General features: G+C 32.6%; 1 protein-coding gene across 1 annotated transcript; it reads left to right on the top strand.

Moving 5' to 3' along the window:
• Nucleotides 1–23,392: 23,392 nt before the first annotated feature.
• On the top strand, nt 23,393–54,150 carry Zwilch (zwilch kinetochore protein). Its single transcript, XM_085945648.1, has 14 exons — nt 23,393–23,615; nt 24,970–25,027; nt 28,171–28,306; nt 29,143–29,302; nt 30,533–30,613; nt 35,848–36,024; nt 36,273–36,415; nt 37,125–37,348; nt 38,737–38,816; nt 41,759–41,985; nt 45,471–45,847; nt 47,162–47,309; nt 50,523–50,674; nt 54,054–54,150. Exons 1-14 carry the CDS (start codon nt 23,487–23,489, stop codon nt 54,122–54,124), a joined length of 2,163 nt encoding a protein of 720 aa, XP_085801774.1. The 5' UTR covers nt 23,393–23,486; the 3' UTR covers nt 54,125–54,150.
• Nucleotides 54,151–55,492: the final 1,342 nt, after the last annotated feature.

Genomic DNA, 55,492 nt, shown 5'->3' with positions numbered 1-55,492 from the left:
AATTTTAACTGTTTTGGATTATGTCGGGTTCCTCAAATTCCTCATATATTTATGCGTTACACTCCACTTTACAACGTTTTTATTAGCTCGTATTCTTGTTTGTCCGGTGGTTGTTTGTCCCGTACAAATCTTGCAATCGATTTTAACTAACTTCCCGACTAGCTAGACATTTGAAACTTTTAGAATATATCAGAACACGATGCCAATGCATTCTTTTAATACTTTTAGCCATCTTTAAGCAGTTCAGTTAATTCTGTTTTGTATGGAAAGTTATTTCAGAAAAATCCGTAAAAAGTAAAATACTATTATTGGTTGCTAAGAGGGTGGTCCTAGCAACTAAATTATTAATATATACGTGCGTTACTATGGAAATCAAAATGAAATGTCAAAATGACATTTCAGTATTCTATATTTTGTTTGTTTGTTTTTTATTTACTTTATAATATTAAGTACAAGTTTGAGCATATTGAGCATAATAATTCAACAGAAAATTTAAAAACCTTGTATATAAAAAGTTATTTTTATCTTATTTTTATCTATCAGTTTTGGTTCAAAAATTCACCTCAATATATTTTGAATACCACAATATTTTCAGACATGTTACTTTTCACCCAATATGTTGATATATATATGAGGACTAGCCACAGCAGTATATATCTGTACCTCAGAGGCAGACGGATGCAAATCCAAATACCCAATTGTTCAGGAGAGGCAAAAAACAATTTTTATTTTAAACGAATACTCATAACTTCTAAGAAAATATACATAGAATGATCATTATTTTTGTTATTCTAATTCAATTAAAGTACTTCTAGAATATGTAAGAAAGGCATAAATATAATACAATTTTATATCTAAAAAAAATTAAATAAAAAACGTAGTGTAGATTTGCATCCTTCTGCCTCTAAAGATATTTTGTTAATGTGGATTTGTATCTTATTTACCTAGCCAAAATAAAACAATTTATAAGTTAAAAAAAAATATAGGTATAAATATAACAAAGCAAAACACATTTTTAAAAAAAAAAAATATTATGTCATCATCGTCATCACCAGCCTGAATCTATTCACTGCTGGATGAAGGCCTCGCTAATCTCCAAGCTGATTCCACTTCTCTCGTTCCTGTGCATTGCGTTGCCAAGTTTTTCCGCAGAACTTTATCATTTCATCAATCCAGCGGCCTCTAGGTCTACCTTGCGGATGTTTTTTTATCTCTTGGATACCACTGGATGACTAAATTTGACCAACGATTGTCTTTTCTTCGAGCCATGTTCCAGCCCATTTCCATTTTAGGTTTTTAGCAAACTCTATCACATCATTAATCCTTGTCTATTCCCTTATCCACTCATTCCTTTTTTTGTCCTTTTGCATTATGCCCAACATGCACCTTTCCATACCACGTTGTACTATTCTAAGTTTCTGGATCTCTCTTTTACTTAGGCTCAATGTTTCACTCGCATGTGGTTACAGGAAGTACACACTGGTTGAATACTTTGCACTTTAGGCATTTTCGAAGAAATTATTCAGGCGGCCAAAAGCACTTCAGCCTAGTTTTACTCTGCGAACAATTTTATCAAATATACATCTATCTATAGACACTTCTTGTGCCAGATAGATGTAGTTTTTCACCTGTTCGAGCTGAATGCCATTGATGAGGATCTGTTTTTGGCCCGCAAAGCAGTTGAACATGACTTTATTCTTTGATACATTTATTTTCAAGCCTACTTTGTTGCTTACTCCAGCGAGTTACTGCATTCTGCTTTGGAGTCCTTCTGAGTCTTGCAAACTACTATTTATTGTTATCGGCAAAGCGTAGATGACTCACGTATTCTTCATTTATTATTATAGGACCTGTTTCATTCCAGTCAAGTTGTCTAAATAAGTCTTTAAATGTAGCTGTAAATAATTTAGGTGAGATTGTATCACCTTGTCGGACTCCTTTGCTGATAGGAAATGCGCGATGGTTTATAGAGATGTTGTTGCGCTACTGTATATATTATTGAAAATATTTATATAGCGCCCGAGGATTCCTTGATTTCTGAGTGCATCGAGTATTGAAAATTTCTTTATGGAATCGAACGCTTTCTCATAGTCTATAAAACCCATGGATAGCGGCAGCTTGTATTTCTGTTACCGCTCTGATTTCTCTGATGACTTGGATAATATGGTCCATAGTGCTGTATCCTCTTCTAAAGCTCGTTCTCCTGGCTGGTTCTCGTCTAGTACATATTGCAGACGGTTTGAGAGAATTTTATCTTAGTGGATTATTGGATTTGCATCCTTCTGCTTCTAAGGTAGGTATGGCATTTGCATCTTTATGCTACGCATATCTTGGACTAGGACTTTCATCTCTCTGCCACTAATAGATAAAGCTTTTAGCATGACGATTCTTAAAAAAACTCATTTTCCCCAAAAACGGAGTTGCATCCGTCTGCCTCTGAGGTACCTAGAGATATTATGATGTGTTTTTCGAGTCGCTTGGTTTTTGAGTTCCATGATGATATTTTGGAATTCATTCCAACATATAATACCTGCCGGCTATATGAATCTATTTGTCTTCTTTTTTAAATTTTTATATACTTGCTATATATTTGAACCTTTAAACTATAAATAATTGAAAATTTAGCAAATGTTTTTTCATCAGTGGTCAATCGGCTATATCTGAGATATTTTCAGACATCATGTAAAATCACATTCCATTTTCAAATCATATGTTATAATAGAAACACAAAGCTTAGTATTAATATTTTTATTTTTATTCGAGAAAAGAATGGACCTTCAGATATTAATTTATATAAAACTGTTATAAATATCAAGGAAAATATGGAATATATCATTTTTTTCAAAATAACAAGTTGATTACAAACTCCATTGAGTAATTTATTGAATATATTTGACTATAATCAGTTAAATTTGATAAAAATTAAAGATATAATGCGTGTTTTGACATAATAAGAATTTGAAAATGTGCTTTAACCATGGATATCCGATGTACCAAATATGACTTTATTCTCAATTTTAACACGACGACGTTTAAAATAGTACCATATTATGGTATTATTATATTGTATATGCTCATTAAATGTTAATCTCTAAGATGAAAGACGTCCAGGTATCATAGTGACATTTACGTTTTTATACAAAGTCTATAGATAATCTAGATTAAGCTTGAGAAGATACACCAAATTCTTTATTAGGTACCTTCACACAGCACTCAATTACAAAAATTAATGTATGAATTAGTTTTACGTCTTAAAAAGTACGTTTCTAAGATTACGTATGCAGCTTGCAGTTTTCTGGTTATTTCCATTAACAACTTAATAATTACTTTTTGTAATTTCATTTTACCAATTACGAGGATGGATAAAAATAAACTTTTGTTTTGTATAAGTTTACATGCGTACAAGCAGGTGCTTCATCAATTTTACAGTAAACAATGATATCACCATGTACGAATTCAATTCAATTAAAGTATGAACTCAGAGAAATAATACTAAAGAAATAGTATATTATCTAAGTATATGAAGCCATTTTCTTTGCGTATGACGCACAGTAGAACCTCGATTTTATTATTATTAATTTTTTTTTGTGCGTTTTTACCGAGGCGTTGTCTGCGACTTGCTGAAGTCCTCTTCTAGAAGGGGATCCTCCAATCAGATCCTCACTCCTATTATGTTAAAGAACTTTCTAATTTCATTCATTTTTTTTGCTTAATACTTCTGGCATTCCATTGTACAATCCTAATTTGATTTTTGCAGAACCTCCCTCAGATTATTGTTAACTTATTTATCAATAAAACGTTATACCATCATGTTGCTTTTCAGTACGACTACTACATTATTTAAGCACTGCACTAATTTAACTAAACATATTATCCACCACGTACTCACATTATTTGCCTCATGCGCATCCGTCAAACTATTTACCGGTTCTACGTCCAAAAAATTAGCTCTCACAATCATATACCTTATATCTTTCTCTCGTGCATATTACGGAGACTATACGCGTATCGAATGATTTCTCACTCGCACTAAAGGTAAGTTTTTGTTCAGGCCTTGAGCATTACCCTTTGTAAAGAGAGAACAGAAGAAAAATTTAGGACTTCTTTACTTCATACGATCAGTGGCTTTATTCGACTGACTTCTCTTAGGTATTCTAGCATAATAACTACAAAAAATCGATTAGAAAATAAATTTAAATACCTACCATCAAATATAACAGTGAATAGTATTAATTATCAATACATTTTTCCACAATGTTTTATATTTATATGATGACGTTAAACATTATTTTTACCACGTTTTTCTTAACTCGTATTCTTGTTTGTCCGGTGGTTGTTTATCCAGTAGAAATCTTGCAATCGATTTTTAACTAACTTCCCGATTAGCTAGACACTTTAAAATTTTTGAATATATCAGAACACGATATCCAATGCATTCTTTTAATACTTTTAGCCATCTTTAAGTAGAATTGAATTCATTTTCAGTTAATTCTGTTTTATTTGAAAAGTTATTTCGGAAGAAATCCGTAATCCAATCCACTATTATTGGTTGCTAAGTAGGTAGTCCTAGCAACTAAATTATTAATATATACGTTCGTTACTATGGAATTCAAAATAACATTTCAGTATTCTATATTTGTTTGTCTGTTGCAAAATAGCAAAAAAATGATTTGTTGACAATTGCCTTATTTGTCCTAAATTATTAATACATAGAATTGTCAAGTTTATATTTTGATTCAACAGAATTTAAAAGCTTGGTATATAACAAGTTCTTTTTATCTTGTCATTATTCTATTCTTCATTTCTCTCTTATATCTATTATTCTTCTTTTGTCTTTTATATAATGTTTAAAACATTGATTTTTTCATATTGCCAAAATAAATAAATAATAACGTCACTATTTTCTTCAGTTTATTTCGTACAATTATATCATTACTGTTCGGTTTATTATCCTATAAATTTAGAAGATAAATCACCAGAAAAAAATTCAACATAAACGGACATTCAGCCTTTCAAACTTTATCGGTTAGCGAAATCTACACGCCTAGTTTTCCCGCATTTTTTAAACTCTGTCATTAATCGTCTTGGGAAAATGTTCATCCGCGGAGCTCGCTTGCCATCTTACAAGAGTTATATTTTTGATATAATATTACAAAGGTCATAACATATCTATGACCATTAAACATACAAAGTGTGTAAATCTCTCGAAAAAAAATTCTATGATAATACTAGACTACTTGGTAGATGTAACAGAATAGAACATAATTATTATGTACATATTTAACACTAGCTAATAAAGGATTAAAATAATTTAAGAATAATTACAAGTTAAAAAGAACTTTTTATATACAACGTTTTTAAATTTTCTGTTATAAATCATATAAACTTGACTTGACTAGCTTAAACGATCAAAAAAATTTGTGCTTGATAGAAATAATACTGAAATGTCATTTTGACATTCATATTGATTTTCATAGTAACGCACGTATATATTAATAATTTAGTTGCTAGGACCATCCGCTTAGCAACCAATAATGGTGTCGAAATATCTTTTTATATAAAACAGAATTAACTGAAAATGAATTAAATTCTACTTAAAGATGGCTAAAAGTATTTAAAAAATGCATTGGCATCGTGTTCTGATATATTATAAAAGTTTCAAATGTCTAGCTAGTCGGGAAGTAAGTTAAAAATCGATTGCAAAATTTGTACCGGATAAACAACCACTGGACAAATAAGAATACGACCTAATAGAAACGTTGTAAAAATAAGTCAATTTTGATTATGCCATAAAATAGAACACAATCACTGCTAACCTTTTAATTACCACATTTAAATAATACGTTAATTATATCTAATGGCCAACGACTCCAAACGCGCCAGTCGCGGTGTTAGCACTAAATGAGTTATTAAGGGCCATGAATGTTATGAAATATCAAATCCGTTTTGCAATTTCATAGCATGATGACCGAAAAGTTACGAATGGCATTGGTGAAAACATGAAAATTATGTATGGAAGGATTGTAAATGAGCTCACAAAGAAGTCGGTCTTCAGATGGATAAGATTTGAATTGACAACCAACGCGTTTGTTAACTTTTTGATTTTTATTATTCTTTAATGCAAAAACCGGCGAAATGTATTATGAATTCGAACTACCTTTATTGTGTGATAGAGCATTAAGCAATCCAAATAATACGGGCATATTTGAGAATACCTAACACAAATATAATTACAATAATTATATAATATATTTGTCTTGTAGTGATTGAGGATCATACAATATTGAATATACCTACCCAATACTGCTACCTCAGAACTATTCAATATAAACGATATGTATATAGAAACAAGAAGGGGTTCCTTGAACAAATGAATAAACTGACAGTACATTTTGAAGAATGCAACATTAGTTAATTCATGATGACCATTACTAAACTTAATCAAAATCAGATTACACAACGGTACAGCATGAGAGGATTTCAATAGTTTGAAAAAGATTAGGATCATCTGTAAATAATAGCAAACATGAAGAATGAGTTAAGTATGACTTTGATCATGTCATCAAAAAAAATGGGTCAAGATTTGTACCTTGAGTATTCCTACTACAGTTTATTGGAAAACTTTGCGACGTATTGATTATAAATAATAAGTGAAAAACATATGATACTATAGTTATGATAAGACAAATGAACATAGGCTTTGGTTATAATAATTAGTATCCTGATCACCACAATCAAATGCTTTGGAAATATTCGTATACATAGAAGGACTTGAATTGTATTTATTATCCATATATTTTAAAATGTAAGTTCTTACACTCTTTATGATATGGGCGGTAGAGTCTGTGAAGCCATTGGGTTCGATCTCGTAGCTCCACATACAACGCATATATTTTTGAAGTTATACATCTTTTGGCGCGTTCGGGAAATCAGATCTGAGTGTATATTTGGCGTTTGACATGTAACACATAATTTATTTTTTCACACGAAAAAAAAACGCACTCGATTGGATTCGAACCACCGATTGTTCGGTTATCAGCTGAACGCACTACCTCTACGCCACAGTATGATACTGCAATCGTGACGATTATACAGTATAATATTATAGTTTAGAATTGTTCCGTTGCATAGGCAGCGAATTTATTATTATCAGCCATTTGCAATTAAATACGTAAACAAACTATTAAACGTCAGAGTGACATAATGGTACTTTAAAAATAAAAACAACGAGAAACCATTATATAATTTAGTAATATAAGTCAAAGTGTATAGGAATAAGCCAACGGCGTTCCAATACGCGGTTTTTTTTCTTGAGTCCGTAAATAAACAAGATAATTAAGAGTTAGTCAAATAATCTAATTTATCACAAGTTTTGTTTTTGTTTTGAAGTCTAACGCGCGTACATATTAATTAAGTACATACACTTATATATTTTTTCAGTTTGTATTTGATCGAGAGCAAGGATATAATGGGTTAGGGTGAATAGTTAACAAATCTTTAAAGAAGTCTGTTAATATAACTTTTTAAACGTACTGTTGATCGTCTAGGTCAAAATCTGTGAAGTTTGTGAATCGCAAAAACATAAGTTTATTTAATATTGGAGCTGTTATTATAATGTATTGAAATAATTTACATGGAGCTCAAATAACGACTATTGATGTATCATTCATTATAAATCTGTTTTATATGCCTTTTCTATGAAATAGCTTCAACCGTGGTATTTTCCATATAGATACTAGAAAAAAACCGGATAATATGCTCAAATTAAAATATATACCTATATTTAAGCGAGAGGAATATAATGTTTAGAACAACCCTTAACAACATAAGGTAGCAATTCAACTTTTTCGTAATGTTAAAACTTTGTATCAACTGAATCATCAATCAAAGGAGTGTTACTAATTATGATAGGTAGGTATTTATAGTGTGTTTTCTGTTGAAAATATATATTCATATTATCTATGTCTTAGACACTGAAAGTGACACTAAAATTCTAAATAACATACTTACACCAAAATCTAGAAACAGTGGACGAGTTTATGTATCTAAATTCGACCATTAGTGGAAAATGCGGATGTGAAGCATAGATAAGTAGACGAGCACAGATTGTGAAAAATTCAATGACACGTCTCATCACTATAATAATTATATCACCATATTATGGTGATGATTGTGCAAACATTAGTGTTCTTTAAAGTTTTCTATTACGGCAATCGATGCCTTCAAAATGTAATGTTGGTGCCGAATGCTTCGTGTTTCTTAGACCGATCACAAGACAAACCTGTCAATCGTCCAGATACTACAGATAAAGTATTGTTCGGCGTGGACCGGTAGTTTTGAGCAGAGGAAGTAAGCAGATGAAGAGCGTCGGTGCGCTTAAACAACCAAGTGAAGGAGCTGACTGGGGGCAGTCTTCACCATGCCCTGATAAAAGCAGAGAGAGAAGAATAGTAGTGGGGAGTCTTAATCATTCAAATGATTACAGAATTTCAAGGTGATTACAATCATCAGCATTGAGTGAACGAGTAAGAAGAAGATACTACAAAATTCGTCATTATTTTATTTTATTGTATTTGTCAAATAAACAATTACGTCCGGGATTTCAATTCGTAAAAATAAATAATTTACAAGCATGAAAAAGTAATTCCAGATTTTGCACAAGGCCTAATATTTGATATAAATTATATGAACATATTTTACTTCAAAATGAAGCGAGAAAGAAGTGAGAGGCTGGGTGAAGGACTGAAGAAAATGACACATATACATATTTATCGTACAGTAGAGCTTTATTGAAATTATAAGTATATTATATAATATAAAATATAATAATATCTTGAACAGCGTAGAACTTCTGTAGAGTCGTGTTGTCTGTCGTAGATGTTAACCGTAGCAGATTCGTAGACGCCTCTACGGTGATATTGTTGAAAGGCGTGGTGAACGAATTCATGAACATATGCGAATGCTATTTTGAGATGATAAAGTAAATTTAGTAGATAGTTGCTTCTGCGACGTAAGACCAGAAAAAAATAGTAGTAATATATAATAGTGAATTGATATATAATAGATAGCAGATAGCTTCACCAATAAGACCAGTAACCATCATAAATGTTATCCATCTTGCATATTCCTACGTGAATTTTATATTATTTGGACGTGCATGAGACTGAGATTTATTGATCGTCTATCGTCAAGGAATGTTTTAACTTAGGGACGATGACAACAGTGACCATTTCATTACACCGGCCATAGCTTAAGTCTCTCAGCGCTAAAGACGCGCTAGGCGCGTGTCCATTCGATACTATTAGCATGATAATTAAATGTGGTAATTAATTATTAATCAACTGGTCAACGGGCTTAGTACTCAGCATTAGTAATCCGTGTTAATAGGCCAAACCACGAGTAATAATCATTAGTATTCGGTCTGTTACCACGTGTCATTATTAATACGAGTAGCGAGCACAAATCATTAGTACTAAGCCCGTGTAAACAAGCCCTTATTGTTAGTACGGATTACATAATATGAGTTTTAAGTTTGCTGATTTCATCAAACTATATTGTGTGATGTTGTAAGTAAGTCCGATACAATACTGTCTACTGAATAGAGACCAAAACAACCCCTAGTATTTTCCTATTATATTGAATGGGAGGAAGTGACAATTTGTCAATAAGCGTTGTTTTTAATTTCATTAAAATAAAACACAATATAAAACTTAACCTACACAAATTAATAACGATCGGGACCAGTTTGTCCGCTTCAATATAACGAATTAATCATAAAATAATTGAATTAATATTTTTTAACAAAGAATTATATTATTAATTTATTAAATGTCAAAAATTACCGGTTAACATAATTAAATTGTTATGTTTAACAGACCACCCTTATATATATATTTAAGTGAATACATTGTCACTAGGGATTGCAATACCGAATGAAAATAACAATACTGGTTTTTAGGTATTTCTTATCGAATACCGGTATTTATTAAACATTTAAAAAAAACCAGAAGTAGCTGCTTATCAATAAATATAGCTACTAAAATCTTTTTAAAATATTATTTTATAGCAAAAACCTACATACCTACATTTTATTATGTTGACATTTAAAAATATGTATTGATCATAATTGTAGAACTAGTGATTTTTTACAAATAATTTGAATATATTGATAATTTTAACTAAAGCCCTCAAAAGTTCATCAAGTACAAATTAAGAAGTCCGGCTACAGGAAAAACTTCTTAAATTCAATGCTTTTAGATTAATTGAACATTTTTGTGACGGATGTTTTCTATTTCGAAATAATATTATGATAATTCATCCCGACAATTACTTATATAAATATATTTGATAAACTTTGTTTTATTATTTTTTCACCTCTGTTGGATTTACTCAATATGATTGCATTTTAGCAGCACAAAGCTTATAATTCATCTTCAAAAACGTAAACGAGTGTGCTTTCTTAGTACCGAAAATTCCGGTATTTTGAAACTATAAAACCGGGATTTCGGTATTTATAAATACTGGAATACCGGTTTTGGAATACGGGTATTGAAATCATTAATTGCCACGTACGATTCCACTAAAAATTCCGAGAGAGTGACGAAAAACGTCATGATTTATAAATTATTTTCGACCAATTTTACCAGCAAATATCAAATAACATCAAATAGAATATTTTATATAAATATTCTAGACGCAAACAAATTTTTAGAATTATTATTTTGTATAATGTATTTACAATAAATTTGTTATTATCTTTGTTGGTAGTATACATTTTTAAGATGCCCTCGAAAACCGAATGTATCAACTTATAAAGTCGTGGGGCTCTGGTTCGGATTCCGGATATGGAAAATCCACATATTATTGATTTTTCAAAACATGTTCAAACGGCGTGAGTTTATTTAGAGCTGTTCTATGAAAATTACAACATACCTACATACGTAATCGATAAAATCAGCTACGCAGATATTAATTGTTTTCAGGCGTGGTATTGCTATCATATCCGATATACAAATGTGATAAGCTTTTATCTAGCCAAAACTACTTCAATATCAAATCGAAAAACAATTGCACCCTTTCAATAAGTCACACTGATATGCTAGTAATTGGTTATTAATTCTGTTTTGTTTGTATGTAACGCCTGAAATGATTCATGAATATATTTTGGTTTATTATTGATTAAAACGTTTTGCTTCGATTGACAGCGATAAGATACAACTACGTGGTATGAATATATTATGTTTCCCAGTAAAAAGTTATTTATTTTCAATATTTTTCGGCTCAAACAAAAAAAAACTGTTAGTAGGTTTATGTCGCCAACACGTACGATAGAAAAGTGGCACTGTTACTTGGTATTTTGCATATTACTGCAATTGGTATTTTTATTCGAAATAAAATACTTATTAATTAAAATAATAATAGGTATATTAGAAAGAAAATTACCTCCATATTCGTTTCTAGCAGGCTAGACGCTCATGCTTTACCACAAGCTTACCTGCGCAAACCGGTTTGTATCGGGAATCCCGTGTCTATAGACGGGAAAACTGAAGCTCGCGCAAACCGAAAAGCGCTGTAAAAGAACTATACCGCGCAGGCAAGTCACTGACGTCTAGCGCGACGCATTAGAATGACAAGAATAACAATTCAAAATAGTATTGTTTTTCAATTAAACGTGCCCCACCCCATCTGCTTATCATTAACCCAAATAATCGAAAGTTTACTATATTTAGTACATGATATAATGTTTGAGACATTTTCGAAATAATGGATATTTTTCACGATTGATAAAGGAGGCCATCCAAATCCATAGAAACCCTGAAAATATTAATAGGGATGATGGGTTATGGCTAAAAATGTCATGACTTCCGATACTGACAGCAAAATCTAATATTCGATCCGGTATCTGTGGTCGTTACGATTGACACATTACTCTGAGCAACGTTTGCTTTTAGCTAATCAGATTTCTTTTGGCATTCTTAGAGCGACGTTTGCATTCATACACTTACACTACACTTCATCGTAACATGAGCCCGAAACGTCGAGGAAAGAAGGAAGAGCAACACGCTGTAGAAACCCAATACTATATTACGTTTGTACATAAGTTAAAAATAACTTATTTTATGAATTTATAAAATAACATCAAAATTCGCATAGCCTGTTAATCTGAAATATGTTGACAGTCGAAAAAAAGATGTAGAATTTAACTCTCGGTCATAATTGAAATCGCCAATATCAGGTTAGTTACATCGGTAGACGAAAAACTTACTGGTGATTTTAACGGGATATTTTCTTTATATAGTTATCAGGGCCAGATAATATAAATACTAGTAGATAATATATTAGAGCTATGATTTATACTAAAATTCGTAGCTAAATAAACATCCCTTATTATCTTAAAAACACATTAAGCATCCATGCACAATATTATAAAGACAGTTGTTGCATAAAGCGACGAATAGTATCCCCAAGTAAAGATGTGTCATAAATGTATTTTAAAACCTCTTCTCAATAAGGCTGTAAAGGTCAAGTGTAAACATAAACCAACCTAGAGTGTTTGTGCAAATGCCACATCATACAATGAGCTTGGTGGTATGTACTCTATTTTATATCTCTATAGATGTAACACGTATCATAAACAATAATTATTCTTCATGGATTTTAGTTTTCCAATATCACCCGATTTTCTTATTACAATACTGTTTTTAAATAAACATTATGACAATTTCTACACGTTTTGGTTATATGAACGTCGTGGCCGCCACATCCTGAGCAGGCCCGTCTACCTAGCAGTGTGATACCTACTCTACAGCAGCGTTTCCCATAATGATATTCTGCAGAACCCAATAGTTTGGTGAGGTAAAATATGGAATATTCCATGTATTTTTAGTGATATTTTGTATTTTTTTAATAAATCTACCTAAATTAGTGAATAGGTGGCACTCAAAATCATATAAATCGCTAATTGCGACCCTATTTTGTGGTTGCCAAGTAACATGCGACCCCTAGCAAAACTGGATAAATAGGCATTTTTATTATAATCAAGAAACACAATGAAAATACTTATGAAATACAATTATACATGTGAATTATCATTTAAGTCACATTAAATCACAATATCAAATTGCATCGCACAGCCACATAATTATGTTAACATTCATTAAGTTAAATAGTGCCGCTGGAGACTTTTTTATCACTCTTAAAGAGCCTATCCACATGGCGCGTTTTTACGGTTTCTCCAGGTACATGTGACCCAATGCAGCTGTTCATAAGCGCTCGCGCGTGGCGACTCTCGCGCGGAGTGCGCTGGGCATACGCCAGACTCTCGACCTCGCGCGTGTTGTGCGCATCGAGTCGAGGTACTAGGCCGCGAATTATTGCGCCCAGTAACATCGCGATCGTCAGCACGCGCGGAAGTGATTTGTCGGCTAGTTTTAATCCGCTCTCCGATATCAAGCAAAAATTCCGATACAACTCCGCCACCTTTCTCCGCCACCTTCGCCGATACAACTACCTCTTCCTCGGTTCTCATGTTGAATACTGAGCGCAAAGCATTTTTTCTACTCGCGCGTAATACGCGTCATCTGGGCGTAACGCATTCTTGGCACTCGCGCCATGTGGACAGGCTCTTAGTGCAAGAACGTAGTGGTCGCGCGGGGTCGGCGCGGCGGCGTCTTGCGAAACTCAAACGTATACGGCCGAGCACTTAGAGAGAATTAGTTATGGGTGTTTATCGCACTGCTTATCCACCCGCCAGACTAGAGCCTCGTCAGCCCCCCCCCCTTTGTGGGGGCCATGGTATACGTATTCAAGATAAATTTTACACTAATCTGATATACAATAAAATTATTGTCGACACAATAATCAATTTTGAAAAGGAAATTTACTGTATTTTCAAAGAGAAATGATGATGATTTTTACAAAATAGTGTACATTTTGTAGTGCATCAAATTAAACTTTCTTCAATGTGGCCTTCCCCTACATACAAAAGTTCCCCCTTCCCATCACTAACCTAACAAGACCATGTACTTTAAAAAAAAGTATGTACTATGTAGGCACCAACTTCTCTCTCTCAACCATCCCATTTTGCATTATACTTAAATAAATTTATCATTGCTCTTTCTTCTCTTTAAGGTTGATAGGTACTATAAAAAACTGTGGCACGGATATTGAGTGTTTAAGTGAAACCCGATCGATGTAAACATTGTAAACAATAAACGAAATTACAGAAATATCAATATTGTGGTAGACGATCACAGCCAACGTATTTTTATGTAAAGGACAGATAATTTTATAATAGTGAAATAATTAAAATGAATTATAACCATCCCACAAATTAGTCGTTCAATCGATAGTCATTTAGATCTTATCTACATTATTTATGTAATATCGTCATAGTGATTGCCAAAGTGAGGGTAATAATAATTGTCTTCTTCAGAAGGTGCAGGATAGCAATGAGGCTGTAGGGGATGATAGGTTGTTCAAACGGGGTAGACAATACCAATGTTACTAATACATCATATATATAAAATCATAGTAGGTACTTACTTATTTAAAAATTTAATGATGTATTTTCAATAGGAGGAAATTAACATTCTTCAATCTTGTATCTATTTAGTATTGAATAAAAAGAATAATATTTTGATAAGTATAAAGACGTCAGTAATTAATAAATTTGGCCATCGTCTAATAGATACTGTCCATAAGACATATTATGCTGTTAAGATCCGACATAAATAGTACACACTAAACTTTGTCAATCAAACGTATTTGGTTTCATTTAACTAAGACTACAATGACATGTAAGTAATGTTTCTTAGTTTTTAAAATTCAATTAAGCCCTGCCTAATCCAAGCCATAGTAAATAATAGTCAAAAAATATTTTATAGATAGAAGAATATTTTTTATCGCAGGCCTTAATGAATTTTGAAAAACTAATCAACACCATCTATAATGAGTATTCTTAATATAATGAAAACAAATAAGTATGATTGAAAAACTGTACACTATTTTTGTCGGATTGTCTATAGAGTACCTTAATTATTATGGTTTGGTTTAGGCAGGGTTTAATTGAATTTTAATTTTGAATAATTGAATGTTAATTATGTTTTTAGTAAAATAACTATGGCTGACAAAGCTTAGTGGGCAGGGCCCGAAATGGACCGGAACGCACCGGAGCGCCGTTCCTGTTCGTGAAATCGGTAAAATTATCGTTCCGTCTCGTGGAAAAAATAATTTGACCATCTGAGTTAGATAGGCCATATAATAGAAAATCTAACACACTTATATATGTTTATGAAATTCACTTTTTTGATAACTATATAAATATCTTCAGAAAACTGTCGAGCACTCCGGTTTGTAAACTTTCCCATTTCGAGCGCTGTTAATGTGCACTATTTATATCGGATCTACATAGGATACCCCTGTATCGTTACCCACCCCTATAATACTTATTAGTAATATAATTACCTAGAAAGGCGGCCGCTTCAGCTTTAAGATGATCGGGAAACCTCTAAGCCTGCAAATATTATATTTAATTCTCCTGGCAGTCACACTCAGCCTCTCCGAGTCTCTCTTGATGTCCTCTTTCTACCTACTCCAGGAGTGGTCCAGGAGCTAAGGGCTTACTGGGTTCTCCCAGTTACTTCATTGACCTGATGAAGAGCTCTAAACTCTAGATACATCGCATCTAACAACGTGACACTGTACATTTGTGTCTTCGAGCCTACATGACACTATAAATTATTGACCTCAACATTAGTACCTACATATGGGCCACCTTTGGATTTCTTAACCGGGTCAAATTTAATATTCTTTGTAGAATTATATATTTTAATGCTTACTAATTAGATACCTACCATTTCCTTGTTTCTTCGTCAGGCTCCAGATTTTACATCTATACAGAATGATCGATTTCACAGTCATGTTGTAGGTATCCGTAATTTTGTCTTCTTTGGACAGCAGTTTCGACCACGAAGAACGCTTCATACCCACCCAGAAGAAGAAATACCTTTAACTCATGTGGGTACACACTAACTACGTATTTCACCTACGACACTAGGTACTTCTCGGATCTTAATGTAATTTTTCTTGGAGCATTATCTTTTTTCAATTATTTAATTAAAATTAATATCCTTGGTCACCAAATTTTATTATCTTTGACCTTAAAAGGATGTGAGTTCTAGTTCGCTAATACATACAATGTAATTTTTGTATAATTTAAATTTTAAAATAACAGAATACGAAAATTATCATTTTTCTTTCAATTACCTATGTAATTCGTCGGTAAATATTATGAAAACACTTTTCTTTCGTAAGTATGTACCAACCTTCTTATTACTTCTCACCAGACTAGAGAAAAACACTTTTTTCAAGTAGGTAACTCACCTTTTTACCATCGCCAATGTAAATTAACTATACCATAGGCTCTCCAACTTTTTTACAGCCGAAAGTACAAGGCTAAGATATAAAAATATTGTACCAGTAAGTAGGTACCTAAAGCTTTTTTATAATATCTACCGACTAATTTTATTTTCCGTAATTGTATTATTTTTTCATTTAGTTAATTAACTAGATGTAATTACTTACTAACATATTTTTTATTAAAATAATTGATATTATAATAATAATATTATATTCGTAAAAATAATAAAAATATTATCTTTTCAATCGATGCAGGTAAGGTTACACAATTTGAGAAGGTATATTAAATTATACAGATTGTGCTATTATAGAGAAGAGAGAAGATATTCAGCTTGTCACACTATTATTAGTGATATGATACTTGGGAAGGTACCTATATTAAGAGGATTGCGATGGACGTAGGCTAGAAACCCAGTTCCCACCCGGTCCAAGGTCTTTTCAACGCTTTTCTATTTTTTTCTAAGGCAGAGGTTATTCAACATTTGTAGAATTTAATATAACATAATTATTGTTGTTTTATTGAAATATAATTAATTAATATTACGTCATGGAGTTGACTATTGTACCTGTGGGTCTATTCTATGCTTATCGACCGCTAAAGTGATAACGTGAAAAATATTATCAAACTTAGGGTAGGTTTGTATCAAAATATTAGCACTTATTGTAACAATTACACGAAGCCGGTTTTTATTGTTGCAATAAGTGCTATATTTTAACAGCACCTATCTTGCTGCTGTTAAAATATCGCACTTATTGCAACAATAAAAACCGGCTTCGTGTAATTGTTACAATAAGTGCTAATATTTTGATACAAACCTACCCTAAGTTTAATACTATTTATCAATTTAGTGTTCGATAAGTATAGAATAGACCCACTGATTAGATAGGAACTGCGCATCTATTCAATACACAAGACTGCTATCAGCACTTACCGAGGGTAGTTTTTCATATGTTTGTATGGAAGTATTATTATTGTTACAATAAGTTAGCCTTCTAAACAGTCAAAACTGTCTATCTCACTTTAAAATTTAGCATATCCAAGAAAGGTGCTGTGAAAACATAGAACATATTGTAACAATTACAACTAACTTATTGTACATAGTTGTTACAATGAGTGCTAATACTTCGATACAAAACTACCCTCGATAGCTGCCGATAGTGGCCGATAGCACTCTTGTGTATAGAATAGATGCACTGGTATAATTGCTAAAACAAAAAAAAAATATAATTATTTAATAATATTATTAGGTAGGTAATATTATTATGTACCTTAATAATAACTTTAATGTATATTTGAGCATAATATTAGACGAACATAACAGTTTTTATTTTTCTTGCATTTATGCCAGTTATACATTTTTAAACACATTTTTTCTGCTAGTTTTCAGTTTTGCACCAACTTTTATAAACAATTTCTAAATAAACAAAATTAATGAATCCATCTCGATATCTAACGATAAACCATTGAGGACTGACTGTCATTGAATATTTTTTATTAATTTATATTACATATAAAAATATTGAACTTATAGTTACCTATACAAAAAAAGTAAATAACTATCAATGAGGCAATTTATTGTAAAAGTCCTAGCAAAATTGTGGAATAACTGACATTAATTTTTCAGGTGTTTAAACTTCTCTGGTTTCATTTTTACGTGCGTTGTATACATCGGTTACATCTAAAGTTTACGTAAAACATTTCACCGTGGCACAGTTCGCCATGAGCTTTCTTATCGGAAAGATGACCGTATATTATACGGTCTCCAATCTTAATTATTAGATTCAATATGAACATTAATTCAATTTTCATTGCCGATTTTGGCAAAAATCATGAATTATTCAAGAATGAAAACCTAACCTAACGTAACCTAACAAATAATTCAGTATATCGGCTATTTTCAAAATTTGTTTGCTGCTGTCTCCCTGTAAAGTGTTTAACATATTTTATTTAGATATGAATTGTATGTCAGTACCTACTATACGGCCCAAAGAGGTTGGACGGTCTTTAATATACGGCCATAATTATATTTACGATAAAATATTTTACGGTGAAGTGTGATACGGCGAACTTCATACGTATAAGTTTCCGGACACGGTATACAACTGGCTTGGCACCTCATGACATCTTTCCAATGATTTATAAAAAAATCGTTGCCAATAATCATCAGTGTAATTTAACTTTTAAAAATGAATCCAGACTAATACTTCCAACATTTTATGTTTGCAACTGTTGGGTCTCCTCTTCATTGCGATAATTTCTCTCTTTCTGAATCTGTGAATAAAATTGGAAAAAATGACGATTTTGAGCTGCTGCACATTTTTTGGATGAGCAAATCAGCCCTAAAAGTTTTGAATCTAAGGATTCAGATAACTTATAAATACCATTAGAATTTTTGAGACCACTGTTTGATTTTCCATTCAACCTTTTTTATTCACATTTCTCTGGGAATCACCAATACACTTTTTTTGTTGCTGGTTTTCTTGTGTGTCACCAATAATCATAATATCAACCGAGTGGAGTTGAATGTCTCGCCCAAATAGACTGCCATTTTTTTTATTTTCAGAAGACGCCTTTGGAAACCTCTGGAACCTCTTGTTTTTCAATTTTGGTTTTGTTAGATAAAAAAACAGTGAGGTGAAGATTCTCCTAAAATAACAAAATAGTATCTACTGTAATTCTCTAAATATAGGCATTTAAGAAAGGAAGTTTAACTTGTATTAATACCATTGTTTTTACCTCTTGCAATAATTCATTAGTTCTATTTTTTGGACACACGTCATGATGATTGGATATGTCTTCAAGTGGAAGAGTCAATATTATATTATAAATAATTTAAGTCAACAATATCTTCGCTTATAATATAAAGTAAACTCCTCTCTACAATACCTACCACCCTCAGATATGTTTTTTTTTTTTTTGTTTGAATTATCCATGAAAGCAAAGGTACCACATTATATTCTTATAAACACTAAATGAACAAACATAAAAATACGTAAAAGCATAGACTAATATACTATATACTACGTAAAAGTAAGAAAATTTGTTAATATTTACCTTTTAAAACAAATGATATCTTAAACACAACACAAAACGTCAGATTTGTATGGAACATGTAAATATTCAAAAAAAGTTTTCACCGGTTTATCAAAAACAGAATTTTTGTCAGTTGTGTTATTTTGCATGTAGGTATGTAAAGGAGATTTTTGCCCTTTTAATTATAGGTATAATGTCAAAAATACGTATTTTGCAGATATACCTACCTGCAATTTTGCAATGGAAACGACTCGCTCTACATCGGACATCGGGCCCCATAATGGATCCGGCAGTTACAAGAAAAACAACAAAAGAAAACTAGTTAGGTGGGTATTTAATGTGAATCAAATTTAATATTAATTTTATTTGTATAATATTATAAAAAACACCATAGGTAGGTACAGTAAAATAATAAAATTTTAGACAATATTCAGGAATCGTTCCTCGAGAATATTCGTAGCTCGCAAATGCTTCAACTAGGGCTCGCATTCTCTATTATCAGCCCTGATGCTGGCATAACGGATATGACCGAGAGAAGTGAAATTAGTTTTTTTTAATTTTATACTTATGCCTTTATGGATACCTACCTACCCCGCATTTACTATCCACGCAAACTAATCTACTTCTTGCTACTAATTTTTAAAAAATGTGCTAATTGAGAAAATGCCTTCATGGAAATCACTCATCTACCGGCATCGGGTATTGATTTACATTCGGCTACGACTTATGAGACAATTTATCTAGGTAGGTACCTACCTCCACAAACATTCTAGAAAATTCCTTGTAGAGAGAACAAGACGATAATGATTCTAATGAAAATTTTATTGAGTTCATGAGTTCAAAGACTGCGAATCAGCGCTCGAAATGGAAGATTTTACGAACCGGAGCGCTCGATAATTTTCCACAAATATTTTCATATTTATGTAATAATTGTATGTAGGTATTATATAGAAATAAACCTGGTAAGTTCAGATAGTCGAATGGAGTAATTAAGTGTCTTTAAACTTGTGGCATGCCAGATTAGGGAAAAATATTGTCGGCGCCGCTGACGAACATTGAGGTTAATGACACGTCATAAATATTATTTTTTACTATTATTCCGAGAAGTTTCATATAAAATTTAAAAAATATATAAAGTAAATTAATTTTATAACGTTTTAATAATTCACGAACCGGAGCAATAAACTTGGGGATTTCACGAACAGGAGCTGCGCTCCGGTGCGTTCCGGTCCATTTCGACCGCTGCTGCGAATAAAATTGTCTGTGAATGTGACATTAAAGGCCCACCCACATTGAGGTGCATGTCGCGGACTATCACGTGAACTCGATAACGTATATTATGGTTTCGTCATTTTGCAGAATATTTTGAACGTGCACCATCTCGTAAATTCACTGAATAATGACACTGCTGAAGAGTGCCTACTATAATGTATTAGTAATTTGAATTATTATTAATTAATTATTCATGCTAATTTCAATTAATTTTAACAGTTTCTACGTATGCGTACCTACGTAAAATACATGCATGTCAGTTTGTCGTGACATTCGAAAAGTGCAGGCATGTGGAATATGATAAAAACGTTCAAAACGTCATGCAGGTGTAAATGCAGTGAAGTTCAACGTGAAGTGCACTCATTCTTGTTTTAATGATTACGGCAGATTTTTCCAACTGACAGTGTTCGTTTATATGTTCAAAATGTGCTAAGGGGTGGGAGCATCAATCTGATAAGATTTTAAACACCGAACAACGACACTACACACTTTTTTTCCCGTAGCGGCAGCCCGTGACAGCAGGCGACAAACACCGTGACATGCACCTCAATGTGGGTGGGCCTTTTGTCACATCGTCGCTATAGGATTTGTTTCCCGAATATCCATTTTTGTCGAAATCGACATTTTAATGCAGTTCAATTTCTTTTATCGAACTCTACCGAAATCATTTATAAAAACAATATATTTTTATCTAGGAACAGAGATATTTTTTTAAAAAACCCGAATACGCCATGTTAAGTTACAATTACTCCGTGGTTTTCTCCCGAATGGCCAACTATTCGTACCTGAATATCCAAGTTAATTTCGGTCTAAATATATCTCTGGCTGAGTGTTTATTTCCCGAATATGACTTTAGCCAATCAAACCGCGCTCACGCCGTGCATCTCGCTCCCACATTCACGCTGTCTAGCTCTAAAACAATCACGCCCACTTTCATATTTTTCCGCCGTCTGGAGACTTCTTTCAAATTTCGTCTTATTGATATTGTTTTTAACGTTACTATTGTTTTAATAGTGAATTCATCAAATTTGAAGAGATCATTCATAGCTGATACACCACCAGTTCGCCCTGAACTTACAATAGAGTTGTGGAAGTGAGTATTTCAACCTAAATAACTGCATTTTGTTTTGATAAATGACACAAAATCCCAACGGTTACATGAATTCTACAGTATGACCCGGCAACTACTATGACGTAAAAAATAATTATTATTTCAAATTATTATTAATCAAACATTGTTTGTCTTTATTTTACTTTTAATCTAGGTATTTCTATAAAAATAAAGGCGATGCTATTATTTATTTTTGAATGCGCTGATAATTAATATTTTAATTTAATATGTATGTTAGTAACTATTTATTTGGTGGATATTATATACTTATGACATTGGTACCTACCTAATATTAGCAGCCAATGGTAATTAATTTATACATGCTATTATTTTGTGTTGTTGTTCCTTACAATAGTAAATATATAATATTTATTTGGTGGTTTGTAATAAGTTTAATTGTCAATTATAGAAATATATATATATATATAATAATATACAGATATATATAAATAGATTTTTTTTTTTTGGAAAAAGTGTTAATACAAAATTGTTAGCAAGTACGAGTAAGTACCATCATAAAATATTGGAGAAATGACCGTGACGTCGGTTAGTAATTGAAGTAGTAGATACCTTATAATATATTTTCTCAGAAGTGATTTAAAAAAAATATGTAAGTATGTTCAATTATTAGAATGGTATATTCTTAAATCTTGTGAAATATTCGTTCAATAAAAAAATAGTTAATTACTTAAAAACTATTTTATTACTTAATCCGAAAAAAAACCGAAAAAAGCGATTGCCGCGTGTTATTGTTACATACGAACTTGGATAATTACGATCATTAAGTATTTAAATAGTAGAGGTAATTATTAACAATTATCGTGTAAATAAATATAACATTTGAGGCGCGTACTTTTTGACCACTCAGTAATCTGTGGGCCGTGCAGCAATACGCTACGGTCTTAAATCCCGAACGTCCATGTTTTGTCCCGAATATCCATTATTCTAAGAGAGCGCTAAAAATTTCCCGAATATCCACAGTGAGTACTTGTAAATAAAACGCATTTTCTGTGCATTTAATGATTTATACCAGTATATTATTCTTGGAATCTATTCTTAGATAATGTTGCAATCATACAGTATAGAAAGAATGATTGTTACATCTACTGATATTAAAATATACGACAGTGAAATTTGTTTTTCGTCTCCTGTAAAATTGACATTTGGTCTATTCGGGAAACAAATCCTATAGCGACGACATTCAGACAACTACTTTCTTGTATTAGAATAAAGAGAAGCTTTCATCAAAGTTACATACTTATTATTAATAAAATAATATGTAATAAAATTTGAAAAAATATGAATTACTTTCAACAACTTTTTGCGACTTCAAAAATAAATAAGTGAATAATAAAGATTTAAAATAAAGGTATTTATTTTTACCGTCGTAAACATTATTTTCTTAGTACGACAGCACCAAAAACTAGTTGTGTGTTGGTACACTGCATGCGCTGCCTAGCAATTTCGTTTCTTAAAATTGGCATTATTGGTTGTCAGTTGCCATTTAAAATTTAAACTGATTTAACAAGCGTTGAGCTACTCTTAGTCTATGAGCTACTCACTACTCAGCTACAGTGGCAAACATTCATTCATTTTTTTAATCTTGTTTTTATGTCCTATTAATTTATCTTATTATTATAATCGGAAAAAATGGATCTTATTTTGAATACTCTAGCTCAATCATTCTCAGATGTGTGCATAAGTGAACAACAAACACCGAGTTACGTCAACTGTCACTGCGAAAAAAGTGAAACGAATATTATTCACGTTTATAGAAAGGTAAAATGACATTTTGCGGTAGTAGTAGCCTTGTATATTAATCATAATATTATGTGCAATGATATAACGTATTGTGAATTCATACATCTTCATATATAAAGAAATAATCATTCAAATTTGATAGCATTGTTGAGATAAAACTTTCAACGTACTTACTTACCTACAATAGAATGTCACTTGTTCCATACCAATTAATATTAATGTTACATCTCCATGAACATTTTGGACAATCTTTCCTGTCATTTTGATAATGTTTGGTCCAACAATTTCAATAAAAATGGTTTTTAAATTACTGAAGTATGTTGAATCCATAAATTGAAGATTTGAATGACATAAATATAGACACAAACGCCTCAAAATCCAAACTTGAGTATGAGGCAAGCCCGAAGCATAGATTGATTGAAAACAATGCAACTTTTAGTATGCCAATTGACTGACTGCGCCCGATAGCACCATGACGTGTTCTAATGTTCTCAGCGTTTATAACTCTCGACGGCTTAATTTCGTGGCCCACCAATTAGCAGCATTTCTGTATGTAAACACTACTATTCTATAAGCCAACCTAAATACTGTCACTAAAGGTATGTTTTTGTGGCAAAATCGGACATTTTATAAAAAATTGCTTTAACAGCAAACGATACTTTTGTGTTTGGCCGTTTTGTTGTTATGAATAATTATGTCTATAGGCTACTCAACTTTGCTTCACTGACAATTAGACTTTTTCTACTCATCTTCTTAAGTCATGTTAAACATTAGTCGGCTCTCACATCTAAACTCGCCTCGTGTGCCGCACATCCATAAATCAACCTTTCCGAGAACGGAGATCCAGTGTTGCTTGTGGCCGCGCACATCTACCTAGCGACAGTCGCCCATAGCCTTCGAAACGTATATAGATATTTGAATGCGGCGATCGGCGAGCCGGTGTCATGCCATGGTTTAGGCGGTATCACCGGAATAGGAATGACCAATTCGTAGGTATCTGTATGCAACTTCGACTCGGAGCCCGAAAAGGATGCAACTTGTCGATTGCAGCAGCAGATGTTTTTTTCAAACGAAACAGTCGCTTTCGACCAATCTGCGGAGCTCCATTTGGCAACGTGTATTTTGTGAATAACGATGACGTCACATCAACGTATTCGACACGTTATAGGCGAGACAAGTTTTGATGTGAGAGCTGGCTTAGGTATTTTTATGATTTTGTGTAGCCATATTATGCATTACCCTAATTTTTTGTGTTGATTGTCTGAAAAAACTTGAATTACCATTTATAGGTATTTTTTCTTTACGTCCGTCAAAATAATAAATTTGGCACTTGAGCCCTTGTTTATTTCATTACAATTATATTCTGTTTTAGGGGCATAATTCTTCATATTTGACTCCAAAGAAACGAGACAACACTGCAGTATTACCGGGTACGTTGGTACTTACATAATATATACTCCCTGTTATTGCCGATTTCTTGTTGTCGGACAATACTTAAATGTTTTTGAAAAAAAAATTTCATTTTACAACGTTTTTATTAGGTCGTATTCTTGTTTGTCCGGTGGTTGTTTATCCAGTACAAATCTTGCAATCGATTTTTAACTAACTTCCCGACTAGCAAGACATTTGAAACTTTTAGAATATATCAGAACATGATGCCAATGCATTCTTTTAATACTTTTAGCCATCTTTAAGTAGAATTGAATTCATTTTCAGTTAATTCTGTTTTGTATGAAAAGTTATTTCGGAAGAAATCCGTAATCCAATCCACTATTATTGGTTGCTAAGGGGGTGGTCCTAGCAACTAAATTATTAATATATACGTGCGTTATTATGGAAATCAATATGAAATGTCAAGATGACATTTCAGTATTCTATATTTATTCAGTATTTATATCAAGTACAAATTTTTTTGATCGTTTAAGCTAGTCAAGTCAAGTTTATATGATTCAACAGAAAATTTAGAAACGTATATAAAAAGTTCTTTTTATCTTGTAATTATTTGATAGTCATTTATATCAGGTTTCTTATGTCACAGTAACATGGATATTGTCTTTGTGGTCCAAAGGATTTTTGAACGTTTTCTTAAGTCTAGAAAATCCAGTAAGAGGCAGCAGTATCTTTGTCTCTTTCATATTCGCAATGTAAATAGCCCAATGATTATTACCTGGGCATACAAAATAAAAGCTCTTGGCATTCATTTGAATAGTGATAAATTCTTACTTTACTTTTTATTTTATTCATTGAATTGGCAGTTTACATGGTCAAACTGCATTATAATGATCTTATAACAAAGTTATTTGTTATAATTAGACAATATAAGCATGAAGTTTTTGAAGTTCAGATGGGTTTGCCTGTTTTCGGTCAGTTACGAAGAAGCTAAGAAGGGAGCAGCCCATAGACTATAGATACATCTAGACGCCATCCGTTGCATTGCTAAATGAAGCTACATGCCGTGCGTTTGGTTTGTGGGCGAGCAAACGCATTCGCCTACAAATGTTCGAGACCATAGACCATTTCGCTAGTGCTCGCACTAGACGCTCAGAATTAAAATATAATTTTAAGCGGTCAAAATGCAACCATTAGGTAAAGATATCCATAATTTAAGTTATTTTAAAGAAACACTAGGTCACTCATATTAAAATAAATAATAATATACAAATAAATTGTCACGAACATGTATCAACTTACCTATGAAACGTAATACCATCTTCTTGCTTATCAGTACGGCTACCATATTTTAATACAACATGCAGAACCACCTTTCCTACTTAATTAACTAAAAATATATACCGCTGACTTTATGTTTAAGGTGACGCATCAGTGAAACGCCAAATAATGTTCAACTGTACGCGCGACGAAAATTTGTACTTGCTTCGCATTCACTGAGAGAACGTTGAGTCGGACGCACGTCACTTTGCTGCGTGATGGCGACGGGCCAATTAATTCTAAAATCGTGTAAAGATGACTAAAAACTTTACCCATTTACTTTAAAAAGCAAACATGTCAATGAATATATTATTATTGATACTAATAGAATAATAAACAGAACATAAAATGGACGTATGTTGGATTTATATGAGAAATAATATTTCGTTTGACAGGCGTCATTTTCACCCGCGACCCGCAATCCGCACATCGCCTAGCAACGATCTTTTTAGACCGTGCCTCAACTAATGCATGGCCTTAACACAAAAAATAGCAAATTTAGCAACACAAACTCGCAGATTATCGATGCTACGTGAAGCGATTCACCACGATTTGCCAGCGATACTTTTGGAAACTGACTCAAAAATATGTAGACCTTTTATCTTACTCTAGCGCGTGTCGCAGAGATTATAAGGGTGCCGAATACTTTCTCACTCGCACTCATGCATCGTTTTTGTTCAGGCCTTGGAGCAGCCAGTATTACACGTAACAAATCGTTAAAATTACCTTCAATATGAATTATTAAATTATTTACAATATAAATCTCATATTACTGTGATATCTTATCTGATTCACTGTTAAAATAATAATTATCTCTGCTGTCATCCGACTACCTGCCAACGTTTATTATCAAGATATCCATATCGACTGTGTTTAGGAAAAAGGGCGTAACCCTTGATTTTTCGAAAAGTGCTTTTATTAGATATTAACAATGTATACAACTAAATACACGTTCTATAAAAAGGAAGTAAGCCCCAAATGACGAATTCTAAATTCAGGTTTTAATTGAGCTTTAATTAAGATTTGATTTAAGGAAAAAAGCATCACCCTTAATTTTAATGATTTTTCTGTAATAATTTCTTTAATTATTATTAGATCAAAAAGATACACGAAATCATCAATCATCTTGCACCCAATGTCTGTGCCTATTTTTTTTATTAATATTGAACCAAAATCATTCAAAAAACGTATTTTACCTCTCCTGTAAAATTTGTTCTGTGAGGGTTACGCCCTTTTTCCTAAACACGGTCGATACGGATCCATAGAATCACTCCTTTGCAAAAATAGTCTACCCAGATTTTTTTCTCATGCGGAGTATTGTTGGTTTTTAGAGTACCTACTGAATAATGTGTTACTCATCACATCAATCGATTTTTTGCCTTCTCGCATTACTCTCCGAATGGTGCTAATAGGTACTAACAGTTGCTTTGTTTGCCGATATAACAATATTATACTTGACTGTACTGTTTTTTAAATATTCAATCACATTAAAATAATTTCTTGCGCTTGTCCTTGTAAAGGTTTTTTGTAATACCCCGATCGAGATGAGGTATTCATTGTAAAACTATAAAATATACTATTGTATCATGTAAAACAGACTTTTCACGGACACGCTCTGACAAGTACCAATGCTAATTGAACCGAGGTCAGGGATGCACTAATTATCCTATCCTACTTAATGCGCACGAAAGGAGGTGTGCTTCTGCGTAGTTTCGTGCTTAAGTTGCTTAGCTATAATTCTATGATATCTAATTGAACTATTTATATTGATAGCTGCTTCAGTCTATGAACTCATTTTCAGAATGTCAATAATTACCACCTTGTTATCAAGTAATTATCATTTTTGAAACTTAATCATTTTCAGAGTTTGATTTGACTGGATCACCTTTGAAATTAGATATGGGTTATGATAAACTTGAAGAAACCTTTCTGCTCGACATTTCTAATTGCTGGTTTAGAGATGAAATCAATCACGAGCCTTTACCTGTCCAGGAAGCGAGGTAAGTTATATGAACGATTCTAAAGTTGCTGGCCTTGAGTTTCATAATATGATCCATCTTGCATGAAACATCTATCGGTCTTTGAAAACAGATTCTTACAATGTATACTGGATCTTCTGTGGTATGACTTTGTCAGTAATACGCATATATAAAAGCTGATTATGCAGCCTCTTGTCACATCTAATGTAAAGATGAAATTTTTGATTTGACCTGGCCATAATATTCTATGGATTCAGTGTAAGATGTTGAATCCTATGAATTAAAACCCATTCATAAGCTTACATTGGTCGATTTGATGAGTGAAATTGACAATTTTTGTTGGTAACTAAGTCAACTAACTGGCAATGTTTATATTATTCTAAATTATAACACTGTCACATATTATGAATAAACCTACTTATAACATTTTGTAATTTTGTAAGTACATTTTTTCCACTGAAAAAATTTCCAAAATTTAAATAAAGTTTAAATTAAGTTTTAAATAAAATTTTCTTCACCCAAGAATAAGTAGTGAATACTTACTTACTTACCTATATTTTGATGCAAAAATCCAACACATTTACGTTTAAATAAAACTTTTTTTTGAATAATTTGAACTGTCTCAATAACTATGCTGAATTTATATTTAAATGTACTCTTAGCCGACTCTCACATCTAAACTCGCCTTGTCTGCCGCACTATCTGCTGGCCATTCTGCGGAGCTCCATTCGGCAACGTGTGTTTTGTGAATAACGATGATGTCACATCCATGTATTCGGCACGTTGCAGATGGGACGTGTTTTGATGTGCGAGCCGGCTTAGTTGAAATTCACCAATTGAATTGGATATTCTTATAGAAACATCATAAATTTCTACAACTCAAAAATAAGAAAATCAAATCTGGAAGACCGGTTGCCGATGTGGGTTCTATGCGATGGACAGGATCCAAACTGGACACTTTTAATGGCTGCCCTGTCACATGAAGGTTATTTCAATCGAGGAATAGTTAATTTTTTGGTAAATATTCTTCCTTTTTTTTCTGCTATTTAATCCAGTTTTCAGGCTTTTACCATTACCAGTCTCCATTATATTTATTTCATGACCATTCCATCTGATATCCTCCATTTTCATTTCAATATTATTATACATTCACACTCTGCTCTGTTTTGAAAGTATTACAAAAATAACGAGCCACAAGATGCTGACATAAGCTGGAAAGACAGAAATGACAAACTGCGTTGATTCTTGGTGTCCAAATGCTCCATTCAAGGCAGAGCTTCTTAACCTGCATGTATCAATACAATGTTATGTACACTAAAATTCAAGCATCCAGGTCAGGTGCCGGAGAACTATTTTAATTGTGATCCAAAATCTTTGTACATCATTGTCCGTGATACTATACAAAAAAAAAGTGCAACATATAACGACCGATATCTCTGGCTCTAAGTTAACAACCTCGACCTTTTGGGGCTTCCTTAGAACAGCTTCACATGGAGAATAACATATCCGATACCAGGATGACGGATATCAAGTTTACATTAAAACAAATGGAGTTTTTCACACGGGCGGTATTCAAAATGATACAGAATTCGAGTCGTCTAGGAACTTTGACCTCCGGGCTGTATCTGGTATCCAGGCAGCGGGTCAAACTCAAGAGGGAATGGCACTAATCATAGTGGAGAGACTGTATGAGATGCTACATATTTGTTTTTCATTCCTGCCGGCTCTTGAACTCGCATCACCTTCGTCTACCGTTTTTGATACTGACAAATATATATTTTGTGCGGTGTAAATTTTATGCGAATTGTTGGACAAGAAAGAATGTATCTTAATATGAGTTTTAAGATTAATTTTTAGGATAGAATAAAAATAAATTAATATTGATTCATTTGGTGAAATACCTTCATTTTTTCACGTTATTCATTAGCTCTTTGGATCATGTATGCGGGGAAAAATATATGTATCGTATACGTGTATCCTCGTGTGAAGACACCTTTGTAAATTCAGTATCCGTCATGCTGTATCAGATACATGTATCTTCCGTGTGAAGCCACTCTAACCTACCACGCTAACGTCTCTCTTATTCTAACTTGAACTCTAGATGGCGAGGGAACGATTAGTAGTGAGGCTGCTGTATGGATTATTGTGATTAGGTCAATCGTGAATGACACATTGTCTACTCTACCCACAAATAATTACAATGCAAATTATTTAATTTACTTTTACTATTTATTAATTTACTTTCAGGAAATTACAACTGCTGCTGATTTGTCTATTGATAAAATGAAGACCATTCATTGGAACACTTATGGTTGTACAGCCGAACAGGTAACAATATCAATGACTTTTATTATACCCCTAGAACTTTACAGTGTAATATGTTGCTACATATCAATGTCCACTATGTGATTTTACATGTTTAAATTCTAATGGATTCAAGCTCTGTACTATTCCATGTAAGTCGTTTTTTGCGACCCGGGTTTCGCCTTTCGGCATCTTCAGGCGTCGTGTACACTCACCAAAGGCAAACACACACTGACAACGAACACCCTTAACTCTACCTTATATAGTAAATCAATACAATAAAGTAGGTAAAAACTCCATTACCTACCTATTTAGTCAGAGGTTACAATAAAAAATACAATAAACAAATTATGAATAGCTGAAGTGTCAGTAAAAAACCTAATTAGTAAAAACCCTATCTTATTAATAACAATACACTGGACAGCATATTATTATAATAAATCGTCAAACCTAATAATAGGTCAAAATTCTTTATAACAATAAAAATACTACACTCAAGAGGTGTAAATCGTCAATTCTAAGAAAAATAATTAATCGAGTTAACTAATGAGATATTAGTCTTTAATAATACTCTTACAAGGTACCTACTTTTATAACATTATTTTTTAACAAAAACAAAATTATACATATAAACTCGCTTAATGTAATATAATATATAACTCACCTAATATAATATATATATATATATATTATACAATGTGTCAGTAATAATCCAAGCCAAATACGTGAAACAAGTTTATAAATTAAAGAAACTTATAGATGATAAATTAAAAATTACTAGTGAACGTGTCACAACTAGCATGACCAAAACTAAAATAGAATTTTTTGATAGAATAGTTAACCTTTCGAATGTTAATCTAAATAATGATGAGACGGCCCTTTTATCTAAAGGTCTCAAGTATTGTCCGTTATCAACCAACCAAAAATCAGATTTTGAAAACTTAGCGATTGATCTGGAAATGGCCTTACATAAGGATTTGACAGGTAAACATATTTGTTCCAGAATTTTGAAAACAGTTTGTAAAAATGCCAATGAGAATAAGCCTTTTAATTCAGAATTATTGACACTTAAAAATATCCGGAACAAAATAAAACAGAATAATATTGTAGTAACGAAGGCGGATAAAGGTAATACCACAGTTTTGTTATCTCGTGTTGAATATGTCGATAAGGTGACTAAGTTTTTAAACGATAATAAGATAATAGAATTAAAAAATGATCCTACTGTTAAATTTAATAAAAATATCAAAAATTACTATTAACTCAAAGGACATGTTTCATTTAACTGAGCGTAATCCATTAGCTCCTAAACTCTATGGGTTACCAAAATTGCATAAAATATCCTTTCCTATAAGACCGGTAGTCTCATATGTAAATGCTCCAGCCTATAAATTATCTCAGAAGGCGAACCGATTAATTCGTTATCACACTAAATTTAATCCTTATTACAGCGTCAAAAATTCGATAGATTTAATTAGTAAAATAAATAATCATAAATAATTGTAATATTCTTAGTAATGCCAAATTAATTTCTTTTGACGTAGTCAGTTTATTCACTAATGTACCCATAGATAAATGTAAAAATATTGTTCATGAAATGTTACAATAAATGACATATCGCGAGTGGAGAACTACAAGGTTCTAAGTGTTTGTCCTTGACGAAACAAAAGTAACAATGTGGCGGCTTAGAATACTACTTCATTGTTGAGTTTGTTTTTTCAAGGACGAACACTTAGAACCTTGTAGTATTAGGCTCGCGATATGTGTAGAACAAAATTATTTCCAATTTAACGGTAAATGTTATAAACAAATTTCAGGCCTGGCAATGGGAAATTGTCTGTCTCCTTTGTTAGCAGAGTTATATATGGACTTTTTAGAATCTATTATATTCGAAAACAAAACTAAAACCAGAGATATCATATATTGGTTTCGGTATGTAGATGATATACTTTGTTTGTTTAATGGTACAGATAGACAACTGACCAAATTCCACAAGTTTTTAAATTCACTAGATGATAATATTAAATTTACATTAGAAGTTGGTGTTAAGAAAATTAATTTTCTAGACCTAAATATTAACATAGAAAAGAACATACATGAATTCAACATTTATAGAAAACCGACATTCGGATTGCATTATACATAGTTCCTCGAATCATCCACCTGCATATAATCTAGCCGCATTTCATTCAGATATACATAGACTTGTAACTGTGCCCTTAAGTGAAACAAATTTTCAAAACGAACTTTCAACGATTCAACAAATTGCTATTAACAACGGTTATGAGGAGTCTCTTATAGACAAACTTTTAATAAAAAAGAAAATAAAATTAGTAACTAAATTATTATTATATAAAGGTATAGAACCTACCATACCGGTCATTGCTAATCATCGGTGTAGATTAAGTTATATAGGTAAAACCAGTGAAAAAGTTAAAAAACATCTGTCCAAAAATAATGTCAAACTGGCATTTTATTGTAATAACACAGTTGGTAGATTATTAATAAATAATAAAGACTCCATAGAGATTAAAAATAAATCCGGTATTTACAAATTAGACTGTAACAACTGCCCTAAATTTTACATTGGTAAAACTACGAGGAACCTAAATATTAGATTTTCAGAACATTTAGCAGGCCAAAGATTGGAGAAGGATACTTCAACGTTTGCTAACCACTTATTAAATGAAAAACACACGTTTGACATTGAAAAAGGCACAAAACTACTTCACAGTCATACGGGTGATTATATATTATTCTACCAAGAAATATTAGAAATAAATAGAGCACAGTTGCAGAGCTTACCTATATTGAACGATCAACTTAGCTTTCCTAGTAGCCCTTTGTTATATCCTATATGATGTTTTACATATGAGACTATATTATGGTCAATTGTATTGACACAAAATTTATATATGGTTGTATGAGATTATATATGTTTATATGAGAGTCTATGGATGAGGATTTAGGTATGTATAGTTGTATAATATATATATATATTATATTAGGTGAGTTATATATTATATTACATTAAGCGAGTTTATATGTATAATTTTGTTTTTGTTAAAAAATAATGTTATAAAAGTAGGTACCTTGTAAGAGTATTATTAAAGACTAATATCTCATTAGTTAACTCGATTAATTATTTTTCTTAGAATTGACGATTTACACCTCTTGAGTGTAGTATTTTTATTGTTATAAAGAATTTTGACTTATTATTAGGTTTGACGATTTATTATAATAATATGCTGTCCAGTGTATTGTTATTAATAAGATAGGGTTTTTACTAATTAGGTTTTTTACTGACACTTCAGCTATTCATAATTTGTTTATTGTATTTTTTGTTGTAACCTCTGACTAAATAGGTAGGTAATGGAGTTTTTACCTACTTTATTGTATTGATTTACTATATAAGGTAGAGTTAAGGGTGTTCGTTGTCAGTGTGTGTTTGCCTTTGGTGAGTGTACACGACGCCTGAAGATGCCGAAAGGCGAAACCCGGGTCGCAAAAAACGACTTACATGGAATAGTACAGAGCTTGAATCCATTAGAATTTAAATTCAAATTCCATCAAGTACCTTCGGTCGAAAGTATTAATATTACATGTTTAAGTTTGCTTAATTAAAACTTACATAGTTTTATATCCATATGGCTTATATTAGTGTTTCCTAAAGTGGGTGATACCGCTCGCCTAGGGGGTGCTGTAGCCATCAAGGGAGATGGTAATAGCCTCGAAAGCAATTGAGGGGCGTTAAATATAAATATGGGGACAGTGTAAGAAGCAAAAATAAATCAGAAGAAAACTTTGAGAACCATTCGTACATGTTTCATGACGTTGTGTAACATACAGTCAAGTTCGTAAACACCAACTGCAAATTATACCAATATGCGCCCATGTCCACTGACTGGTTTTAATATTCGTAATTTTTATTCAAATTATGTTTCGCTATCTCAAGTGTTTACTACGAATGTTACTATGGTTGATTTTAATAAATAATTTTATAATTTAAGCGTCAGAGTAACTTATTTACAACATATTTATTTACTATGTTAGCGGTAAGGGGTCTCTGAGCTCTGTCAGCTTGGCCTAATAAAATTCCATACATCAGTGGCAATGGCGAAGGGTTAAGGTTGACTGTGGAGATCCGACATAAATACTGCAGATGGTATTGATTAGTTTTTAAAATTCAATTAAAATTTATCCAATCTCCAGTCTATTTCATCCTTCGCCACTGTCAAACATGCTTATATGAGTTATCGCAGAATGCAGTTGAAAAAGCTATATACTCTATCTATTCGACCTTTAGTTGGACTGAGCAACTATTGTAATTTGGTTTCCATGATGAACAATAATTATTACTTGGTATTTAATTATGCCATGACTAGGGAATCCAATCCCGAGCCAAAATTCTGATCCCGGGATTTCGGGATTACAATTTGACAATCCCGGGATCCCGGGACTGGTCCCGGGATTGGGATTTTTTTCCATTGTTAATATAAAATTTTTATATTTACAAATAACATTGATAAAATCGATCAAAAATAAATCTAGTATAATTTATACTATTTAAGACATTTATTGTTAATATTGTATACGTTAAATCTTGGAAATACACAAGTTTAATGGAGTAAATAATATTGTAATATAAATAATAATGTGAATTTAATATGAGATTGCTATTTCTGATAGTAAAGACATAATGAATAGATCAGCGAGATTTAAAATAGTAAAGCAAATAATCATGGCGTACTTATGGCCTTTCCGCTTCATTAATCTAATTAGTCAGCCAAATATGAAACTGCCGTAAAACGTATGATATCATGGTGGAATTACTTTGTTAAAAGTGCGAAGCATTGTTTTTTTACCAATCTTTCTCATTTTTAATAATCTATGTGAAAAAATAAAATGAATCGGCAACCTACACATCAAACTTCATTAAAACTTAGTTTATTTCTAATGTAGTTATTTTGTATTAAAAGTATTTTTTCTGTAATATTTTCCATAAAAATTGATAAAAAAATCAATCCCGAAATCCCGGGATTATGTTTATCAATCCCGGGATTCATAGGTATCGAAAATAGCTCGGGATCCCGGGATTGGATTCCCTAGCCATGACATATAGCCGAAAGTATATGGATACTGAAGCATGGATTGTAGTTTGTAATTATGAAAATTTATGATATGTATTTTGACTGAAACAATTTAAAGACGACTGTTCAGAATGATTTAATCTGTATGATTTTCAAATTTTATTTCAGCAATTAACCTGCAAAGTGAATGCATCTTTCCGAATTACCGGTAAACGGGTTAAGGCCGTAATGCAAAATAACCCCGATGAAGTATTCAATAAACACTACACTGGCATGACACAGCTTGAGTGTGATTGGACCAATCAGACGTTGCAAGTGCCTTTACATGAAGCATCAATTAAATTGGTATGTAACAATATTACTTCCTCTACGATAGCGATAATCTTAATTCCAATCTTGGTCTTCTTCACCTCTTTTCTTTGGCTAGTCAGCTCTTTTTCAAGCCTTATTATTGAGTAAATATAATATTACCATCCCTGGTCTATTGAAAACTTGAAATAGCTTATTGCTCCAAAACATTTAATCAAATGAGGATAATATAGTTAGTTTTTTTTCGTAATCTTATTATATTTTCATATATGTTATTGTTTCAGATCCAGGAAGCTATTATAGGACACGATCTCAGCGGTGGCACAATTCTGTGGAAATCTGTCTGTGCCCTCCAGGGAATAAGCAGCGCACTTTTGAATATCTCCAGTACAGTAATGCCGAGCAAGATTGATGAAATTACGATCAGGTATAACTTTGCAATGTACACATTTACTAATTATTAGATATTTCTAGAGAGACCCACATACAATATTTAAAATATTATTTTCGTTCCTAATTGGAGCATAATATGAGAGTGGAGCTTATGATTTGCCAGACAGACATGAGAGTCAACCTCTACTTACTGCTTCAACAGGGCTATTCTAACATATCACTTAACTCCAAAATCAGTAAAAATGATAAATATGATATGTAGTATTCAGACAGTTAATTATCATGATATTTTTTAACACGGTTGCCCGTGACTGCGATAACTGCGAGTCGTCAAATGTCCATGAGTAACACAGTTAACAATTACTGTGGATAACCGCCTTGTTTACGGAATTGCTTTGAGTGAGAACTGTTATTTTGGATCACTAAAAATAATGGAAATGTGTTACCTATTTTGAATAACCTTGCTGAGATAAGTGCTTTGCCATCTACACCACTGTGAGGGTTATAATGTATTAGTGATCTGTGTGCCAGTGTGGTGGGTCACAGATTCATATTTTGCTGGGAGATGAAAATTTAGCTGATTTTAAACCAATATAATATGCTCCTCTAAAAAATCTTTTCACATGTCATCCTACAATGGATACGATGAGTTCCATTTTTATTTGTACCTTTCAAAATTACTATTACTTACTTCAAAATCACCAATAGCCATTGTCATATAATATATGTCAAATCTTTTCCAGGCCATTCAGTTCCCCGTGGCAGGTTTTTTCACAAGAAGTCTTGGAGAACCGACTGCGTGTTCTGTTGAGTAATGTTGAAGAGTATGGAAGTCTGTCCCATGGGTTGAAAGGTGGTTGCATTTGTGTGGCTTATGACACCACCAGCCTGCAACAAGTCTTCACGCTCTTGGGGAAGAGTGGATCTTCGAATGACTTTACATATCAACTCTGGGACATACTGAAAGGTTTGTTGCTGCACGAGCTACATGCTTATTATCATTAATAATATTGTGTTCTCTGTATTTTCCAGTGGCGAAACCTTGATAGCAAATGAATTTTTAACATGTAATGTTTACTTTAACTTACAAAGAAATGTGTTTAGTGCTAGATATAACGCAAGTCGGCACTTATTTATAGACATATCGCACCGTGAGTATAAAACCAAGGGATCTGAAAAATTTTTAATTTCGAGATTAAATGCAAAACAACTGCAAAAGTCGTGAACTTGATAATGTAAAAGTGAAGTAACTGAAAGAACATGCAATATAATGTAGATATAAACCAAATATTATGGTTTTTTTTTTAAAAACTATTTGTCCTAACAAAACGAAGACTTCAAACCCTAATATCTCCAAAATATGTCTTTTGCACATGTCTTGGTTTTACACTCACGGTGCGAATTATTTAAATTAAGAACAATGACATCTCTCAATGGAATCTGGATCATTATACCAAATTTTGAGAGTTTCTGCGCTGTATAGAAAACTAGACACCTAGCAAACAGCTTTCCTGCATGACCAGAAAAATAAAACTGTGTTTGCAAAGAGAGAATTGTGTTCATATTCTTCTGCTGTAAACGTTTCCATTAGATTCTGGCCAACATGTTTTACCAATTAATCTTTCCGTGCCATATCTAATCATGAAGAAAATAACTAATAGTAATGTGACTAAAGCGTTATTAAATTTTGTTACTAATAATTTTTGAATTTTCAATAAACAATTCACAAGATTTAAGAATGAAGCATTCGTTATTGAATATACTTAATTTGGAATACTTCAGAAGCATACCCATTACAATAATATTTTTATATTGTTACTAATACAATAGCGGGTCACCAATTTTAGCCGCTTCTATGCCTTCAGCGAATTATCTCGCTCTATGAGGCCGTGATCGACAGGCCGCACATACAAATTTTGCGAGTTATCTCTTCCGGATTTTAAACTCAAATTACTAGCCACTGTCGATTGATTTGCATAATCCGAAAAATTAAACACACAGTGACATCTGTTTGAATAATTATGAAATTCTAAGTCACCAACTATCGTATGTCGTTAAAAATCTGTGCCCTGTCAGATACTGCCATAGTAATATCGTGAGGCATAAAAAACGCTAATGAAATTAGATAATGCTTCAGTTGCATATCTATTAGACATTTCACGATTGGGGTAAACGATCAGCATGAGAGTATTATCAGTGTTATTTAAGCTTTATTATGACTCCATGTGTGGACTTTTTCTTTCCATCACCCATCACTTACCTCCCACCAACAGGCACTCTTCGTCACAAGCTATTTTCCATTAGGTTATTACTATTACATAGTAATATTTCAAAATATTGTTTCAATTGTTCCAGATTGTGACACTGTGGAAGACCTGATATCATTGCTTGTTTACGCCCTAAAAGATGTTTATAAGAGAAATCTCAGACCATTTGTAAGTAACATGTCCTACCATATTATGTGTTAGGGCAGTGGTCGGCAACCTTTTGAGAGACTGGGTAAAAAATTTCAATGTTGAAAATTTCATTTGATAAGTGGGTAAATGTTAAAAAAACAATTTTATTTTCATAAAATAAAATATATACATGTATGTGTATTTTTGTGCCGACGCCATTTTGCTTAGTGAAGTGCTATGTTTGTATGTCGCTCAATATTGTAAGTTCGAGCAGTTAAATTATCCAAACAAATAGCGCACATAATATGTCCGTCACATTTAACACATCCATATTTTTGTTCCCATATGAACTCTTAGTTTCAGGTCATGTCTTTAGTTTTATTTAACTTCGACATGCGTATTTGTAAACAGCAGTTTTTGAGAGAGAGAAATGATTATTTTGACAGACGCCACACAACCGACCAGTGAGTGTTAGCGGGAGAACTGTCAGTGTCACATCAGTACATAGTCACATATAGTGTTGCCACTTGACGTTCGATGATAACAGTGTAAAAAATTGACCTTCAGTTATTTACTTAATTTAAGTGATAAAAAAACATTACTTATTCGCCTTATTTTTTTTTTAATTGGTATTTTCAATGAATAAATAATTTTATAAAAAAATATAAATAAAATGTCATCATATTTTCTTGGTGGGTAATTCAAAATGTCGTAGTGGGTAATTTAATTACCAGCGGGTAGTAGGTTGCCGACCACTGTGTTAGGGTCTAACACCAATTGGAACTGTCCGCCTTCTGTAGATGACTCCTCTGGAGCACTAGACAACCTAACCTTCGACCATCAGCCTATTAGTCAACTGGACTTGTAGATTCGCAAACGCCGTCCCTGTTAGCTAGCATTACAAATGTTATAAAAACCTACGGTCAACATCAACGGATATATCGGTGAAATAAATTAAAGAATTATAAAAAGGAATTCGGCCGAGAGCCGGCTACTTTGACGACGCTTTTGACCGATGGTCAAGGGTTCAGGTAAAAAGATGGGTTCAGTAACAAAGGCGCTGAGCGGTCGTGGTTCTGAGAATTCCACCGGCTGGGATAGCAGCCCCTAATCCCGAGGCATTCAATATTCAGGCCCCCTTGAGACGTCGAATAGCAAGCCCACGCGTCACGTCGTGGCGATGGAAGACACGGCGTAGTGAAGTTCATTTAGTTATAATTATTTGTAATAGATTCCCTCGTAAAGAGTGATAAAGTGAAAATATACATGAACATTAAAGAGGAGTAGCCCTCGAGACGCTAGAAAGCAAAGCCCGCATCACTCGCGGCGAGAATTTTAGTTTAGTAATAATTGTGAACGTTTAAATTAAAAGGAAAATAAATATAATATAATTCGTGTAAAACTATTAGTGAGTTTATTTCCTCGACCCTCCCAGAACTCCTGGAATGTGAAGTTTGTGGCAGCGAGGTGTTTTCACTTTATACAGTGTCAGGTCCTATGACTAGTCATACTCGTATACAATTATTATGGCTGACCTGCATGGAATGCTGAGTTATGTCAAAATGCACTGCAGTGGCGCACCCAGGGGGGGGCAAGGGGCCCTGGCACCTCCCAAACATAAAAATTATCAGAATGATTTTAAACATTGAAATTGAAAGCCAATAACATATACCTTAGGCTTAGACAAATAAAAGCATGGCAAAAAAAATGATTTGTAACTCTCCAGCACCCATTTTAGAAAAATTTCTTAGATAATAATTTCTAACACAAAAATTTCGAAACACTAATGTCGAGTTATTTTAGAAACCCAATTCCTGATGGAACCTTCAAAAAATTATCGGTGTCCATCCGAATTCCGAAGTGGTGTAGGTCATGGCTGGGAAAGGCTGACAGGTTTCTAGCCTGGGGGCCCGGGCTGTGGGGGGGGGCCGGCGTGTCGATTTGACCAGATAAGTGAGATACACACACATCATAGAAGCTTTAATAGTAAAAAAAAGTCGACTGCGGCGCTATTATACTTCATGGCCATGAACATTTTCAATTATATAATTGTGTAATATATTTTCTGATTATTATGTGTCGATACTCGACAGCTCCATTATTAAAATAGATTTATTAAAAATCGCTAATAATTCACTATACAAGTACCCTTAATTTGAACTAAAACACAATTTGAAAAACGTTAATGTAGTGTTTCACACTGCCTTTAATCTTGGCGGTAGGTAGGGGGCCAGCCAAATATCCTAGCCTGAGGGCCCGTTTCAGGATGTGGGGCCACGGTGTAGGTACACCGAGTGCAATAGACAAAAGATCGATAAACGAGAAATTTTGCTGTGTTGTGTTGAGTAGGTTTGTGTATAAGTTAAATGCAATAATACTTTTTTTTGTCCATTTTCAATTAATATTTTGGAACCTCAATATTAAAAAACCAAAAATTGACGATAAACATTCGGCGAAAAGAACGACCACACCCACTACAGTCGGTGGTGTAAATCAATAGAACATTTTTTCAGTGGAATTCGGCATTCATATTGTAGCTCTTTAGACCAAGCGGGTAGCACAGCCGATATTATGCTTATGCTTAAATAGAATGTGGCGCGAAAAATGTTATATAACAATATAACGAGTAATGCTTATAACGAGCTGATTCAGTCGGTCCCATCTTCCTCATAATAAACAAGTTCGACTGTATAATATTTACAAGTGTGCATATGTTTTGTATTATTAAAAGGAGCTCATTTTTTGTTACTGCCCCGGACGCTAAAACACCTTACTACGCCCTTGTCGATTTCACTGTTTTAGTGAATTTAAAATTATATTTGACAGATGATCAGTAGTTTGACGTATGCTACAAACGAATATATAATACAGAATTACTTAGTGCCAATTTAATTATCAGTCTTAGTAGTACCTTGTTTCAGCATCACTTTTATTTACATAGTATTCTTTGTAGATTATCAAATTATTAATTTTTGTTTTAGATTGATCCCGGAAATGCCACAATTTTAGGAGCATTAGTAAAGAAACTAGCCCGTGGATCATCGCTACAAGCTGTCAATTCTCTAGCTACTCTCTTCAGCAATCCATCGAGAGCTTTGAACATCATCGGCCAGTTGGGAATAGCCAAGACCTGTTGGGAGTTCACTAATATATTTTCATTGGTCGATAGCACTCTTGGTTTCAATGACAGACTCAGATTGCAGAATAAGTGAGTGGATTGTGTGATTTCTAGTTATTCTACTTAGTATACACTATTTTATTGTTATCAACTATTATCATTAAGAAATTTTAAATGTGTAGCAGTAGCGAAAGGGGGAGGTAGGCTGTTAAAATCTGCATAAATAGTGCACATTAAACTTTGTTAGTCATACGTATTTGTTTTTATTGAATTAAGAGCGTACATAAGTGAAACGGCAAATAATTTTCAACACTATGTGGATCGAAATTTCGGGCGCGTTGCCATTCGGAGAGGGATAGTCGATCTGTTCGCACGTCAATTTCTTTTGTGATGGAGTCGTCAGAATATATTCTTAAATCGTGTAAAGATGACTTAAAAACGTTCCGCATGTACTTGAAAAAGAAAACATGTCAATGAATATACTATTATTATTACGAATATAATCATAAACATAACATAAAAAGGATGCATGTTGAATTTTTATGACAAATTATATTTCGTTCAGTTCGGGTCATTTGCACCCGCGACCCGCAATCCGCGCATCGCCTAGTCACGATCTTTTTAGACCATGCCTCAGCTGAGGTATAGCCTTAAGAATACAATTTACAGATGGTGTTGGTTAGTTTTTAAAAATCAATTAAACCCTACCGAAACCAAACCATAATAGTTTTGGTATACTTTGGGCGATACGACAAAATTGTGCACACTTTTTCATTCATACTTTTTTGTTTTCGTTGGATTAAGAATTACATATCACACATTATTGTTGGTTCATTTTTTTAAATTCATTAAACCCTGCTTAAACCAAACTATAATAGATAAAAAACATTATTCTATCTATAAAATATCCAAAGTTATCTATGATTTAATTGCATAATTTTAGATATTTATAGATAGACGAGTATTTTTCAACTATTATTAAGTATGGCTTGGTTTCGCAGGGTTTACTTGATTTTTTGAAAATTAATTAACACCGTGTGTAAATTGTAAAATGTCTTATTTCAATGAAAACAAATACATATGACTGACAAAGTTTAGTGTGCATTATTTATGGCGGATCTTAACAGCCTACCTTCACCCTTCGCCACTGATGCGAGTGTAGTGAGTTTTAGACGAACTGTTGCTAGATATTGCTTGACATAAAATTAAACCATTCGTTAACAGTGATTTTAACAGATATTTGAAAATATTTTGATCTCAATACATCAATTAGGGACTGGGACTATTTGGCACCGCGAACTGGCCTCCGGTAATTAGCCGCCGGTACAATCGGACGCCGGCCCAATTGGACGCCGACCCAATTGGCCTCCGGGAGGATTGGACGCCGCACAGTTGAATTAAATGCGCAAAGGAATAGACGTACGTTACGATTTGTTGGAGTAAATAAGCAAGTCAGTTTAATATGCTTCTATCTTCTCAGTAGTTGTACCTTATACATTTCGCGCTTGACACATTTTTAATATAGATTGAGAATAATTATTATGTCTTATGATGTTTATTAAAAGAAAATAATTCTTCCCTCGCTAAAACTTAAAGATGTGCATAATCAATTAATTTATTGTCTATACATGGGTACTTATTTATATTTACAACAAATATTAAAAATAATGTTAGATGTTAGAATGAAAATAACATTATATTTCAGCGTTTTATCGACTTAATATTATAATAAAGCTTAAACATGTATATTATTATGCATAAATGCGTATTTTAAGATAGTATGAAATTACAAACAAAATATTAAGTAAGTTATCTGCTAAGTATAAATGTTTCAGTAGTTTGATTGATAAACTACTTAGGTACTGGGTGCCGGACGAAATCCCGAAGGCCGAAATCCCGAATGCTGAAATCCCGAATGGCCGAAATCCCGAAAGCCTAAATCCCGAAAGCCGAAATCCCGAATGGCCGGAATCCCGAATGGCCGGAATCCCGAAGGCCGAAATCCCTAAAAATAAAAAAATACAAACATCAATAATTGCGCAATTTTTTCAAGAGACACAAAAACCCATTTTTTGTGGAAATATAAAAAAATGTAAAATACAAACATCAATAATTGCGCAATTTTTATAAGAGAGACAAATCCCATTTTTTGCTGAAAATGGGTTTTTCCGATTGCGCAATTTTTTTCAGGAGAGACCATTTTGTAGAACAAATGGATTTTGTCCTTCGGGATTTTGGCCTTCGGGATTTCGGCCTTCGGGATTTCGTCCGGCACCCAGTACCTAAGTAGTTTATCAATCAAACTACTGAAACATTTATACTTAGCAGATAACTTACTTAATATTTTGTTTGTAATTTCATACTATCTTAAAATACGCATTTATGCATAATAATATACATGTTTAAGCTTTATTATAATATTAAGTCGATAAAACGCGGAAATATAATGTTATTTTCATTCTAACATCTAACATTATTTTTAATATTTGTTGTAAATATAAATAAGTACCCATGTATAGACAATAAATTAATTGATTATGCACATCTTTAAGTTTTAGCGAGGGAAGAATTATTTTCTTTTAATAAACATCATAAGGCATAATAATTATTCTCAATCTATATTAAAAATGTGTCAAGCGCGAAATGTATAAGGTACAACTACTGAGAAGATAGAAGCATATTAAACTGACTTGCTTATTTACTCCAACAAATCGTAACGTACGTCTATTCCTTTGCGCATTTAATTCAACTGTGCGGCGTCCAATCCTCTCGGAGGCCAATTGGGTCGGTGTCCAATTGGGCCTGCGTCCGATTGGGCCGGCGTCCGATTGTACCGGCGGCCAATTACCGGAGGCCAATTCGCGGTGCCAAATCGTCCTAGACCCATCAATTATTATGTAGTTATGTAGAAGAATATACCAAATACTTTACATTGGATAATATAATATGAATAGGTGTATTAATTAAGGCGCTAAGTACCAAAATAATAAAAACTATCATTTTTATAGAAAAATGTTCTATATACCAACGCCAATAACTTCAACTATAGTTTAAGTGCCTCAAGCAAGTCAAAAAAATACAGAAAAATAATTAAACCTGTCGACGTTGTAAGTCCGTTGGCGTGTTTTATTTATTATGGTGTAAGTAGCACTGCAGTGGTCAACGGCATTCAATATAAAATAGCTGATGATGGTGTGTTGACACTTGCGAGTTCTTAATACCTAAAATTATAGAAGCTGCCGTGATTGCTTCATACTGTAAAACTACATTTTTCAAAAGGTCTGCTTCATGAAATTTTACTGCAATGATTCGGTATTTTGTAACTACAGGCAATACTACTTTTTGATACTTAGAGCCTTATTTAATACACGTATTCATATGATAATAACAAATTATATAATATGGGTGGGTATCAAAAAGCATATTATAAAATCAAGCCCCCCCCCCCCCTCTGTCTGCTGCAAGTTCCCTCCGCGTCTTAGCTTCAGGGATGGTGTCTCTTTTATACACAGTGCAATTTTAAGAAACCAATAATTTCATAGCAAATATTGATTACAAATTTTTCTTCTCTTCAGGGTCTCCGAAGTCAATGAAGAAATTTTCAATCAAACCATCATGGACATGACATTAGGCTCGGGGGACGTTAGCATCAACCCTTTTGACTCAAAAGTCAACTTGATGGACAGCACATTTATGCAAGAAGTCGAACAGCAGCCCGCCTCTCACCACCTTGCTGATCTTACTCTGGACAACTTCAAATCATTTAAAAAAAATAACATTGAAGTTATAACTGAGAAAAGGCCATGTGAGAAGGATCTGCCTCTGTTTTCGGACGAGATGGACGTGGAGCTGACTTCAAAAGAGTGGAAGTTTAAACTGACGCGTCTGGCGCAGTTGCAGACTTGCTTAGAACATGTGTATAGGGCACAGCAGTCTCTCAGTGCTGATTTTAGTAAGTATTCAACATGATTATTAAATAATTACAAGATAAAAAGAACTTTTTATATACAACATTTTTAAATTTTTTGTTGAATTATTATGCTCAGTATGCTCAAACTTGTACTTGATATGAAGTAAATAAAAGACAAACAAACAAACAAATATAGAATACTGAAATGTCATTTTGACATTTCATTTTGATTTCCATAGTAACGCACTATATATTAATAATTTAGTTGCTAGAACCACCCCCTTAGCAACCAATAATAGTCTTTTACTTTTTACGGATTTTTCTGAAATAACTTTCCATTCAAAACAGAATTAACTGAAAATGAATTCAATTCTGCTTAAAGCTGGCTAAAAGTATTAAAAGAATGCATTGGCATCATGTTTTGATATATTTTAAAAATTTCAAATGTCTAGCAAGTCGGGAAGTTAGTTAAAAATCGATTGCAAGATTTGTACCGGACAAACAACCACCGAACAAACAAGAATACGAGCTAATAAAAACGTTGTAAAATAGACTGCATTTGTTGACCAAAGGTCCATTACTAATAAAAACATTACATGGAATAATAAAATATAATATGTCCATTATTCTTTAAGAAGATTGTTAAATACACATCTAAGTGCCATTATATTAATTGCATACCTACATACCTACTGTTATGGCTAGAAGCTGGGTAACCCAATAATCAACAATTTGGTTGGATATTACATAGTTTATAAAGATCAAGACAAACAGCTGACAGTTTAAAATAATTATTCTATAAATCGGAGAATTAAAATGAAGCGGCCACCCGGTGAGGGACGAGCTCCCGACTGATGCTACCTGCAATTCTCAGGTAAAAGCAAATGTTGATAATATTGAATCGTCATTCACTCCCTGTGCCAAGCACCAGTGTAACCTCAGAAATGATTCACTGGCAGAACATTTGGAGACAATGTTAGTTACCATCGTATGTCTAGTTTTAAACAATTAATATTTCGCAGCCAACTCCATGTTATAAGACCGTCAGAACCGGTTTCAGCCTAATCCTTGAAGGGAGCAATTTAGTGTAGATATAGTCAATTATCACAGTTTGACGAATACGTTGTTCCATCTATAATTGAATAGTGCTATCCAATTTCCTATTACATAGTACAAATTGGTATAACAACTGTCGTGTCTACGATTACACCTGATTCTTTTTTTTACACAGGGGATACGTCCTAGGGACCACCGTATAAGAAAAGAAATGGAATTGTGGTTTCATTTAAATTATGTAATGTAAAATGAGATAAGCACATACTATATTAGTACATACATACCTTCATTTTGTTACAGATACTTTAAAACCAATAATTGGACAGCTGTTGGAATTTTACACGTCTGACGATTCTCCGATAAAAACAGTTGGTCAGTTGAGGAATGAACCCGTGCAGACTTTCCATGTTCCTCTGCAATACAAGACTGTCAAGGAGCACCTTCAATTGTAAGGGTTTTAATTAGTTCACAGAAAATTAATTGCGCAGACAATAAATTTTGATTCTGGGATTTTTTCATTATTTCTTAAGTTTGCACAACATAAATTGCTGCATTATTCAGAAATGGATAAAAATTCCACTGTTGTAACTTATTTAATTGGGTGTAAACTCTAATGCTGGCGCTTCATTGGCACGCAAGTCAGACGATTTACAGTCTTCGTACTTTTTTTTCGCGTGGAGCACCCCAGATCTGCAGACTTTTTAATCCGCAGACCAGGCTCATTGGATTTCAAACATGTTTGACATTTTACTCTCCGAGTTGCCAGACTTCGTCCGTCGATCACTATGCAAATTCGATTTGACATTAATACGCGATCATTCGGACCGAAAAAAAATCTATTATTAATTTAAACATTTTCATTGATTAATTTGTTAATTTACACATTAGAAAATGAGAGATTTACCAATTATTTTTTTATTTGTATTTATGAAATTCGTAAAAGAAAACGTAAAACTTGTGTTGTTTTCACTGCTATATTATTTTATGCAAGTCTAAATATAAATAACACAAAATTATAGGGTTATCGGAAGACATTACGAGACTCGCAAATTTTCACTTTTGACAGCTCGACTTTTTTATTCGTTCGTTGATCAGTAGCAGAGCATAGACAAGTCGGATTTTATTGTCCTCGGACTTTTGGCTCGCCAATGGAGCGCTGGCATAATCACTCAAAATTATAAAGAAGATCCATTTTATTCATTGTGGCGAAACAAGTGGTCAATACCACACTGAGTAATAATAAATTTCTATTGATGCATGTGATTTTATACGAACATGCAGTTGTCCGGGTACAGTTTTAATTGTGTTTTATATTACATACAGTATAACCTCGATAATTCAAAATCCAAGGGACCCTGAAAATTTGATTTCCAATTAGCGAAAATCGCTATAAATCGAATTTTCCGAAGAAAAAAAAAATTTCGTCCATTTGTATGGAGACGATGCAGTATTGAAAAATAGTGTTACGTGGTATTTACCAGTGAAAAATGTAATTCAATGGTGACCTAGTTCAAAATATGTGTTTTTTACACTTTATAATTAAGCACTAATTACTGAGTAATCAGACATCCAGTTAGATAGGTACCTACCAAGAATACAAATTCTTAAATAAGAATGTTGTTCCTTTCGAAAATCTAATCTAGATTCATACAAATTCACATTAAAATGGGTACCTGTAGGTGTGTATTGTATTTAAAATAAAATTCTTTAATATTCTATAAACAATAATAAAAATGTCAAGTGAATTCATTAAGTCAATTAGTGAACTAGTCCTGTCAAACAAAGGGTCACTGTGTATTCATTATTTCCAGTTTAATCTAAACATTCAGTTGTTATCAACTTAAATTTTAAAAGATAAGAAACTCATTGTTTATTAAAATACATATTGAAAACGTAATTCTGTCAGTTATAAAAAATGACACAAGTTAGGTACTTAATAATTACGAAATTTCGTAAATAAATGTTTTTTTTTTTTTCACTGAAAACCATTTAGTGGCTATGTGCTAAGATTACCTTGTAAAACAACATTTTTTTTTCACATTAATAAAATAATGGATTCTGAATTTACATGAAGACAAGTAAATGTACCTTGATTGACATCCCCTGCAATAATAATATTGATGCTTGGATAAGTCATTTGTGTCATAGTACATTAGGAGTTTTTGGGTTTTTCCACAACTTAAACTTTGGGTTTTGCCTCCCATCAGTAAATTTGCAGGTGTTTGCCTACTTAATTGCAGTCATTAAATTTATTACTTTACAAGAAAATAAGTATTTTACTATTATTTATTTCGATTTATATGGATAAAAATGGCCTTTGGGACCAAATTCCATTTCGAATTACGAAATAACGAATATTTCGATTTATAACGAACTTTTTGTATGAAAAATGATTCTTGGGGGTTAAAATTGACGAAAAAATCGAATAACGTTGAAATTCAAATTATCGTTTTTCGAATTATCGAGGTTCTACTGTAATATCATTGGATAGCAAAATGCAACGGGTCTCTTCAGTTCTCCATCTTTCTAAGTATTAAATATTTGTAAATAATAATTTTAAATACAGTGACGTTTAACTCCGCTAAACTAAATTAATCTGTTTATTGCTGAATCGCCATATTTGCAGTGATTATCATGCAATAAAGAATACAATTCTCATATAACCCATGTTAAGGTTTTTAAACCTACAAAGTATATAATATGAATATATGTTGTAATAAACTATTTCTTTTATTTGAAGAATAAGACACAAGATTTGAGAATGTAAAATTCTATATATTCTCAAATCTTGTGTCTTATTTGTTGAATAAAAGAAATAGTTTATTAAATTATTAGCAGGTCTAAGTACGTTATAAAAACTAAATAATGCAGTGATCCGCGACGTCGGTGAATAATTAAGGTATTAATAATTGATACCTGCCTTAATTTAATATACTAAAACCGATAGCCAACATTATAACGCAATTCGATACGTATTTCATGTAAGAACTACTAGTTTAAATCGTCATAATTTAGTAAGGTGCTCGTAGCTTAGTTGTAAAAGCATACTGGCACGAAATGAATATGTATTGGGTACAAACAAATCAACATCATCTTTTTAATATGACTAAGTATAATGAATGATGCATGTATCCATTTATTATTACTAATGAATTACTATTCGTCGCTATAGGGTTGGTATGTCAAATATCCGTTTTTGTCGAAATCAACCTTTTAATGCAGAATGATTTTTTGTATCTAAATGGACCAAAACTATCCTTTTCTTTAAATTACTTTGTAATGAATACAGCATTCATATTCTGTAAAAACAACAATTTAAATATAGGATATTGAAATTTGTTTTTCGTCTCCTAAACATTTCACATTTGGTCTATTCGACAAACCAATCCTACAACGACGTATTGATAGTAATTAAGCATTATGGTAACGAATTTGTAGATCATATTGCAATTAATTTGTAAGAATTTGGCATCTATGAAAAATTATTAACACAATATACTCCAATGCATACACTGCCATCCATGAATATTCTTTACAACTTTTTTTTACTCGAATGTTTCATTGTATTGTTTCTTTTACTTTTTTATATTATATTCCTATGGCCTTTTGAAGAAAATATATTGCAGAAAAATTGATATTTTATTTATCTTGTCTTTCACAGTAAACATGCTACTCAATACAAGATAACCTTTACAAGTCAATCTTTTAACGAGGCAGTCAACGGAGAAACAAACATACCCTATCAGACAATTCAATCAACTTTTGTATGCAGTCAGCAGCCTGTCTTTCCACCGAACGTGTTCATTTCCAGAGGTAAGCATACTAATTTTAATATTTTATCAATCAGTGGCGAAGGGTGGAGGTAGGCTGTTATGATGCGACATAAATAGTGCACACTAAACTTTGTAAGTCAAACGTATTGGTTTTCATTGAACTAATGTGTAGGTAGTGTTATGCCATTAAACCAAACCATACATAATTTTAGCTATTTTATAGATAGAAGCGTATATTTTATCAATTATGGTTTGGTTAGGCAGGGCTTTATGAATTTAAAAAAATGTAACTATCACCATCTGTAATGTGTATTCTTAATTCATGAAAACAAATACAGTACACTCTCAGTAATCCATCACTCGATTATCCGACATCTACTATAATCCGCCGTTATTTTTACTAGTTGAAAGCACAAAATTAAGCTCTATAATTCGCCAGTATTCGATTGTCAAATTCAGTAGTCTGTCGCGTACAAGTATACAACACAGATGAGTCGAGTTTATTTTGGAAACTTCTCCTTCGCAAAACGTACATTCATCGCGAAGAAAGTAATGTACCAGGGAGGAAAGTGCCCAAGGACCGCATCACAATTATGCCGTGCTCCAATGCAACCGGGACATACAAAATGAAACTTTTGGTCATAGAAAAAGCCAGGAATCCTAATCCATTCAAGAATATCTGCCTCACTGAACTGGTTGTGTCAAGTGATCTCCTGTATAATATTTATTTAATAAATATATATAGTAATTTACGAATAGGTACTTGATTTTGATTATAAATAAAACCGTAATTTGCTAGTACAAATTTCTCAAAAAACAATTTTTACAAAATACCTGTTTTAATTTTTACCATATTTTGTATGTATGCACTATAATCCGCCGCTTTCACTAATTGGACACTTGTCTGGTTTTTGGAGTGGCAGATTACTGAGAGAGTACTGTAAGTATAACTGAAAAAGTGTGCATTGTCTTTGTCGGATCGCTCATAGCATATCTAAACTATTGTGGTTTGGTTTAGGCAGGGTTTAATGAATTTTAAATACTAACCAGCATCATCTGCAAATTGTATTGTAGGTATTTAATGAAACAAATAAATATTACTGACAGAGTTTCGTGTGGACTATTCATTTTGAATCTTAACAGCCTATCTCCACCCCTCGCCATTGGTATCAATCTTGTGATGTTCAATTATATAAAACTAAATCTTTGATAATGTTTTGATATCAAAGTTCTTCAAATCTTGCTTTGCTGTCAGGAGATATTAGGCATTGTATAATATGAATACTTAAATTAAATAAAGTTCTATATGCTAGCAACATAATACAGAGGAAATAGTTGTGTAATTAGGCCCTATTAAAAATTCAGTGTGAACAGTTACAGTGATACGTACAAGGTAATAATAGTAGACATTATTTGGTGCCCAATTTATGTTATTGGAAACAAATTTAACTACCAATTGTTTCACTTCTTTCGAAAGAAGTATTTTGGTATTTAGCGCTTTATTTCACTATTCAAATATTGAAGGAGATACTGATATTACGTACCTACTTTGGTATGCGACTCTATGAAAGCACAAAGTACATCTTTATCTCCCTTGCATCCAGACTAGGGGTAAATAGATACCAGTATGTATAATGGCTGATTTCAGGGATAAGAGTTTATAGCATGGGTGGCCAACCTTTTCAGCAGCCGGGCCAGATTCTAAAAATGAGATTCCTACAGGGCCGCACAACCATTTTTTTATTATACAAAACAAAAAATTAATATATATTATATATTAATAAAATAAGAGAATCCAACATATTTATTAGATTAGACTTTTTTACATAATAAAAAATAAACAAAATAATATATTTTAGTGAGAAGTTTGATTTTGTGTGGCAGAACTAAGTGCATCAATATCGATATCGAGTGAGCTTGTTCCTACACGCAAACAGTTTTCCAAATGCACATCAGTGATTCGTGTTCTCACTTGGGATTTGATATGCTTCATTTGACTAAAAAGCTGTTCACGTGTAGGTGTTTCCAAATAGCGAAGTCATCATTAAAGCATGTTTGTGAAGAATGAAGGATATTTCTCCTTGTCCAAATATGTTTTGTAAAACTCTTCCAAACCAACCTGATGGAATTTCTCCTTCAACTATTCATCGCAACATATTTCACAATGTTCCATTGGAAATTTCCCGGTAATAAATTCACATCTACGGAAAATGGCGTTGCAAATGCAGCAAAAAGCACAATCTCAGTTTGCAAAATTAGCACATCTAGCGGCAGCATTTGATATTATTTTTATTTTCTCACTGCTCCACGGGCCACAAGTTGACACCCAGTGGGCCGCGGGTTGGCCACCCATGGTTTATAGTGAATGATGGGAAAAAAGATATTATCAATGGTAACATGAGGGTGAGATATTCAACTTTGGTTGACACATTTATGGGATTTTATTACTGTGTGTTGTGTGACAACACTCAGATCATACTCACCTTACGTCTAGTCTGGTTTGTTTGACTTTGGCTCAAATTCAAGTTAAATAATAATAATTTGCTTCGATGTTATTGAGATCACTATTTGGTAAAAAGACAATAAATGTACTTATATAGGAGGTAGATGTTGGTGGAGGCTAAAGGATTTAAACATATATGATTAGAAAAAATGAAATAAAAGTTTATTTGTTCAACACTGAATTTTGGTGTACCAAGTAAGTGGTAAAACAGTTATTTGATTATAAATATTAATTTAGTTAGCATGTTTTTTTCACATTTTACAAACTGTAGGTTCCTGTAACTGTAACCTTCCTATATTTAATTTAAAATACATTAAATTACACTAATTACTAATCTAATACGAGTTGTGATAACTGTAATAGTTATCGATTACAAAACTAATTTTTGGATTTAATATAATTAATATTACAATATACTTATTTTTGAAAACACTTCTGAGAAAATATATTAACCAATAGAAAAAAATCTTTTTGAAAAAAGTAAGACTTCGCGCAGGAATCGAATCTGCATCTCTCGGGATTCACGCCCATGGACATAGACCACTATGCTAAAGGTGCCATACTTAATTGTGACAAATTTTAACTAATGGCTCTTAATACTCTGAAGTGCTTTCCAAATTGAGCTACTATTGGGCTTTTGTATTTTAATATATTTTCTCAGAAGTGTTTTCAAAATTATGTATGTTCAATAATTAGAATGTTACATTCTTGATTCTTGTGAATTATTCGTTGAATAAAAAAAAATAGTTACTTAATATTACAATGTTTGTAACTTTTTGAAATGTCATTCTTTAGTTTAAATTGACAATGAACAATCCTTCGTACTCATTTTATAATATACCTTGTACAATTAATAAGTATTTGTGGCATGTGACAAATTTGAAAATTGATAATGAATCTCTAACATTTTTTCCAGATATTCCTGAGGATGGCGAGTCTCTGTTTTATCATTGTACAAAATATCTTTATTTAAGTAATTCTTTATAAAATAATTTTAATAATCTATTTTGCAGTTATAATATTTTGTAAAATAAAAGTTTTATAATTTTATTATTTGTCTTACTTTAAAACCACACAATTATAGTATATATGTTACGCCGAATGTGCGAAATTGACTATTACATAAAATGGGCTAAATTTTGCCTAAATCATGAAAAATGCAAGCCCGTTGCCTTATTCATGAATTAGACAAAATATCTGGCGAGTGCGTGAATTCGGCAGTAATTTTTCTGCCTAGTTCATGCATTGGACAAATTAGATAGTAGCGCTACGGTGGTATTTTTTGCAACTAAACTAAATGTGTCAAATGCTCATGCATTGGTCAAAATGTACGTATATTATCTATGGTCAAAATAGATGGTCGCGCTCCGGTGGTGTTTTTTGCAACTAATCAAACTAACCAAATGTGTCAAATGTCATTGATTATAATATAAAAATATACCAATCAATAACTACAATGACATTCATATCCATTTACTACGCGCAAAAAAATCTAGAACTATAATATGATAACGGAAGAATTTTATTAAAAGGTATTTTCGCGATTTGATTCGTGCTTGGGTATCAATCGTGCAATGGTCGGTTGTATGTTTGTGATAGTTTGTTGACACTTGTTAGCTAACCTCAAAATGGACATTCAGTTGAATAATTCAGAATTACAAAACCTAACCTAACCTAATAATAATAATATTATATTATGTCCAATTATAACTAATAAAACCATCCGTATTAAATTTACTTTTTCTACTGTCATGTTGAACCACACATTCCACACCCTGGCGCATTCACGTACTCGGCAGAAAATTTACCTAATTCATGAATAAGGCAACAGGCTTGACTATTACATGAATTAGCCAAAATTTAGCCCATTTCATGTAATAGTCAATTTCGCACATTCGGCGTAACATATACAAAGGTGTTGAAGAAAACCTTAGAAATGGAGTCAAAAACATTTGATATAAAGAACGTAAAGCAAAAAAGGACCAGATCTCTACTATCTTTCATGCAAGGGCAAAAAAGAATTTTAATGGTATGTGTTATATAGAAAAATGCAAATTCTGTCAAACTTGATGTTTCATCAATTTTAATAGGTAATCGCAGTAAGCTCCAACTGGTAGAAGAAGAGTTTCTTCAATATAATTGTATTATTACATTATTTTTTTTCCATTTATGTTAGTTTGTTGTATTATGATTTTGTAACTATCATGCTACTCTGCATTAAATTAGTGACACACTTTAATATGTAGGTTCAATCATAACTAGACCAGTAGTGTTTGTTTTGATTGAGAATTACGACAATATATAATATGTACTGCATTTAATATAAATAAGAAGAACAATCTATGAACTAACACT

This window comes from Rhyacophila brunnea, unplaced genomic scaffold (genome assembly GCF_057557595.1).
Source record: "Rhyacophila brunnea isolate RB1 unplaced genomic scaffold, BYU_Rbru_1.0 scaffold_18, whole genome shotgun sequence".
Taxonomy (NCBI): Eukaryota; Metazoa; Arthropoda; class Insecta; order Trichoptera; family Rhyacophilidae; genus Rhyacophila; species Rhyacophila brunnea.
Note: the sequence above shows the minus strand (reverse complement) of the source record. Positions and strands in the feature narration are given on the sequence as shown.

Bases quoted from the DNA above. Each gene is read 5' to 3' on its own strand.
- Zwilch (XM_085945648.1), top strand. From the start codon at position 23,487: ATGGATCTTATTTTGAATACTCTAGCTCAATCATTCTCAGATGTGTGC. The intron at 28,307-29,142 runs GTAAGTTATATG...ATATTCTTATAG, and splicing joins TTACCTGTCCAGGAAGCGAG to AAACATCATAAATTTCTACA. The intron at 36,416-37,124 runs GTATAACTTTGC...AATCTTTTCCAG, and splicing joins ATTGATGAAATTACGATCAG to GCCATTCAGTTCCCCGTGGC.